The sequence below is a fragment of the Ischnura elegans genome, chromosome 5, assembly GCF_921293095.1.
Source record: "Ischnura elegans chromosome 5, ioIscEleg1.1, whole genome shotgun sequence".
Lineage (NCBI taxonomy): Eukaryota > Metazoa > Arthropoda > Insecta > Odonata > Coenagrionidae > Ischnura > Ischnura elegans.
Window position 1 is genome coordinate 120449086 of NC_060250.1, and position 62006 is coordinate 120511091.

The 62006-nt window shown below is 38.1% G+C and overlaps 4 protein-coding genes across 4 annotated transcripts in view; 3 read left to right on the forward strand and 1 right to left on the reverse strand.

The window, feature by feature from the left end:
- Nucleotides 1-7431: 7431 nt before the first annotated feature.
- LOC124159481 (COMM domain-containing protein 9-like) lies at nucleotides 7432-19310 on the forward strand. Its single transcript, XM_046535313.1, has 4 exons — nucleotides 7432-7648; nucleotides 17622-17753; nucleotides 18291-18581; nucleotides 18993-19310. The coding sequence occupies exons 1-4, from the start codon at nucleotides 7613-7615 to the stop codon at nucleotides 19134-19136; spliced, it is 603 nt and encodes a 200-aa protein (XP_046391269.1). The 5' UTR covers nucleotides 7432-7612; the 3' UTR covers nucleotides 19137-19310.
- On the reverse strand, nucleotides 17775-26967 carry LOC124159480 (nurim homolog). Its single transcript, XM_046535312.1, has 5 exons — nucleotides 26577-26967; nucleotides 26283-26473; nucleotides 22625-22801; nucleotides 22402-22535; nucleotides 17775-19904 (listed from the first exon to the last, which is right to left on the reverse strand). Exons 1-5 carry the CDS (start codon nucleotides 26713-26715, stop codon nucleotides 19742-19744), a joined length of 804 nt encoding a protein of 267 aa, XP_046391268.1. The 5' UTR covers nucleotides 26716-26967; the 3' UTR covers nucleotides 17775-19741.
- A 14684-nt stretch (nucleotides 26968-41651) lies between these two features.
- LOC124159483 (chitin deacetylase 7-like) lies at nucleotides 41652-52513 on the forward strand. Its single transcript, XM_046535314.1, has 6 exons — nucleotides 41652-41894; nucleotides 45690-45886; nucleotides 48068-48338; nucleotides 49312-49427; nucleotides 50407-50547; nucleotides 52102-52513. Exons 1-6 carry the CDS (start codon nucleotides 41655-41657, stop codon nucleotides 52376-52378), a joined length of 1242 nt encoding a protein of 413 aa, XP_046391270.1. The 5' UTR covers nucleotides 41652-41654; the 3' UTR covers nucleotides 52379-52513.
- A 5115-nt stretch (nucleotides 52514-57628) lies between these two features.
- Nucleotides 57629-62006, forward strand: part of LOC124159484 (chitin deacetylase 7-like) — a 9929-nt gene continuing 5551 nt past the window's right edge. The window contains exons 1-3 of the mRNA XM_046535315.1: nucleotides 57629-57871; nucleotides 58814-59010; nucleotides 60652-60919. Of these exons, the coding sequence (XP_046391271.1) occupies nucleotides 57686-57871; nucleotides 58814-59010; nucleotides 60652-60919 (651 nt within the window). The 5' untranslated portion in view covers nucleotides 57629-57685. The remainder of the gene's footprint in view (nucleotides 57872-58813; nucleotides 59011-60651; nucleotides 60920-62006) is intronic.

Here is a 62006-nt window from a genome sequence, read left to right on the forward strand (position 1 = left end):
GCCACTAAGGCACTTATTATATATATCATTTCCATATATTTAGAGTAACATTCGGAAGGAGTGCTTTGATGGAGTGGGAAGGGTAGATGGGCGGTCGAAGAGGATTGGCTTACAGCTTCAAGCCGGGAACCGACCCCCATTGGCTCCTTAACCGTCCCTTCAACCTTTCTACTCATCATAGCACTCTTTCCGAATGTTACTACGCATGTATGGAAATTATATCTATAATAAGTGCCTGATGATGATATTTTGTATCGATATCAATGGTTCGATCGAAACCGATCGCAACATTTAATAAATGCGGAAACTACGATTTCCTGCCCTTTCTACAGCATCATTTCCTAGAAGTCTCGCACCATAGTTTTGAAACAAAATTATTATTTAAAGTTATCAAACGGTAGATGCAGGTTTACATGGAATATTTTAGCATTGATCTCAACCTTACCAAATTGAAAATTCTCTCGCAATATCCCAATGAGGTATATTCCTTTGAATCTCTCTAAGCCCACACCCTGGTGGCGGCTTGCACGGAAGCTCGTAGATATAGATGCAACATGGCTTGCACGTAGGGGTCAGATCATAAAAACAAAAGGAATAGATATACTGTAGAACAGTTTAATTGATCCGCCTGCACAAATTTATGTAATACTACTGCATGGTTAGGGAAAACACAACGTCACAACTACAAATATTTTCAGCGCAAATCCATACGTTTCTGGATTTGCAAAAAAAGTGTAATTTCCCACAATTTTATTTATCATGCCATTAAATTTGAGATATCAGTATAAATAACGATGGATAAATAAGAGGAAAAGTACAAATTCATGCTGATTGCCTTGCAGACTTGTGCAAATTCATTTCACCTGCTATCTAGTTCAATATTATGTTGCAGTAAATGGCCAAACGTATCCTAGGTATTGTGGCCTCGATAAATAGAATACTGACACATTGCAGCACACAAGCATAACCCAGAGTTTATCCTGAAAGATATATGTAGCTAATTAAATGTATAGAGGAAATCATAACTTTCGATAAAAGTGTATCGTAGACTATGCTAAAATCGTGTAAAACTAACCAAAAATTAACAAAGAGCCAGCTTGTAGCAAGATATAAAGAGCTAACATTACTAAAATGGAACCCAAAATCTTCTTTCGGCCAGGTGAATTAATTGAAGTTGCAACCCTCATCTGTGGTCATTTGCTCCATTAGGGGTGGGCGGGTCGGTTGCCTTGGGGTGTAGGTATCACTTAAGGGTGGAGAGAGCATTAGACCACTGATTGCCGATGGCCCGAGGGGAACCACAGCTCCAACCTACCTGACGGACGGAGTTATGTGCCTACATTAGTCATTACCAAGCTGGGACATTATATAAAATGCGTATTTTTTCTTTTACTCAGGAAACCAATTTTATGAAGCTGCAAGCTCATTTAGGATTATTTATGTCGGAATTGAAGCAATTTGTTACTGCCTAAAAATGCCTATTTTACCTCGTTGTGCCTTTTTCTGCTGATATCGCCTTAGTATATTTATATTTAGGGTTTAAAAAAGCAAAATTTTCCCAATGTCACCAAAATTCTCTTTAAAGAGGAGCTAGTCCATTATTTCAGTTTCTTTTTCAATCCGTCAACGCTGAAATAATGTCCGTATTGACCAAACTTAACCGGAACCGGTCTGACCCAACCCAACACGAAAACTTGGAACTTATTTTAGGGAAATTTTTTGGGACAAAATATTTTGTACATTGCTTTATAATTAATATTTAAATTTTTGTCTAACGTTGAAAATACTGATATAACTAACTCAAATGAATGGGTATGGGTTGTAATAGTGACTTCTACAATTAAAGGGAAAAAAAGAATTTATGTCATCTAGACTTGAAACCATGGTGAAGGTCATATGATGTGCGCCCAGTCCTACTCGAGAACGGAACTAGCTGAAGATAGATGTGAACTCAAGGTAAATCACAATGCCACAAATCTTTACTTGCAAATATCTTTCGAACCCGGACCTGAGGGGAAGAAACTCTTTCGGCTGATACTAAATCTTAGGTCAAGTATTAATATTAGACCCGGTCTTTCATGGACCCCTTTAAATGTACACTTCTGCTAATATTTAGGCACGAACAAGTATTTATCGTGCTCGCAGATTGTCAATGCACTTGAGGTTTTCCTCATGCTCAGTTGCCCATGATAGAGGAACTGCGATTGTTTGCCAGTGCCCAATCTTGTCAACCGGTTCGTGACTCAGTGCACGCCGCGCCGGGTTCGTACCTTTGAAAGTACCCGTCCGAAAGAATTGCTGAAAGCGAACGCAATGCTTCTTGTAAAAAAGTACAAATATACAATATCCGCCTAATTATTATAAATGCTAATATGTTTACCACTGGAAAATAAGTAAGAATCAATTAAGTTACATTGAATTCAGGAAAATTTCAAAACAATGGCCACTCGTATTATCATAACTTAAAGTGAGCTAGTCTTGTACCAAACTGAAAGGCTCTTCGAAAAATCTATCTACAAAATTTAATTTTCCCTATGAATGGTAATGGGGTATTCGTCTTTGCGGTTTTATATATGATAATCATATTTATGAAATGAAAACGTACTTATTTCCAAATCCTTTAAGTTCTAAAACGGATGTAATTCATATTACCGTCATGGACTTCCAATGGATTCCTTTACACTCAAAATACGTGCAATATTTTCATTTCTTTTATGTTTTCCTATCATTATTCTTTTCCGCCTGAGAATCCTTGGTTATAAACATTAAACACCAATTCAAATGCATGCGTTTATCTCGATCTTATATTTAGATTGGGACTAAGATCTCTTGATTGTCTGAAGTAAGGGTTTTTAAGGGAAACCCTTGCAACAGAAATTCCACCATGGCGATTTTTCGTAGCCGTAGCACCACCACCAAAATAACTGCTTCTTCCAAGCGGCCTTGTTTCAAAGTCGCATGAACCTCCAGCACCTCGAAGTCTGGGAAGAACTCATTACCAGGCAGTGTATTTTCACGTGCCGCGGGCACAAATCCTTGAGATGTTCGCATATTAACAGCCGCATTCATCTCAACATTAATTTCGATGCTACGAATTCTACGACGCCGCGCCCCTTTTCCAGCGACGGCAAAGAGATGAACTAAACACGCGGAAAATTTTAATAGATGGTTTTTCTCCCATGGCCTCCTATTGCAACGTCTTGATGCTAACAAGTGAACGTTTACTAATCCTCTTGAATTTTCGCTCGAATTATCGAGAAGGCGCATGCAAATAATTCCTGTTTAAATTCGGCATGGTCGTGTGGAGGGCCGAAAACTGGACTTCCTTGAAAATTTCGAAAACCCTTTGTACCAGAATACTCATGGTCAATGTTTGTTAAATGACCCTATCCCTCATACCTCTTCACCACTGTTCTCGTGCTGGTTCAGCCACCTCTACCCCTGTACTTCCTTTCCTGGGCTGAGAAGGAAAACAGATCGGAGCTGAAATAGAATTTCGCGGAATAGAACATTTTTATTTTTTTTATTTTATTGCAATGATCAACTTCTACAAAGGGAAGCCAACGGCCAGTGAATTTATTAAAATTTCAAGTTAATATCAGTAAACTTCTATGGTAAACACAATAAAAAGCAAATAAAATAATAAACTGTTGGGATTTATAGATGCACTCTCATTTTTATTGCATATACTTGAGTGTTCTTTATTTACTTGTTTGTTTTGAGTTCAGTGGATACCTTTGTTTCGGTGACGTAAATAACTTAGAACTGACAATGGCAAAAACTATTGAAGTAAGTAGGAAATTGAGTCATTTCTTACTGATCACTATATTATTCATGAGACTACTTTTCCTTATACACCACAGCAGAATGGTGTTAGTGGAAGATATGACAGAACCCTTGTAGAAACGACGAGATCAATGCTTTTTGATTCAGGCTTAGATGAAATTATTGGGGTGCAGCAATAATGACCACAATTTATGTCAGAAATAGGTGTTTTACTGTAGCTCTACCTAGTAATGTACCTAAGGGAATATGGTCAGGCCCTCGCGTAGATGTGAGTCACTTACGAGCCTTTGGGTGTAAGGCATATGCTAGTACTCCAAATGAACTTAGAAAAAAGTTAGATGTGAAATCCAAAGAATATATTATTTTATTATAGATAGATTAAGATGATATTATTATATTAATTTTATGGTTGGATACTATCAAAGGTCTAAATGACATCGATATGCCAATCATGAAAAACCAGGAAGGGTAGAAAACAACCGTGATGTTTTCTTTGAAGACTGAAACAGCTGGTAAAAATTTTAAATTTTGTTTAAATTATAATACCTATTGAGTCTCTGGCTCGCAATGAAAAGGAGATTATTCCAGAAATTCGCACGTTTTCTCGAAGTTCACTGTGAGGAAATGGTTTGGTGGTGCAACTGGCTAACTCGCCTTATCGTCAATTAGGAGATCCGGGTTCGAATCCTGGCTATGTCAAACATATTTTAATGGCGAACTTCATCCTAGGTGTATTTCACCAACGATAGAATTCACTAGATCTAGCCCTACTTTGCGACAAAATGTCTCCCAATACGGAAGTACTGTCTCTCGCGGTGAACAGAGAGAGAGAGTAAATATTAGTATTTTTTCTGCCAACTCTTCCGCTGACATGACATTTGTTTTTGTCCGGCTGTGTGGAGAGGTGAACGGAGCCGGACAAGCGGAGGGTAACGGGCATAGTTCGAGCGATGATTGGAAGGTGAATAGATTCCAGGGAAAACTTTCGCTTAGAATCGACAGCGCATTGAGATGGCTGGCACTGAATATTTTCCGCTAACCGTCAGCACTTCCGCGGGGGACTCTTCCGATTTTTTTATTCCCCCACCGAAGAGAAGCGATACATCTTCCTCTCCAGCAGACCGCTCCATCTGCCTTTCACGCGGATAATCGGGGGAAAACCGAAGACCACGAACTTTCTCGACTTCCAACGAAAGTCACCCCAGTAAATGCTTTGCAATGTTCGCACCCGAACGGACACGGGATTTTTTATAGCCCGTAAAGGCTGTCTTCCCCTCGATGGATACAAATTTTAGATACATTCAGATCAGTTGCGGATACAAAAAAAACTAAAGGGGGGGACGCAAAAGATATCTAGGGCTACCTTTACTCTTATCTTAATCAAAAAAATAGTGAAGTCACGTGCACAGTTGAAGAAAGTTTTATTTAAAATGATTAAACACAAATAAAAGATGATCTTATGATATATAAAAAAATTTACAATTGTGGTTCTGCAATGTTCGGCAATGAGAGCGGGACGCGCCTCCTATACGTATCCGCCACTGATTCACACGATGGCGTGAATAGATACTCATTTCGGCTCACTCATATTACCAGCGGTGGGTCGTTCGCTACTCATTCGTTCGAAGCGATTCTATTCACCGAGTGAATCAAATGACACATGAGTCATTGAGCGAAATCAAGTCGATCATCAATCACTTCAGACTTCCGGTTTCATTAAATCGATCATTAAAACTACCGGTTATGCTCTAATAGTAACCTCCTGGGTTTGCTGATTAACAATATTTTATCTTTGTAGAAAAAGTTGAAACTGGGTGCCGAAAAAAATTGAGGATTCGCTCATTATGAAGCCACAATGAAATATAAAACTTGCTAATTATTTAATTTTTTTATGATTCTTCAATCAATTGAACTTGTTTCTGGAATGGTTCCGTGTGTGGTAATTACCAAAAAAACACCCTAAAACTCGGACAGTTCAACATAATAATATTTGCCTTTAGTGACAAGATTTAGCGAAGATTAGCTTCGATGATAATGACAAAATTAATCTGGGTGTATTATCAACGCTCTAGGGTACATATAAAAAAACTCCCTGATCGCATTCTTGTACCATGTCCAATTATCATGAAAATAGGCTGTACAGTGTACACCAAGGCCGGATTAAGGATGTGGGTGGCCCAAGACCCATTTTGGTGACAGGGCCTCTGTTTATAGGTGCTGATATTTGTAACGCAAAAACAGAAAAAGGCGTGCCACTGGTTGCGTTTATAGCTACAATAATAGCGCCAACGGATTAATTTTTTTTATCAGAGCGTTAAACATTTATTAACTCTTGAGAGACCTAAACTAACTTACCAACTTATTTTTATTATTTTTTTAAATTATCCTACTTATTGTACTAATAATTAAAAGATTTTACGAAAAATAACCCGAACAAAACTTTTTGAATGCGTTTTCAAGCATGTTCGTTCCAAATGGGAAAAAGCCACAAAATTTTTGCTATGGCTTGAAAAATATATATAAACTTGACCGAAAAAATAAGGCTAACAACGAAATACATATTGGTTTTTTTATATATATATAAGCATTTTTCATTGGAGAGAGTGTAGGGGAAAATATCGGATATACTTATTGCAAACTCACTACATTAAACACAAAAATATGAAATAAATATAAAAAATGCCAGTATACTAATCTAAAATGATTGTGTGGGGTCAAATTTGACGCCAGTTCATAGTTGATAGGTAAAAAAAAAGCACCGCGTTTGTAGTGAACGGCAAAGAAAGGCTTCGAATTAGCAAAAAAGTACCGGTTATCAATGTGTACCAGAACAGTAGTGGATACATATGGGGGCGCGCGCCTCCCCCTTTGCGGGCCCACTTGCAAACATTGCAGGACCACAATAGTAGCTTTTTATGACATAAGATGGCACTGTATTGTAAATGTGTCCAATCCTTTAATTGAAACTTTCCTAAACTTTGTATGTGACTCGATTATTTTTTATTACGACAAAAGTAAAGGCAACTCAAGATATTTTTGGCGCACCCCCTTGATTTTTTTCTGCATCCGCTACTGACCCAGGTGTAAAGAAAGCATTGAATCGCTTCCAACAGGCAATCTACGTATTTGCATTCTTATACTCTCTATTGCATGCAAATGCTGTTGGCATTGGCATCAGTAATTTCTGTTTTTTACTGTGCTTTTAAAAACCTTGGTTCCCTACTCCTTTACGAGTAATGCTAGTAAATGCAATATAACCTAGACTGAAGACGTATATTTTTGGAATTGATATGGTGATAAAAGCAAACATGAGGTAATTTCTTTTGAAAGTACCTACCTTTACTGTTAATTCTGCATGACTTCACCAAAATGTTAAGTCAGTATCGCAAGAACATGAAAGAATACATGCGTATAAAATTATTAGCTCATCAAAAAATGCTTTGATGGTGTTCGTATTCTCATAATGCACGCATACGATGCCGATTTGAGTTCTTTTAACAATTTTTTTTTCATACCATGGACTTAAACCCTGAAACTAGTTTTTCTACTACATAAGTTGCATGAACACCTTTTTGAGCGACTTCATATTCCCGCCTTTGTATCCTGAAACATCGCGTTTTTTGGGCCAACTTTACTGAATGGGGGAAGTTCATAACGTTTACTTTTGTGATGAATGACAAGTCTTGGAGTGAAGGATAGACCAAGGAATTACATAAATTCTTGTTACTGAGTGGTCAGACTAAAAGCCTCTCGAGTAGCTGAATGAAGCTTATAACAAGAATCATAGGCTCTTTCTATCATTAAAGTTGCTTGACAATAGCTAGAAATGGAAATCGCCGACGCCTTGAAAGTTATTTCGAAAGTAAGTACCAATTATCCTTTTATACTACGTTCAGTAAGCTTAATATGATCTCAACGATGTAGGGAAAATCCTAAGGGATGATATTGATTTAGTAGTTGCTTTAACATGTTCTCTTGCCCCGAAATATCTTTCCTAATAACTTCAAAAAACGCCCTTAGTACTGAACGTCCAGGTGCCATTGAATTTTAGCCTTCATTATTTTTTCCTATCTTTTCTTGACAGCTCACCTACATATTTTTACTCCTTTACATGGATACAAAAACTCCTTAAGTAATAAAAATTTAAATATTTTGGGAGGAGTCATATATTATGTAAAGAGTCATGTATACATACTATATTAAATTCAAATACTTAAAGTCGGCTTGATTTTGTCACCTTACCTTTGTATTTTGTTCACGAAGCCGGAGAAATTCATGTTTGCTCATCAAAGTGAATGAATCGAACAACTCTGGTCGGTATTTCTCTTAAGTATATTTTCAGTTCCATTCTCTAGTGCCTATAATTAAATTGCATGGAGCCTAGTTAATTCCATGGATAATTTCAAGAAACAATTTTCATACAATTTACAATACCTTAACAGATTTTACATACAATCAAAATATCCTATTATAGCGACTCTTTCTATTTGAAATGACAAAGTGTTTCTGCTAGCTATGGTGTTGATGAGCTCTGGCAATTTAGAGAAATAACTGCCATGAACGAAGTAATTCAAAATAACCTAATGCATAATGCTACCACTATACTAAACAGTGACTGGCTGAAACTAAAAAAAAAAATATTCCTTGCTCGTGTATCCGCACAAACTGTACACGGCAACTCTATCCAATCTTTAGCTGCTTTGGCATACAATTTTTAGATCAATATATGATTTTGATTGAATTTCTTTGTTGCATGCCGCTATGTTATGTATACTTTACACCATGTATTGTAATTTGCATAGTCACACCTCTTAATTCCCCTGCTTTTATGTGCATCTTGAAACTCATTATTATTCTGCTCCAGGATTACATTTTTCTAACATATTTAATCGCACGTCATTTGATTATCATGTATCGCCTACTAAGCTTTATTTAAGCCTGTTCCTGCTTAGGTTTAGTGTCTACGAGAGGAGAACGTTTTTCATGCTCGAAGTAACCTAACAATATTTTAAACCTCTTTATGGAGCTGTTTTTTGGGGAAGAGTTGACAATGTGCACATCTACATTACACATCGTCCATCCAATTTAGGACCCAACTCATGGGGCACGCGGCCATTGAACTAGACTCTCTAATCCTATCTTGTTAGTATAAGTACGCTGTAAACTTATTGTGTTACCATGTTTTTCAAATCAAGTATTTGTTTTGATTTCCAATGATTTGCACTTCTATATGAATAACTAAAATTTTTTAAGGATGTAGGAAGGATTGCCTTTTTTTTAAACAGATTTATAGTGTTGATAATAACAAAGTTGGTAAACATAGGTACTACTCCAAATCCAGAAGTCCATTATTAGGAGCATTAAAATTTCGTTCAAAAATTGCTTATGTACATAAAAAAAACAAGAATTCATTTCAAAACGTAAAAAATTGGAGTGTACAACAAAGCGTATCTTAGCAAAAATAATTGATATTATAAACACTTCACAACGGTTTCATACAAAGAGGAGGATCATGAGTGAGTAGGAGGTAGTGGGCCAATTGCTGAGGAATGGCCCTAAAGTCTCGCTAAGCTGGGTCTCAGATAGGACCGGAATGCATCCAACCATTGTTGCCACAGCGATCACTTCCCGTACCCCATGCCAGCAATAGCTGATGTCTGGTTGTTTTCGTTGAAAAATCCATGTCAGCCAGAGCCGATGTTATGTTTTTTGCTTGTGCAACTGTTTTTCAGCTACTACCAATGTAAGGTGCAAAAGGTTTAAGGTGTAAACTGTACTTTGGCTTCATATACCATAATACTCACACCTGAAAAAGTTCAGCTGATCATAATGATTAGAGAATTTGAAGTGCTGCTATATATTTTCATATTTTGACTGCCCTACGTACATCTTGATGGACTAAGTAATAAAGACATAGTCAGTAGAAAAACCAAAACAAAGAGGCAATGCCTCAAAAAGATGAGTCTTTTTTCACCTGAAAACAGAATCATTGGAGATAAGAAGCAATTTATTAGTAGTTACATTTTGAGCTGGAGAAATCAAGGTTGGAAGCTTATGATGTGTGGTTTTAGAAGAAAGTTGAAGATCAAATGGATGGATAGTTGGCGATTTGAAAGTTCTGTAGCAATAGCAACGCTAAATGAATTTCTCATGAAATTTCTGTAGAGGAGTGTTTATTAGCACTTCAATATACAGACTGGCCTGGGCACGCAAGATGGCTTGTTTTTAAATAACTTCCTTGAACATTCTGAAATTTATCTGGAACAGACCAAAAATATACTGGCCAGCGCCAAGATTTGATCCGGGCCATCCGGTTGGGAGTCAAAACGCGTATCCTCCGGTTCAACACCTTGGTGTGGCAAATGATGTGCCACAGTTACAAGAAGAGTACAAGATAAGAGGAGTCATTTGAAAACCTCAGGTAGAAGATGGGAGTTTGATTGGTCATATCATGAGACACGATGTAATCATTGATCAATGAAAATAATCATTGAGGGAAAGGTGGAAGGGGAGAATGGGAGAGAGGGGCCACGATACCTTGTGCTGGTGATGAGAGAAGTTCAACGGAAGAATAACATAATGTTAAAAGATTAGCCGAGTTGAGTAGACAGCTACATCAATGATTACTGTTGATGATGATGAGTCCAACACATCATCCAGTTGACCTTATCTCCAGCGGAAAATTTGCAAAGAAAGTTTTGATGCAATGAGAGCGTATTAATCTGATGTATTTGATACATAAATGCCCCTGTGGGATAAATACCCTAAGTAGACTGGTTTTTCAAGCCTTAATTTTGTCATTTCTGTGTTTCTGCAGTGAAATAATTTTAACTCCTAATGCTGCCAGAGATATTTTAGTCCACTGTTTTGGTGAAAATCGGATCGGAAAAAACACAAACTTTACTATGCATCCATGTTTCGTTAGCTGGTAGCATCATTGCAAGATGCCTGTTTATTTACCTTTAGGGAAAACCTTTCATTAAAATGAGAAATTGCCGGTAAAGTACAAAAATCAAAAAGGGACTGAAGAGCAGGTGAGAAGCAGTGATGGAGTGCAGAACATCACCTCAGGATGATGGATCAAAATACAAGTCCCTTTTATTACAGACTCAATCCAAATGAACTATGGGGTTGTTCAGCATTGATGCACATTATTAACTGGTTAGAGTACTGCTGTGCACTGGATTGGCAAAAATGAAGCCAAGACCACCATATTGGGTTCGATATATTTCTTTGGTCTAATTTGCTAATGAAGATGGTGGTTTAACTGTATTTTCACCTTGTTTGCGAATTCCTTGTGTTTGATGAGGAAAAGCTGAGATATTATTTGCAAGATGTCGTATGTTTCACTACCCCACCATGGGAATGTTTTGCAAAGCATACAGATGCATGAACAAGCAAATACCATGAGATAAAAGTTTGAGCTTCAAGTTTTGAGTAAGCTCATAAAACAAAACTTAAAAATTCGTACAAAATATCGCTGCATAAAAATTCTGAAATAGTTTTAGTAAATAGTATGCTCGCAATTAATTTCTGTGTTAATGGGGAAATCTGGTTTGCATGGGAATCTACAACAGTGCTGGCAAAATGGTTTTTAGTGCGAGGAGAGAGAAATGGAAACCGACTTATGTATGACATCCTATGCAGCAGCAATCTAGGAGAATCTATCTATGAATTGGCCAGGATCAGAAACAAAATGACAATGATTACCCATTATGATTATTTTGGGAGGAAATTCCCTTTTGATTAATCAAGGGTTTCTCTTTCTGTGCAGTCAGTGGATAAAATACCTACTCAAGTGTCTATCAAAGTGTAGCTTTATTTTTAGTGTGCTCTCAATTATTTTTGCATATTATGTTTTTACTCACTATTCCAGGCAAATAATTAACCAACAAAAAAATTTTGTGTGATATTTCTTACTGACTTTTCCGAGCGTAATACTTTTTCCAACATCACTGAACCACCCCCCAGATTAAAAAGAACTTAAAACTTTGTTTGAGGAGTGCATAAAACCTAATAGTCAATGTGCAAAATAGGGTGGTTTCCTATTTTTATTTTCCTAAAGATTATTACTCCTGGAGTACGTATTTCACGTGTTTTGATCTTTAAATGACGATATCAATTTTTTGCGATTAAATAAAAAGTGAAAATTTCCAAGCACGCAAAAACGCAACGGCTAAGTATGAATGCTGGGAAAAACCCATGTGATATCATTCTGGTTCCAGCTGCCGCCATGTGAGGCCACTTTGGTGTGAGGCTATGAGTGCCTATACAATGCAGGCTGCTAGCAGGTAGCAGAGAAACCTGATAGGAGGTAGTGCTTGGCTCAAATAAGGATTATTAATACCCAACAAACGAAGGAAAATTTCCGACCATATGCAATTTTGATACATAGGTAATTATTACAAATTGTAAGAGATGTTTCCCTGAGCTCTGTGCCTCATGCATGCATTTCTAATCTCAGACGATGTAAAACTGTAAATAATTTGTATATTATATGTCGTTGAACCTTTCCCTTGGGCTACAACCTTGTCGCGGTGGAAAAGCTTGCGCGCTCCTATGACCCCTAGAGCTGCACTGGCGGGATTAATTCTAAATTATTCCCGGTAGGGCCACCCATGCCAGATAGGTTGAAGGGTAGGAGCCAGACGAAAGGTAGTCCGCGTGATGGTGTCACGTAAAAAACACTGTTGGAATGGAAGTGGGAAGCCCTACCAACTATCTCTTCCCTGAACACATGGAGTACAACCAAATGAGCCTCGGAATCTCATCGCCCGGGACCCGTCCGCAAAGGGCGGGTGTCGGGCACGGCAACAAGGTCGGCAAGGTCCTCGGGGTCGCCAACATGCGAAATCCTTGCAGAGACTTATCATCATCAACATCAGTGGCAGCAGCAATGAAGAAAGAAGAAAAGAAGACCAAGAAGATGGAGAAGAAGAAGTCTGCTATAAATGTGGGGACGTGGAATGTGAGGACTATGATGAGGGCGGGAAAGTTAGAAAATATCAAAAGGGAAATGGATAAAGGGAGGATAGATATCTTAGGATTATGCGAGGTGAGGTGGAGGGATGGGGGGGACTATTGGAGTGATGGGTATAGGGTTATATATAGTGGAGGGGAAGAAAGCCAGCGAGGGGTAGCTTTAGTATTAAACGGGAAGATGGGTAAGCGTGTGGTAGGTATAGACCAGGTAAGCGATAGGATTCTGGTGGTAGAAATTGAGGCGCGGCCCACCAACCTTGTGGTGGTCCAGGTTTACATGCCCACTAGCAATCATAGGGAGGAAGAAGTAGACGAGGTGTATGAACAGCTCGAGGAAATAATTAGAGACACACCGGGTAAGAAAAATCTGGTAGTGATGGGGGACTGGAATGCCTCAGTCGGGGAAGGGAGGGATGGAAACGAAATAGGAGATTTTGGTCTAGGAACACGGAACGACAGGGGAGAGAAAGCAGCAGAATTTTGTAGGAGAAACAAATTATTCATCACAAACACGTGGTTCAATCATCATAAAGGGCGAAGGTACACGTGGAAAAGTCCAGGGGATGCGGGGAGATATCAAATAGACTACATTATGGTAAGACAGAGGTTTAGGAGCAGTGTGAAAAACTCGCGCAGCTTCCCTGCAGCGGATGCGGATTCGGACCACAATCTAGTGCTCATGAAATGCAACGTAAGATTCAAAAGACTTATGAAAGTTAGGAAGGCGAAGAAATGGAACGTAAAAGCCCTGAAGGGGAGTATGAGGAGAAAATATCAGGAGCTAGTGGACATTAGTATACGGGAGATTGAAAGTACCAAGACGGTAGAGGAAAGATGGGATAATATAAAAACGGGAATAGTCAAAGCGGTGGAGAAGTCAATTGGTTACGTTGACATTAGAAGGATAAAGAAGCCGTGGATAATGGAGGCAATGGTAAATGAAATGGAGGAGAGGAGGAAGTGGAAGAACGTGGACACAGAACAGGGCAAAAGAATGTATAGGGAATTGAATAATCGGTTACGACGTGAAACTAAGAGGGCAAGGGAGGCTTGGTGGAAAAGACAGTGCGAGGAAATGGAAAAGTTCCGGAAGGATGGAGAAGTAGGCGCGTTGTACGCCAAAGTTAAGTCGCTATCGGGCGGCAAAAGAGGACAAGCCATGTCTAAAATTAAGGCTAAAGATGGGAGGATGCTAACCGAGCAAGAAGAGGTACAGGGTAGGTGGAAGGAATACGTGGAGGACCTGTATGATGGAACAAACAGACCAGAGAGATTGACTCTAGAGGAGGAAAGTGCAGTGGAGGAGGATAATCTTGGGCCGGAGATATTAGATTCAGAAATAGAGAGATCACTCCGTGATATGAAGGCTAGGAAAGCAGTAGGCGTGGACAACATCCCGTGTGAGCTTCTGAAGAATCTAGGGAAGGAAGGTAAGAAAAGGTTTTTCGAACTAGTGCGCAAGATCTATGAGGAGGGATGTTGGCCGGAGGATTTCGTGAAGACGGTTTTAATTCCGCTTCCGAAAAAGAAGAAAGCTGTGGAATGCGGAGATTATAGGACTATCAGCCTAATATCCCATGCGGCTAAAGTAGTGCTGAGGATATTGAACAGACGAATGGAGGCGAGGGCAAAGGAGTATTTGGGCGAAGATCAGTTTGGTTTCAGAAAAGGGAAGTCAACTCGTGATGCAATAGCAATAATGAGGGCCCTCGTGGAGAGGAACCTAGAATATGAGCAGGACGTATATGTGTGTTTCGTGGATTTTGAAAAAGCGTTTGATAGGGTGAACTGGGTAAAGTTAATGGATATTCTCAAGAGAATAGGTGTAGACTGGAGGGATAGACGACTGATTTGTAATCTGTATATGGCCCAGACTGCGCAAGTGAGGATAGCGGACGGAGAATCTGGGTGGGCAAGCATTGGCCGAGGTGTGAGGCAAGGCTGTCCTCTATTGCCACTGCTCTTTAACGTGTATGCTGAAGAGATGGTAAGGGAAGCGTGGGATGAGTTAGAAGCTGGGATAAAAGTGGGAGGAATGATGTTCAAATCAGTGAGATTCGCGGATGGCCAGGCGTTGATCAGTCAGTCAGCAAGGGGGCTTCAGGCCCTAGTGGATGCGTTATACGAACGTTGCGAGGAGTTTGGGATGAGGATTAATCACAAGAAAACTAAGGTTATGCGGTTTAGTAAAGCATCACGAGCGAGGAATGTGAGACTCAAGATAAAGGTGGGTGGTGAAAAACTTGAGCAGGTTGAGCAATTCAACTATTTAGGCTGTACGTTAGAGGAAAACGGATACAGTAGTAAGGACATCAGGAAGAGAATAGCATTAGCGAAGGAGGCGTTCATGAGCAGGAAGGAGCTTCTGAGAGGATCGTTGTGTAAGAGTTTAAAGAAAAGGTTAGTGAAGAGTTTGGTTTGGAGTGTAGCTCTCTACGGTGCGGAAACGTGGACTCTGAGGAAAGAAGACGATAGAAGATTGGAGGCGTTCGAGATGTGGGTATGGAGAAGAATGGAGAGGGTGAAATGGACGGAGAGGAAAAGGAACGACGAAGTGCTGGATATGGTTGGCGAGGAGAGAAAGCTTTTAGATGAGATACGCAGGAGACAGAAGGTTTGGATGGAGTTATTGCTTAGCGGTGAGGGGATGTTGAAAATGGTGTTGGAGGGTAGAATGTTGGGGAAACGAGGGAGGGGAAGGAAAAGAATAGGATTTTTAGATAGATTGAAAGAGAGTAGGCCTTACAGTGAATTAAAGAAGGCAGTGCTGGAAGGAAAGGGAGGCTCCCAGATCACCTCTTTAGTACTCCATGGAAACCTACCTTAATCGGTAGAATACTATAATAATAATGTCGTTGAAGTGTTTGGTGTAAATGTTAGTTAGACTGACTTGAACTATGTACAGTAGCCTATCAAAGTTATGTCTTTATTTCCGTAATAATCTTATGTTGGAGAAAAGTGTTGGTGCTGAAGTTCAACAACAATACCTCCAAAGAAGTTCAGTCATTAGTGGAAGGTGGAAAACTAGCCAGCCAAAGATTGTGGGAGGAATTGAAAGATTAAAAAAATAGAAGTTTTAATGTCATATAGAAAAGAGGGAAAATCTTTAAGATCATCTACTCAAATTTGTTATGGTTTATTAAAGTGTATTTTCTTAGGAAGTGATTATTAGCAATGTAATTTTACAAAACGAAGACAACCTCCAGGAAAACGTATATGTATTACGTTGTTGATCAAATTTATGCTTATCTTTATATGTACTTGCATTCGCCAAAAGCATACGTACACGTCAGATGTTCTTACTACTCACCTCTTCAGACCTATATGATAGATCGATTTCAGCTGTACAGTGAGATCCTTTACTGTCAAAAGTACCGTGAAATCTCTTCTTACTTCGACCTATCACAAACATTAAACACTGAAATCTGCTTCTGCAGCCCCACTCTCGTGAGGACCTTGTTGATAGTTCATCTATTAAACAGATCAACCTTTTTAACCCTCTTTTGTCTTTGTCGCTTTTGCAAGAGTCAAACGTAGAAGAGTAACTCAAGAACTTCTTTTTTGAAGTTACAATGTTTTCCCTTTATGTTCCAATATTGAAAGTCTCAATATTTTCCTGATTGATTTTTAAGGTTTAATGTTTAACTTAGAAGAATAGCTATCAGTTGCCTTTAATTCCTTTTGAAGTTGGTTTACTTGTGCAATAAAACCAAATTTAAAGAATTTCTTTTTGGGTAACGGCTTACTTGAGGACGTTTCTTAGTTAAGCACCCATTTTCCTTTACCCTTACTGTTCCCAAGTGAGAGGTCTTGCTGCATTGTTTTTTGTTTAATTGAGCTACCTGTAATGCCAAGTATGAAAATTAATGCTTCGGTCTTTGATTCTAAGAAAATTCTGGTGATAGCACAAAAATCGTGGAACAATTAAATAAGCCGTAGCACTGGCTATGTTGAATTGAGGGAAATACTTTGATGGACAAGGTTCACAATCAATTCCAGGGTAGAATACGTAAAATGGGCTCCACAATCTTTAGGAAAAGGAGCAAATGAAATTTAAAAAGTCATCACGTCATGAAGGAATAAATTATGAAAGATGCAAAGGTATTAAACACATTCCATGAGGTCATGCATCCCATGACTTGCTGTATGTTATGTACATACTGCTTTATATGGGAATGGCCACTATGGGTCATAGAAATGACACACTTATGGAAGTCCTGAGCAATAAGAAGTTGGGAGTTCAGGTGCAACAAAATTTCTACTTCTAAACAGTTTCATTATAAAACTTAATTATCTCAAGTGTTGCAAAATAACCAAGTAACTACTACATATTTGGATTTTATCTCATTACATATTTATGAAATAAAATGCAGTAAATGGTTCCATGAGAAACCACCAATGAAAGTACCTATATTATTACTTCACTCCTTGGAATTATGCACTTAAACAATGGACTGATGTGCATTAGATACATGAACTTGGCATAAGGTTGTGGAAGCCTGGGGCCTGTCCATCGTGAGCCAAGCTAAATTTTGGGGTAAAATTTTGCCTTGCAGGTCCTTTTAAGTCTTAGCTTTAGGGCACAGGTATTTCTCCCTTGAGGATAGGGAGTACCACCCACATGTCCTAGAACTCTTTGTTGATTGATATAGTCAATAGGCTTAAACTTTCCTGTATCATTTTAATAGGAGTTACTCAAGAATGGATTTTTAATTTTGGATAAGATAAGATGCACTTTGGCTAGTCCCAGCACAAAGCCTTATCATCTGACCCAAGTCTGACAAGTATTATAAGAAATGTTATGTAGCAAGTACATTTTCTTTATATTGAAGAATTCTCATTCACATTTTCAGATAAACTCAAAGGATAATGTAATGCAACTCCTTCGAGATTCCTACAACTACAAAGATTCCAAGAAATTACCAGAAGACATGGTGAAGAATCATTCACAGGTTTTGGGAATAGATATGAGAGAAACTGCTAAGGTAGTCAATTGATAAACTGCATAATTTTAAATCTTTTATTGATTTTAGAAAAAAAAATAAATAATAAACATTAAATATTTGGTTAGCTACAGAGATCAGTCTCGTTTTTGAACGTGATTATTAAAAGCAGGCCACTCTTAGCCTCATCTGTTATAGTTAAGAGATAAGATTGTCCTTCTCTTATCTCACTCATCAAATAAGTACATATTTTGTAACAGTAACAGCAATTGGCGGTAACATTGAAACAATTTTCCTTTTAAATTAACTGACTTAGACTTGTACTCCAAATAATAAAGGAAAGGAAGCATTTTGATTTGCAGGTGATTTGGTCAAAGATGCACTTTGATGAGTGACAGTAAATGTTAGTGGTAATCTAAAGCTCAGTTAATAAAATGACTAAAGTTGTTATAAAATATTAGCAACACAAGGAGAAAAATAAATTGTTTAAAGTAGAAAATTTAAAAATGTTAGTACATAGTGTTAAGCATTCGAAACTGCACGCAAGATGATGCCAAAGTTGCTGTTTGCTCCTTTTAGGTGATCAGATCTCTAGGGGAATTCTCAGATCAGGCTGTGTACGAATGCTGGAAAACTTCAGAGGAAGCTGGTGTTTCAAGTGAAAGCAGAGAGGGACAGATAATCTTCTTGGCACTTGCCGAGTGGAAAAGCCTGGCCAGCAATTCCCTCATTGGTGGACCCAAACTCATCTCATTCTCAACTGAAGTGTGTCCCAGGCCGTCTCCCCGTTTTTCATCGGAACAGTCTCAGTCGGAAGGCAATTCAGTCAGCAGGAGCCAAAAAGGAGGACAATGTCTTCTTAATCTCAAGGTACTCCGTCAGAAGGCATTTTAAATTTTAAATTCCTGAAACCCATTCAAGTCCCTACTCGGGAGGAAACACTATTCCTATAACCCCACTTAAGTCAGAACACACACACACACATATTTGCATCTCGTAATTTCCATGTCAGCACCGTAAAATTTTCATTAAATATTTACATCTGTTGGCCTACGGGAAAAATTTCATTTCTTAAAATTTGTACAAGATTTTTTTGTCTTTAGAAAAATCACAGTCGTCTTACTACTCAATCACTCTCTAAGCTGATTTAGTGGTCCTCTCTGCCAACATTTGTATTTTCTTGATTATTAGGCACTGAACTGATTCCTTTGTGTATTTACTTTTTGTGCGAGTCCAAGGCAAGTTAATGTATACTTGGCTGTTTCTCTTTCATGGTTCAAGATTCAAGAGAACCCGTCTAACATTTCTACAGGAGCAGAAGTTACTGATGTAACCCTGGAGCTACCAAAGGATGTCTTGGACAAATTAGTGCATGGATTAAGCCACGTTCGGAGTCAGCTTTCATCTGTGGCTAAGAACACTTAAATGGAAGGCACTTTGTCTTGAGCTGTGCAATTACCTCCATTCCACAAGGTTATAAAATCTTTACTATTGCGATGGCATTGTATCTCTATTTATAGGCATGCTATGAGGAGTTTTTTATATCACTGTGTGATGATGTTTACTGTTATCTTTAAATAAATTTTTTGCGTTCAAATATTTGCAGAATACCATAAATAATCATTAGATGGACTAATAAATCCAGTGGAGATCTAAGATAATAATACAATTTGGTCCTGGTGCAACAAAAAATTTCCAATGTAGATTAAAAAGCTATACAATTCCTCTGCCCAGACTTCTGACTGAACCAACCCTTTGTGTTAGCCCTATCCCACAAATGTCTACATATCCATTCCACAAAATACTGCAGTAATTTTTCAGTGTAAGAGATGACTAAGGCACTGATTAGATTTTTAGAAAATGTTGGCCAAAAATAGTTTAGCACGGTATGATAATCCAATCCCATAACAACAGGCAAGCCTACTGCATAGCACAAAAATACAAGCTTGTACTTCTAGAAGATCAGGTGTTCCCTTCATCAGGACGGCAGTGACATTGTGTGACACATTACTAGTTCATTTCAGTCAACGTTAATGAAGTTTTTTACTGTATGGTGAATAGTGCCAATCCCCATTGGCATAAGTCTCTTTGTCTTCCAGCTGGTAACGTAGATATGAAATATCCTCCTCATCAGTACTCCAGGCAATGAACATGTACATTGTCAACTGAAATGCAAGGGCAGCTCGATCCAAACTGTGGATAAAAACAAAGAGTTGAAAACATTCCAACCAATTGAAATACATAGTATTGCTAGCATTTCATCAGGTAAAAATAATTTCATCATTTAGCCTTGTTCACAACAAAATAACATGGCTACTATAACTCAGACATGCAAGGGAAATTGATATTGGATAGAATGAATATTTACAGGACGTGCAATAAAAAAACCAATATTCCCAACATAATTAGTTCATAAGATTTAATAGTTACATTATTTCATAATAAGTTCATTTGGAGGAATAAAACTTAGTGCAGATAAGACTGATATCCAGCAGATATGATGGTACCTAGATCCTGAACTTCCATTACTTATACATATTCGAAATCATGGGCCTTCATTCTGTAGCTCTCTTACCTACCCACTGACCACCAAGCCCCACCTACATGGAAAATGTCTCTTTTGCTAATTATCCATGAGCTGGATATTAACCAATTCTCAGTGTCCAAGACAGCAACAGAGAGGGAAAAAGCAACAATAACAGTGCTTCAGGATGATAGAGAAACTGAACAATTACATATTTTAAGAGAGGTAAAGAAAAGCTGAAAAATAATATTCCATTCTCCTGATTGAATTCTGATGAAAAAATTCATCAAAGTTCATTCAGTGAGTAATCGATACCTCCACTGCATAAACGCTCTACAATCGCCCACCTAATCAAATCCACACATCTAGATAGACCTTATTGTACTACATGAGCAGATTTGATTCGGTGGGCAATTGTTAAGCGTTTATGCAGTGGAGGTATCGTAATCTTTCATCAAGACAGTGTAATTGTACACAAAAATGCCTAGGTAATGAGAGAACTGATATTCGAATATACTATGGACCCCAGGAGCATCCATCCTATTCCTAATGCATACATATTTCATTTCCTTAGTATTTTATCTCTTCCAGAGACTCAGACACTCCCTCAATACAGAACATTTTTTTCTCCAGAAATACAATGAAAGCAAATCGAAGTTACAGAATGTTATTTTTCAGCACTTCTGGATGATTACTAAAGAGGTAGGGTTATAACATTGAAACACCACTGCAGTATATCCAGCACATGTGCTTGACAACTTCAGAATTTCCTATCACAATTTGACAGAAAATATGGCAGCTCTACGGTAAATATATTTGGGGCTGGCAGGCAGGTAATAAAATGTGTGGGGTTAAAGGAAGAAAAGCTCAGCCACCACGTGACTTTGGTGAGCAGACAAGGATTCAGTAAGTTTGGTCAATCCTCTTGAAAATTCAGTTTCTCTGAGACTCACACAGCCTGAAATTAATTAACCTACCTTCACTCATATTCACTACCTAGTTTACTTGCTGCAGCTCCAAGTACACCAGCTCCCTTCAAAATGCATTTGCAATCATAGATCCAACATGAGGGAAAGGAAATTCTACAGAGTATGAAAGTTTACTACATGGCAGCAATTATAGATATCAAAATCTTTAGATGAAAATATTTGAAACTAAGAAGGTTGCCACTAAGGACTTGAAGTACGCCGCATATGCTAAAATAGCAACGGACAGGTTTATGTAGTTTTCAATTTATCACTGGGGTGGTTATCCACCATATTGACTTCTGAGGAGCATAGGACTGGCTTCAACTGATGGTAGCAGAGGCATCATCAAGGATGAGGCTGTCCATGGCCAAGCAGAGAACTAGGCAATTGGTACTAAAGCAAAGACTAAGATAGTCCTCTCCTTGTGGCTTGCCATACGACATAGCATTTACAAATTTCTACCTACTTTATCTAAATCCATATATGTATCTAAATAATACACTCCACCAATTTTGACCGTTGCCAGAGAATATTTACATATTTCCTTTATGATGGCATTATATTTTCGGGCCTAATTCATGGCAAGAGAAATTCAAACACTTTGTATTGTCTTCCTCTTTTCACCATACTAGTCTAAGACAACATATGAAGTGGCAACTTGGCAGAGAGGTATTTTGCATTTCAATCCCTAAGTTAGCTGGAGGGTATTGTCTTCAGAGCATTCTCAACCATGAAAGAGCGTGGAAGAAGAAAATATCAAGAGGGTTGTTGAATGTTGCCCATGTGCAAAAACAAGGGGTTTGAGTTGAAGGGAAAATAGGGGGAGGATGAAAAATGTGGGGAGAATGTTCGAAAGGCATCGAATAACAAATACATATCTAATTCACCATGTTCATCACTCAAATGACCAGGCCAATTACACTGGGGCAGACAAGCAGCGGGTTTTGTGTCTCCAACTTAGAAAATTAAAGCATCCATGTATTGTTTTATTCCCCTTGCTTGAACATGATCCTAGAATATAATTCCAATAGCAAGGAAACTAATTTTTTAGACCCATAATGGCAGCACAAACTTTATACACTGCCCTTCATAGTATGAACATACCTTTATACTTGTACATAACCTGGGTCGCAAGGTTCAAGAGATCCACGGACCATAACAATCTAATGAATGAAGAATATTTAAGAAAATATATTACCTCATTTGGGGTACTCCCCAAAACAACAGGCTAAAACCTATAAAACTTGGATGGCGCATGTGCTTGTAGTAACGAATAAGGCGTTCTGACTTAGACTTCATGGGGTCTGGCAGCCCTCTAGCATAATACAGCACCTGAAAACCATGAGACACAGAAAATGAAATTCACATGTATCAACATAATTTTTCTAGACAAGCAAGGAAAATTCAGGAAGAGTAATCACCTGTTTCAATCCGATTAGTTCTCCAACATCAACAAGAAGGCACCCACCATAGACAATAAACCATGACATTACATGAATAGCTACCAATGAACTCCAAAATATTGTGCCGATCCAACTATCCCTTGGAGCATCCCATAAGCACACACTTGTCACTGGCTGCCAATAATTCATCATCCCCTAAGAAATGATAAATTAAAATCAATAAGCAACTTCATTTAATATACATACAACAATACATTTTAAACTGCATAAAAAAATAATGCTAGACTACATATTGAAGCTTTGAGCTACAAGACAAGAGCTTATTCTGAGCTCCAGATAAAAATATATTTAACCTCTACACTTGATAAATATATGATCAAGAGCTGTAAATGATTTATCCTGAAATTAAATGACATTGAATGATGATATAAAAAAATTGAGCAATGATGGAGAATCATGGGTACCTTTGGTATAAAACAGGAAGCTGGGTAAGAAAGACATAGGTATTGAACAAGTAAATGGAGAAAAATGAGGCATGACTCACTCACCTCGTTTACACGTGTTTCATGAGTTCACGGTGACAAGGAAGAAGCATATAGGGTGTACGAATAGCACAAGCATGTAATTACAGAAATCCCATGTAAGAAATATCTAGTAATGATAGAGGACTGCAATGCTTCAGTAAGGGTTGGAAACAAAACACAAAAATTTGAATTTGTAATGTATTGTCTGCTAGAATACGCATGTTATTATTATGTATTTCATTTGTTTTTATCTTGGTGCCAATACACGCGTCGGGGCACTACGGCACTCATGCTTGAAGTCGGCCTGCATGCCGTGTAGTCAGTAACATCATTATGGGTGAAGGTACAAATGGAAGAGTCAAGAAGATGCAGGGAGATATCGGTTAGATTACATACATCAGAATAAGACATATGTGCAGGAAAATGTGAAAAGCTCACATGGCTTACATGCAGCAGATACGGATTTAGACCACAACGTAACAAATTAGGGATGGAAATGTGATGGTGGTGATGCAAGTGAAAGAATGTGGACCCAGAGCAAGACAAAAGGAAAGGAAATTTCCCACTGTGATTTCTTTTTCCCACGGGTCCTACCATCAGCGAAAAAAACCAGGCATCAGCCATTGCTATTCTAAAAACTTTTGAGGATTATTCTATGAGGAAGAATAATCCAAAGATCAGGCTTAGGTACACACACTATATTCCAACAGGAACGTTATACAAGGTGCAACAAGTGAAATAGTAAATAAGTCAAATACTAATGAAAACCATTCATTCACAACCAAAAGTAAAATGAAGAGTAAAATTCAAAATGAATCCTTAAGCATATAATTCCCTAAAAATTAGAAAAAAAGATGGCCAATCTGCAAAGGGATGAAATCTTCATAAAGATACCTCTTCAATGAACTCACGGAATGAGGCCTTCCAATGAAAATGTATGCACTAAATTTAATATCATAAGTAATGAAAAATGCCTATGCCAGATAGGGGAACATAAGTTTACTCCTGGTAATAACAGAACTTCAGAAATAGAGCTCAGCCATCGTTTCTTGCTTTGTTGTTTTGGCCATTGATTTCGAAATGAAATAAAAATTCATTGAAGTGATTACATAATAAAAAAAAGCCAGACTTCATTCAGAAATGTATTGCAATTTTCTCAATCTGAAAATTCAAGAAAAATTACTGTTTTTCATGTTTTCATTCTTTCATGGCACTCTCCCTGACACTTAAAATAGGGATTGAGGGATGTATATTAAATAAAATATGAAGGGATAGGAATAGAACATGATTCATGGATGAAATAATAATTAATAAGCTCTACCCATTCATGAATGAGGAAATATAATTTCCAGAAGATGAACAGAGGTGCTGAAGAGAATGATATTGGTTTTCCATACTTTCTGAATGCTAAATTTTGCTAGCAATTACCTCATATACCTTAATATTATATTATCTACAAAAAAAACACTAGCTCATCGGCCTCCAACACAGTTCTAGTTCTTGACAAGAATCAATGACGACCTGAATGAGTCTTTTACCTATGTTGGCTTCCTTGGTCAATATAGTATCTTAAGGCCTGGTTACACGATACATTAACACATACGAGTTAATGTACGTTTGCGTGAATGATTTTTGTGGACAGGAACGGAACATGTACGAATGAATGAACCAAATTAGAACAGGTTCTATTTTCTGTGCATGCATTCGCACAAGTTGGGTGGTTACACGGTGCATTTTGGCGTTCATTCTCAGGTTCATACATTTAGACATTAACCCGTACGTGTTAATGTACCGTGTAAACAGGCCTTTAGGTGTAAATACACTTAATGGTTAGGCTAGATACGATTACCCAAGAATTTTTGGCATCCTGCACCTAATTAATGATTAAAATTCACAGTAAACAAATATCCTTCTCGGGCGCTTGATATTAACCCACATGTTTCTTACTTCTGTAACCAAATCACAAATTTGGCTCGCCAGTATACTATTATCAGTGCCCAAATCCATATAGCTTATTAGACTTCTTTTTTGTGATTAACGAGCAGTTTCTAGTGTCAACCTATTTCACCGGATTCAAAAAGAGAAAATAAATACTGATGACCTCCCAGTTTCAAAAGAAGTAAGACAAGATCTTAAGGATTTACCAATCTCTCAGCCATTCAAATACTGCACACAGTACATATAATAATTTATCACTTTCTAGAGCTATGAAATATGAATTGGTGCTTTCTTGGCAAATGATGGTCTGGTATTGTTCTCGGGTTTCCATTTCCATCTCATTAGTTAGTGCGTAAGTCGGGAGCCAAAACGTTGGAGGCCATGGAGATATTGACCCATTAGTTATAATCTGGACACCCAATGGAAACTTTTTTTTTGTTTTACCAGCTACATGTCCATTGCTACAGCTCACCCTTCCATTAATCGTCCAATACTATTTATTATATTACATTCTGTCAATAAGTAGAAGAAAAAAGCATTCCCAAAATACCCAAATATAATAGAAAAGCAATATTTTATGACTTCCTAAGCAAAGTGGAGGATTAAAAACCCAAATTTCAAACAGAGGAAAATGAACCACCAAAACAGAAAAAATATAGCCCCCTATTTGCGACGTTAGGAATAATACTATGCTTCCTATACATCACACCAGCAATACCTTTATTCCGTGATTTTTCTTAAGATGGAAAGCATCATGAACTCAAATTTCTTTATACACCTACCATAATTTATTATCCATCAAGAATAAGGTAAATATTTCAATTGTAGTCACCATGAGGTTGCTTCTAAGAATGATTTTATTTGATTTGAAAGCTGATTTTATCTGATTTCATCCATCGCCTTTATCAGCAAAATCTATAAAATCAGAGTTAATTCCAGAATTTTCATGGTTTTGCAGAAAATACTGTAACCATAAAATCTACCTCGGGGAATTTGGTAAGACAGAGGTATTGTTACTTGCCGGTATGACATATTTATACGAAAAGAACGAAACCATGAAATTATACCACAATAAGCACCAGAAATAAGATATAATAACTTTATTCAACAGCACTCTGAGCCAAATAGTATGGTGATATGATAATCATACACAAAGTGAGGTGTGAACCCAACAAATACAAACATTTGAGTAACTCAATGAGGTTTTACAGTACCTGCAAAGCAGCACAGGAAGCTAAGACGTATACGCATCTTGTCAGCACCCCCAATCCAATTTTGTCCAAAATCCACTGAATATTGATGCGTGCCATTAGGGAGTGTTGAAGAATAAATAACAGTAACAGTAGACAATCTAATAAAAGAGGCTCCAACACAGAATCCGTGGCGATGGATTCACTGAACCTATCTGAAATTCAAACAAGAACAAGAAATCGCAAAAAAATTAGAAGATAACTAAATAATCGCCACAGTAAAAACGATGTATCACGTACATAATGTACACAACATACCTTGGCAGGCAGAATCATTTCTCGTCGACAGAGGACGATATGAAATAAACGAAGCCAGTAACCATACTGTATCAAACGTAACAAGGAGGCTAAATCCAGAGATAACAGCCAAAAAGCTGGTTTTCACGTTTACTCCCATTGTTTACTTTCCCGTAAAATGACCGTTGAGAGATAGGTTTGATTGAGTATGAAGAAGCTGACAGAATAACTTAGACCTCCCACGAAGACATAACTCTACACGATAAATAAAATAGCAACAAATAGCACCAGGCATAAAATTATGCTACAAAGTCAAAACTTATTCGGGAAATGTTAACTTGAAAAGGCTACATTGGCGCGGCGAAATTCTCAAATTCACATTTTCATGCGTTCGCACGACTCAGAAAATTCATATAAGAAGGGAACTCAAACTGGGGCAGTTAGTTCAGCATCTCGGCGCTTGCTTCGCTAGCTTCGAAAATTTCACCTATTGCAGTACAAACTAAGTGCCGCGTAGTATGGTTTGAAAAAAATCCATTTCACTCGGTTGTTGAGAGGGCTTTATACAGGAGTATAATGATGAGCTCGGCATGAAATATAATTTTTAAGAAAAGCAAAATATTCCTGCTCTGAGGAGAAGCTACTGAAATAAATTAAGGGCAGTGAAAGAAGATACGATTAATTTTCATCATTTTTTTAATTCTCCATTTAGTATGCAGGATTAATCTCCAGCTAGTTTATATTTTCGATTTTACAGCTCACATATGGTCACCATACTGTTGTATAATTGATTAGCATAGAAAATTAAGGAATACTTATAATAATAATATTTATAACACCGTTAACTCCTTGTCAATATTGTTTTTTTCAGGATCCAAACACCATTCATGGTAATGCAAGATTCAAGCATCTAAAGAGTGAATAGATAATTATTTATTAAAACTCCCTCATGTTGCGGCCTCAACTTTATTCCCCAAAATCTTCGAACAACGATGAGTCCGAGAATGGGTGGACCTGCAGAAATAGGAAGGAGGGGAAGATGGCACATGTTGACCTCTATCCATATTTGGCGAGTAAACGAAACCGGTAGACGTGCGCTGGTAATTTCTGAAGAAATTCCCGTCTGTGCTCATTCAGACGTTGATCTACATTTCCCTGCGACATGAGTCCAAGCTTCCTTCTGGAACTTCTCCATTGTATCCTGATATTACTTCGCAGTAATGTCCAGTGGCGTAGCCAGGAATTTCGTTCGGGGGGGGGTCCAAAAGCAGAGGGGGAAATTTTTGAAAAACAAGGTACTAAGTAGAGGGTTTTAAATAAACTAATTTTAACACTGTTCATAATCGAAAAAACTACATTGTTCAAAGAAATATTATGTAAATTTATAATTTTTCAATATTTTCTTTTCTTTTATGAAGAAAAATAATAGCATTTATATATTTCGGGGGGGGGGGCGGACCCCCCCGACCCTCCCCCTGGCTACGCCAGTGGTAATGTCCCTTGCGTAATGGCATAACCCCTATCAAATATGACTTACGAGTAAAAAATGTTGAAAAAAAATAATTTTATACTGGAAATTATTTATATTTATGTATTCTGACAGTAATAATTTCCCTAATTTTAACGACTCTCAAATGAAAATATAAAATTCACCACTCGGAAAAAAACTTGCACTTTTGAAATAAGGCATTTCCCAATCGGAAATAAATTTTCTGTGGAAGAAACAGATCGACTTTGTGCATCATTCCTTGTGTTTCAAAGGTATAATTTCCCGCAAGAGCAAATTTTGGAACAATTATATTTGTAGTTTTGATGCTGAGAATATCCCAACCAGACCCAATTTATGGTAGCGAGCATTTGAAAATGCATTTTCCAAAATTACTTCTTACAGTTATTAAATATCCAGCATTTAAAACTATTACGAGGGGAATGAAAACTTTTGTGACTCCAGAATTTCACTGACAATCATTCTACTAGTAGGTAATCATATCAGGGCGGATGGCATCCTATGACGTCATTATAAGGTCGTAGCGAGCGGGGTGGTTTTCAAGGGTTCACCCCTGTTCTCCCTTCGCTTGCGATGTCTCATTTTCTAAGACCGTGGTCTCCCCTCTTCAGAATCTTCTCCGCCAGAAATGTGCTTGAAATAGTCATTTTTTTACCCCTTAGAGTTGAACATTATTCAAACCCCCCTCCGAAAAGGTTTTCTGCCTTTTTTATACCTCGGCCAAGGCGGGGGAACTATTATATGAGGGTATTACTTCCAGAAACCCATCTTAGGTCCTCGGGTAGTCCTTTACTAGAAGGTTTAAGGGGAAGACGGCCGCCTCCTCCCTCGCAATCCTAGGGAAAATTGAAAAAAAAAACAATCTTTAAGGTATTTAACATGATGAAATTACTTATCCATTTCCACCCTTATTTATTTCAACCGACAAACGTTTCGGCACATTATGACTTTTTCAAGGCATTTTGCAGGGTAAACTTTTGAAAAAAACATTTTCAACATTGACAATGGCACCATGTGCCGAAACCTGTGTTGGTTGAAATGAATAAGTTTGGAAATAGGCAATTACTTTCAAAATGTTAATTATCAAAGATTTCAAAGAAAGAAAGAGCAGTCTAAAAGTATATAAATTATAGTTTTGGAGACATGCTATTTTCTCCATTGTATCTTTGACTAGGTTGCTTGGTCAGCTGTCCATGACCTTGGACTAAGAAAATACATTTTTTCAATAAAGCAAATAATATCTCAAGAACGAAGACAATAATTTTGAGAAAACTCTACCTCCAACTAAGAAATGATGACTTTTTACGAATGGCTAGATACCCAAATGCATGGTTTACCAATTCAGCATACTATATCTTTATGTAACTCAAAGGAACAAAAATGTACCTGAGTTCCTTAACTTACTTCAAAAAGCTCCTACAATTACAAGTGGCAAGATGACTCATGGTGAGTACACTACCAGATTTTTTTCAAGTGGTGATTGCCTGAGGAAAACTGGTTCGCGTCGATATGTCCTAACTAACTCTAGTAAATGTCACAGCCGCCAATCAAGACGGAAGATAAAGTTTTGATGACACACTCCACTCTCTCTTTCCCTTATCTAGTTGCCACGGTCTTATCTGGGAGTAAAAGAGTGGACTAGATAAGGTCATAATGCTGTCATAATTGCAATTTGAACAGGAAGTCAATTCTATAAATACATATTACCATCACGTTCAGGCAGGGGCGCAGCTAGGAATTAAGGCTAGGGGGTGTTTCAGGCGCAACCAATTCTTGAGGGTATGGGGGTGTGGTATACCCGCCAGGGTAAGCCGAAGGTACGGGTGCCCTCCGCTAGAAAAAAATTAAGATAAATGGTTGAAAATGTTGAGTTTTACGGCCTTCTGAGGGATATATTTTTAATCCTCACACTATTCTATAAGCAATATAAATCCAACTAAGTAAAATAGATTTAACTTTAAAAATTCTCTGAGCTCTGGGGGGGGGGTGCTATCCCCCAAAACCTCCCCCTCGCTGCGCCACTGCGTTCAGGTGATTTCATTTTTTCCACGTCTCATAGGTTTTTTTTACGTGTTTCTCCTTCTTATTGATTTTTTCTTGGAATGAAGTTTGCGTCTCTTGGCTTATTCCGAGTATCCATAGCCGATTAAAACTATTTAACCCAGCCACGAAGCCTTGGGAGAGTGTTTTAGGGGTTTGAACACCCGCCCAAAATTTTTCAGCTTTCCTAAAATATTGTTTGCGGGCTACAAAACATATCGTTAGCAAGCCCAAGGTCAGTTATGTAAAATCTTGATTTTTTTACTAGCGAATGTGCATTCTAACAACAAAATCTCTCTAAAGGCCGTTTTACACGGTACACGGAATTGCGCACTCTGACGTACGTGCGAAGGCGCAATCAAAATTGCGTCGTGTAAGGCGGTGAATCGCTAGAACACATGCGAGAATGCGTGTATGCGAGACGGCAAAATAGCCCCTGTTCTAATTTCGTTCATGCATTTTCGCAATTCCACGCCATTTTATAAATTAATGCAGCTCTAACCTGCGCAATTCCGTGCCCCGTGCAAAAAGGCCTTAAGAATTGATCGGTAGGCCAGTGGACATTTTTTGGCGTTTAAAGGGTGCGGTTGATCCGTATTAAACTCAGCCATCCTGAAATAAATTATTGAATATGTACCTGCTTCTACACAAGGGTGATATTTGCAGGAAGCAGAGCAGTGGGCCCTTTTTCCCGAAATTTTCATCAGGTACCGTTCGTGATAGTCTGGAAAACGATAGAACTGTTTTCTTCAAGCCATGAGCAGCAGCATCGAGTAAGTATTTCACGGAATGATGCACGGCCTAGATCCCATTCATCTACATTTACATACTACCTGAAAGCTGCCTCAATAGACGTGTGGCGAGGGGTGCTGGGACATCAGCTGTAAAAGGTATTGCTCTCATGAAATGGCGCCTGGCATTTATTGAAGTCCTAAGGGGAAAAAACAATTCCCATACCTATCCGTTCGACATAGTAAATCTCTTATTACCGCTTGACCTGGACATCTAGTGGGTTTCTAATTCAATGTTCTCCGTGTAACACTGAAAGATATCTATTCTCAATCGCTCAAGCAATCTAAGTCTAGCGCGCAGTAGATTCCGGTTAATTGGGACATATCGGGACTTTGCCCCAATTAAACGGCTGCCCCAATTAGGCGAACTATCCTGTATATGGGCATAAACAAACGTTGAAATGATAGAATGAAGACTAAAGAATGTTTATAATGCAACATAAGTTTATCAATCTATTAATTTGATTAATAAATCAGTGAGTTTAGTCAATTTAGTATTATTTTTAAGAATTATAACAATTTAGTTTAAAAAATGTTTCACAGCCTCGGGCGACGCTGAATGAATGTCTTTTACTAAGTCCTATTAAAGAAAAGTCCTATCCTCTTGCGAATAGTATAACAACAAGTGCTTTTAAAATAGGGAAAGAATAGGAGCATTTGTGAAAAATAAGAGTAAATCAAAGGAGGGAAATATAAAAAAATAGTATTCTGAAAACAAAAAATTTTAATTCCGTCGCGAGTATAGAGTCTATGTCGCCGACTCATGGCCCAATAAAGCGGCATGCTGTCCCAATTACGCGGAGAATACTCTGGGATATTCCTCTATTGGGTTCTGTTCTCCAAGATCTGCCCCAATCAAGCGGCTGCCCCAAGTAACCGGTGTACCCATTAAACGGAATCTACTGTACCTGTGAAACGCTCTCTGCGTGCCGTATTGGTTCGCCGGGAGAGCATCAAATCCTTCTTCAAGCGGCTCCCTTTGTTTTTAATTTATAAAACGAAAATGTGCCTAGATATTATAGTTTTTCGGGTATCGAAATCTATAAGAGCTTCCTACTTTTCAAATCGGGAATTAACTGTGATTTCTGGTCTGAGGAAAGTTAGTGCTTCATATGGGGCCATTGGTTTGTGAATTTACTTCGCTGAATAGTGACATGATAGAATCGAAAATAAACTTTTTTATATTCCGCACAGCATTTATTAGAAGAAACTCCAACGGTTCAGGTCATTATCGAGCGGTAAAATATTTTTTTAACTCTTGATAATCACCTGAAAAGGTCAAAACCGCTAGAATTTTAAAAGCATCATTTAATTTACTTTATTATTTTCTTATTATTATAAAAATCCGGTTTCGACCTTTTCAGGTCATTATCGTGAGGTAAAGGTTTTTTTATCTCTTGATAATGACCCGAAAAGGCCGGAACCGTGGAGTTTTTCAAATATCATTAAAATTATATATTTATTTTTTAAATAAAAAAACTCTACCAGTTTCGACCTTTTCAGGCCATTCATCTGCATCTATATAATACCCTGCGAGCCACCTAGAGGGTGTTTGGCAGAGGCCATTATCAGGAGATAAAAGGTTTTTCATCCCTCGATTATGATTTGAAAAGGCCGAAACCGTAGATTTTTAAAAATATAATTTAATTTATATCAATAGATACTTTGAAATGTTCCTCGACGGGGTAAATAACATAAAAAAACCCCAGGTTGGGCAGAATCACAGAACACAAAAAAAAGATAAAAAACACTCACAGTACTGAATTTTCGGTGGCACACATCCACCTTTCTCAGAGTTAGGTAGGAGACTCAGAGTTAGGTAGGTATCTCCTTACTAACTCTGCGGAAGGTGGTAATGTGCCACCGAAAATTCAGTACTGTGAGTGTTTTTTATCTTTTTTTTGTGTTCTGTGATTCTGCCCAACCTGGGGTTTTTTATGTTTTTTAATTTATATCATCATTTTTCAAAAGTAAAAAAAAACTTTTCCGGTTTCGGCATTTTCAGGCGATTATCAAGAAGTAAAAAAGCCTTATACCCCTTGATAATGGCCTGAAAAGACTGAAACCGGTATAAGTCTTGTAATAAATACTGTGTGGAGTATAACAAAGTTTATTTCTGAGTCTGTCATGCTGAAAACTGGCTGGAAGGTTTATCGCGTCGATGCGGTGAGGAGGCAGTTGGGTCAGACGCGGGAGACCGGGAAGGAATTGGGACAAGCGCCGATGGGAGAGAGTGAGCAGTAAAAGCTCATCACGAGTAATTTAAAAGCGAGGGGAGAGGGGGAACGTTTTGCCGGACATTGGTAACTCGTTCAGGGCAGACCAATTGCCTCGGTGGGCAGGGAGTCTGGAATGCTCTGTCCTTGAACTTAACCAGCGTTCAGAGGCACAGTCAACTTCATTCACATTGCCCTCGCGAGTGCTGAGGCCTCGGTTTTACCGTATTTTCGGTCAGAACTGGTATTTCGACATTCCCAGCCTTCATTCCGATGGGTTTATCTAATAAACTGCGTCAGAGTGACCGGTTTAAGATAGTTTTGATACATGTTACACCGGGCCGTTCTTGGAATCCCCGACACAGCCAGAGGCGGATTTAGGGGGGTCACAAGGATCATGAACCATTATAAAACCAAACAATCATTATAAAAAAAAATTTTTAAATAGTTTTTGTATCCCTAAGCATCTCAAATTGCACACTTTTATCTGTTGTTAAGCATAAAAATGCAATGTTTGATTGAATTAAAACTTTTGGGCTATGTCGCCGCGTCAGATTTTGGGTGGCCCCAACGTTTCCCGACCGATGCTGGTCCCTTGAGAAAGCGACCAGCATCGGTCGGGAAACGTTGGGGCCACCCAAAATCTGACGCGGCGACATAGCCCAAAAGTTTTAATTCAACATGACGAGCACCCGCGAAAGTTTTAACGAAGAATTGCAATGTTTGAGTTCAAAATGCGAAAAAATTGGTATTTTGTTTATTTACACGCGAGAACGTCCCTCAATCTCGGGGGGCAGGGGTGGATAATTTTATTTTCATGGTGAATTCACATCCTTATTGTACATAAAAAATGTTTATTTATGCAAAATAAATCCGGCTGTAGAACTACGGCCCTCAAAATTCGGTCAAATTTCTAGTAAAACGTGAATATTCCCCATTTTTATTCATCATGCATTGATTTTGATTGTATCGCTTCCGTTTCTTGTCGCCATCAAGGTATCAATCACTGAATGATTGTAACTTGGCATAGAGTTAATTCACAGTCATTTAGACTCACAGCTTTATCAAATCACGTTCCCACAGAGGAAAGTAAAACAGGGAATTTCCAGTTTCAGATTTCCTTAATCGATTTTTACCGTACGTGACAAAGGTTAGAAATAAAGTGCTGTGCGAAGGCGTATGAAATGGTATGCTTTCCCCAATGCCTCCAACATTTACCCTTTATCTCGGATTTACCGGAACGGATGGTTTTCAGCTCGTCGATAATTTTTTATCCTCTGTTTTATTTCTACTGTATAGATACCTTTTTCTCAACTTATACGCAACCAAACTCTACAAATGAGGTACCAAAATGCACAGAATTTATCAGAGAACATGCGACGGCATATTTTACTTCCTAAATATTGCTATTGTTTCCTAAAATTGGTTAAAAAAAATTAAAAAAAAAAAAATCGATTCCGGCAAGATTGTCCTCATCCCAAGAATGCAGTTAACGCCGTCGGATCCCACCATGCCTTTTAATTTGACTCGCAGACAATTTCCCATTAAGGTTTCCTATGCGATGACTATTAACAAGGCTCAGGGTCAGACTTTGCAAAAAGCTGGCTTATTCCTGCCTGACCCTGTATTCTCTCATGACCAACTTTATGTAGCATTCTCTAGGGTAAGATCTTTTCAAAATATTTTTGTAAATATCAAGGAAAACGCTAAACAAGTATTTACAGAGGATAGTGTAATTGCTTCCAATGTTCTGTTTAAAGAGGTCCTCTGACCTCAATTTGTACATGAACATTCCAATTAAATTTGTACATACGACCCTGCCTTTTTTTCTACACTTAAAAATTAGAACGCGCCTATTCCTCTGTGGACCTGCATTGAAAAGAGCGGGGGAAGCCTTCTGGGAGTGGGCGCATCACGCTCGTATTTGATTAATAGGGTATGACCTTGTGGTGCGCATGTGGGGGGTACTCTTGCATGATGGTGATTGAACCTTCCCTGCTAAACATCCTAGAGGTATCTAACAGGGCATTATGTAGATTTACTTGTAGTTTTAACTTAAGATGATGGATCAAACTTAGGATGGATGGATGGATGATGGATAGTGAGTTAGGCCAAGATCAATGTAAGGTTGAGTGAACTCATTTTAAATAAGGACACCCCATTGCCTTTTATCAGTGGCGTAACTACGGGGATAGATCCCTCCCCCCCCCCCAAAAGACTCAGAGAAATATAAAAAAATATTTAAAACTATTTTCTAGTTTTGACGTACAATCACTGTATCTGCTTAAAGTCAAAGATCATTTGTTAATATCATGGCAGTAAATCTTTTGAATCATTTATATGAGTCATTTTTCAGAAATTTTCCCGGATCACCCGTTGCCTTAGGGGGGTTGGGGTCGCCCCCCTGGTCCCCTACATCTCCCGCAAAGCATATTCCTAGTTCCCCCAATTTTTATTTTTAAAAAATTTTAAATAATTTTTGCATCCTTAAGCATCTCAAATTTCACACTTTTATATGTTGTTAGGAAAAAAAATGAAATTTCAGACTTCAAAATGCGAAAAATATGTGTTTTTTTATTTACACGCGAGAAATCCCCCCCCCCCCCCCAATAGCCTCAGAGAAATAAAGAAAATTTTTAGAAATATTTTCCATTTTTGACGTATAATAACGGCATTTGCTTAACGTTAAAGATCATTTGTTAAAATCATAGCAGTAAGCCATTTGATTCATTGGGATGAGTAATTTTTTTTAAAAATTTCCCGGACCCCCGTTGCCAGGAGGAGTCGCCCCCAAGTCCTCTACATCCCCCGCAGAGCGTATTACTAGTTACGCCACTGCATTTTATAACTGTGCACATACATGATGGATTATCTCTGCATGCCTTGGCCATTCCCTCGCGCAATGATAATTCAGACAGCAGGTGCTTTTTTTTCTTCACTTTCCACATTTGTAGGGGTGGGACACAGGCGGATTTAGGGGAGGAGTACGGGGGTTCGCTCCCCCCCCAGACGCTCAAAAAAATGGACAAGATTTTTAATATGGTTACGTATCATTACGTTCATTTTTTCTTTATAACGAATCCACAATCATTTAATTTGATATTAATAACTTTAATATTGAAATAAAGGGAATATTTCGTTCACAATCAGTATTGTTATATACTGTCTTTAATTTCAAGTATGAGAAGACCGTTTGTCTGTCAGGCACTAATAGACGTGCTTCCCCCCCCCCCCCCCCCCACTTCCCCCTCCCCCCGTAAAAATCCTGGATCCGCTCTTGAGGTGGGGGACCGTTGGTCCTCTTCTCATTCCCCTCCCTTAAATGCGCCCGTGATATTGATAACGTGTGACGCTCTATAAAAACTTGCTACACACTCAATTATCACTATTGGAGCAATATCGGCGACAAGCGATGTCACTTAATCCCTGTTGATGCCGTTGCGAAAACCCGTCCAAGATTGGAAGATAGCATATCAAGTACATTTCCATGACTCGTGTCACAATGCCGAATGACGTCTTTTCCCTATCGATGTCGATATTTTACACGAACATCTACTCCCCAAGACACTCGATAGGCAGCTGTGTCAAGACCCTGAACCCAGTAGCTCAGTAGCTACCTGAGCATCTGATCGGTATTGGCGAAAAAGTTCAGGGGAGTGAGGAAGATTTAATGGAGAGATGTATGGCCATTAGGGTTATGACTTTTTGTTAAAAAATTGATTTCCTGTGCCACAAAAGGATTAATTTTCGCCCAAATAATTATGTCAGAAGTCTTAGTTTTGTTCTAATTAAAAAAAAGTCACCTCCAACAAGAAATTACTAATTAGAATTCATATATAAGGTTTATATCCCTGTTCTTTCTAGAGCCTTGTCAAACGTTCTTCAAAGACCTCCATCTGTATGATGGAACTCTATAGAGTAGTCTGGATGTTTGTAAGACTCCTTGAAGTCCTCTATGACAGTATTGAATTTTATATTACTTAATAGAAGTGTCCAGTAAGTTCCAGAACATTCTCCAATTTTTAAGTTCTCGTATGTAACTGTATAAGTTTGTGCTCTTCTTATTAATTCTTAATTCTTAATTTCTTATTAATTTGTTCCAAGTCTCCACTGCAATTTGAAATTATAATGTCTCACAAGATAAGTGAAAGTACTATTGAAAGGAACGAGAAGATCTGGGAGAAGAATCTTACTCAATTTCAAGATTCACATAGGAAAAGAAAAGCTGTTCCACCAGAAGAACAGTCACTGAAAAAAAACAGCAGGGTACCACTGAAAATCCCAAGTTTTTGGCCGCTATCTAACCCTTGGAACATCTATCAAAGGAAGGAAAGAACGAGTGAAAGAGATTATGAAAGAAGTTACAAGTTTTTGGCAAAAGAAGTGAAGAAACTAGCAGATTTCGTATAGTAAAGTTTCAGAAAATACCTTATTTAAGTAATGCCAGGTGCAATTCCCTAGCTCTTTTGTCGTTTATTCTTTTACCAGAAAAAAGACCTCGCTACTCAAAAACTTGTAGATTAATCTCCGACAGTTGGGCAGTACCAGTGGGGTAGCCATGAATAACGTATAGGGGGGGGGGGTTGAAAAACGGGGTAATAAGCAGAGGGTTTTAAACTACTTTTTATAATCGAAATAACTTCATTTGTCAAAGAAATCTTTTGTAAATTCATGATTTTTCAATATTTTGTTTTCTTTTATGCAGATAAGTAATTGTTTTTTATATTTCGAAGGGTGGGGTTGGTCCTGACCCCCTGGACCCCCTACGCCACTTCACAGCAGTGTGTTATACATAAGCGTTATAAAATTGCATCATTATAATTTAATTTTTAATCTAAATAAAAAAATTGCTAAAAAATGACTTTTTCAACTTATACGTTACAATGGTAAAAATTGTTTTATTGGGTTGGGGGTGACCTTTTTCAAAAACAAAATAGAAATAATGTCTTTTTCTTTACTTTTAAACAAAAGCTCATCAATTTATAGCACAGGAACATGGGGTAGCAAAAAAGTCATAATGGCCATATAATCTGTATGGCCAAGAGCTGTATGGTCCGAATCATGAAAATTTGACAGCAAAATTCTCTGGTAGTGGATACGTACGAGCAATAGGAGCAGGGCCAAATGTATGATCTGTAGGCTAGAGATGGTTCGGTCGTGATGTCATAAATGCGCGATTGAGATCTCATGAGTGATCGATTAACGAACGGGATCACTTCGACGAACGACACAACCTTTTTTTCCGTTCGCGGCCGATATCTTTCGTCGATCATTCGCGACTGTTGTCGTTACCGATGATTTTTAACCGATAGTACGTATCTAATAAGAGCGTTCGAGTGGCAGCTGTGCTCCTTCTTGAGGTCGTTTTACACGGGGCACGGAATTGGGCAGGTTAGAACTGCATTAATTTCTCCCTTTGGCGTGGATTAGCGGGAATGCACGAGCTGAATTAGAAGAGGGGCTATTTCGCCATCTCACGTCCGTGCATTCTCGAAATTCACACCTTTACACGACGCAAGTTTGACTGCGCCTTCGTACACTCAACAGATCGCGCAAGTACGTGTCCCGTGCAAAACAGCAGTGATTGAATCAACAGTGTCCTTTAAGCAGTGATTGAATCAGCAAGTCAACAACAGTCATCAATCCCAAAGCTTGAATCACTCGATCGTTTTCACCGTCCCTCAGAGCGATAGATCCAGCGATAGGTTTTCAGGGATCAAAAGAGTGATCGCTTGACCCATCATTTTCTGAATCACATAGTCATTTCCCACTCCCTTTTTTCCATGGCTTACTCCGTCACTTTCCGCATTTAAAACTGTCAAACAATTATAAGCCAACCGTGACGTTACAATCGCTGTTAGCGGCCGTGCGTTCTGATTGGCTGAAAGATGCTACCAGCGATGGTTTCAGTGACGGAAAAAGGGACGTGCCGAGAGTTGGGAAAAGAGAAGAGACTTGCATCACTGAAGCCATCGTGGAAAATCATTGCGTGAAACGGTCATTTTTTTCCGCCATCATTGGAGCTATCGCTCTGCAGGGACAGGAAAATTGATCTTGTAATTCGGGCTTAACATTGGTTTCACGCAAAACTCCACTCAATTCCCTTATCGGTTAAACTTTTATCACCGACATCTTTCTTCTGCTTCACATCCTTCATTACCTCCTATACATACATCTCATTCGTGGTCCACTGCTGCCATTCCACTCCTCCACCGGACCTTCAACGACAATTTTCGTTCATCTGCATCTACATAATACCCTGCGAGACACCTCTAGGGTGTTTGGCAGGGAGTGATCAATCACCAGCATGCAGCATGCAATTGGACTCCAATATGCACACCACACAGTACAAAAAACGTCACGCATACTAATAAATTATACTACTATATGCTGTTAGAAATAATTATAAATTAAGAAACAAATTCATCATTCAAAACAAACAAAAAACATCGTTATTCCAAAGCATCTCATGATGTGGCCCATTCACTCGCAATAAAACTAATTTTCGACGTTGGATCGCAGTCTCGGTAACTGCGCAGTCAAGCGGAGCGTTCTTCCCGTTCAAGCCCGACTTCAATAGAACTCGATCTGCTATTTCCGGAGTTCGTGCACACCGAATTAAGAATACGTAAGCAAATTTTTATGACTGCAGATATCTTGGAGGAGAGCCCACGAGTATTATAAATTTCTCCATTCCGCGTCTCCCTCTCAAAATAATTTTCGTGGGGAACAACTTCGTGTTCAATTTTCGGCCTCGTCCAAGATATGCCAATTACGCGGCTGCCTCGTGGCAAAGAAATAGCCGCAGTCTGAAACATCTTACCATATAAAGCCTTTAATTGCCTATAATCGTTCATATTTTAATTGACTAAAGTAATTAGCTTCTTCACAGGGAATCCTGTTTCGATTTGGCATGGCATTAGCAATAAATTTCATCATAAATTAATGCTAGAGAAGTAATAGGAGCGATTTGTCCTCTATTTTTGGATTGACACTCTTTGCAACACTGTATTCATATATGCAACAGTACTTAATGGAACATACCTACGCATATTATTAGTTTTTTCGATAACTATAGATATACATCCGTTAAAAATCTCTAGATACCCATAAGAATTTTAAAAATTTAGTTTTTTATGCGTTAATCAATTGATCTGATAAAATTAGGGCACGAAGAGTCAAAATTTGCTCACAGTCACGCGATAACTTAATTTTTAGGAGCATAACTGCGCGAGTATATGCTGTGAATACAAGGGACACGTTAATTTTCAGAATAATTTCCCTAAAATTCAACGCTGAAAATGAAAAGTGTCTCCTAATGACTGCATTCATTCGTCCTTAGATTATACTGAAAACTTAAGGTGCACCTAGGCCATGGTTAATTAACGAAATGGGAAATCGCGATTGTCTGCAGCGACGCTTATCGCCCAAGTACAGAGTCCCCTTAATGGATTAATTTTCCGGACATGGCTATGTTATTTGAAATAAAGGTAGTGTAGTTCGGGTTTCGTGGTGGCTAGAGTGTTGGCTTCCCACCTCGTGGGCTAGGGTTCAAATTCCGGCGATAACAGAGAATTTTCAGAAACTGCCTGGTTTCTACTTGAATGATGTGTGGAGGACATTTCACGCGCAATATTCCGTCCATCGGATGGGACGTTAAGCCGTGGTCCCCTTGGCGCCTTTCGTGAAGAGCAGGCTAATGCCGACGCCGGGTTTCTCTCCATCCTTCCTCTCCTACCCTTTCCTCATTGCGCAAATGACCTCAACTGTCGGTTGCCTCATCCTATGACTAAACTATAGGTAGTGGTCATGTTTCATTTAAAAAAAAGATTGGATTCTACAAGCAGGAGGTTTCTGCTACTCACCTCGCTCGCTTCACATTGTCCTTTTATTTTAGCACGCATTTTTATTGAAAAAAACAACTACATTCACACCAACATACTACTTCGCATGCCGCCTCAATAAGCGAGCGGCGTAGGTGTTAGGACACCAGCCGTTATAAATAAAAGGAAATGCGAGGACGGAAATCCGCCTACTATTTATTAAGATCATTTATTATTCGGGGGAAAAGTAATTCCTATAGTTCGGCAAAAGATCTCTCAGAATGTGTCGTTTCTGTCGGACTTACAAATACTGTGAGGTACTATTTCTCCATGTCGCTCTGGAAAACGCCCATTCTTAATTGTCGAGCCATCTAAGCCTAGCTCGTAGCCGCCGAGTCTCTTGCAGCTTCCAGCCTAATTCGTTCAGTGAGATCTAACAATTTTGCAGATCACTCCTAACACTAATGCCGCTTTTAAAATACAATTTTCAATGTTTCGGATAAATTTTGATTGACTGGTAATTCATGAGGCTTATTTTCGCAACAGGAAATTTTGATCGCCGAAATCTTGAAAAAAAAGTAACCAATGATGAACAGATGATGAGATAAAGACAAGATTAAGGCTCCTCAATATCTGAAGGCAGAGATTATTTCACTTTATCGGGCTATTTACTCAATGATTTCATAAAAAAAATCAAAGAAGAAACTTATAAATGTAACGATATGTTTTCTATTTCGACTGTCACGTCCCGCATTAGAAGCCCGTTTGTGGTGACGGAGTGGAGAGCCATGTTGTTGACCTACGCGATTTTGTGGCTGCTGGCGGTCGGAGTTTACGGAGCCCCTGACCCTAGGGATAAGTGCGACGACTCGGATTCAGCCTCCGCCAACTGCAAACTCCCCGACTGCCGATGCTTCGGACCCAGCATCCCCGGCGGCCTTGACGTTAAGGATGTACCACAGGTGAGGTGGTGACGAACGCGAAAAAAAACTTTTTTTTACTTTAACCAATTTCCGCCCAGAAAGCTTAATGGCTGTAAATGGATTTAACTGCCCTATTCCTAACTTTTTATGTCGCTCATAACAGCAAATAAGCATATAAAGCTGTAGCAGCAAATTTAAAATGATTTGAAATCCATATAGAAATACAAATCGAGTGAACAAGGTGAAAAAAAATTGAGCAGTTTTCCGCGTGGGGCACTCGACCTTAAAAACCAATACCATTACAGTCGAAAGTTTACTCCACTTGCAACTACTACACTCCACTGCAACTGATAGTAGTGGGCGTTTTATGGTACGTAAAATATAAACCAACAGTGAAAACCGGGGAAAGTGCGCAGACAATGCGAACGAAATAATTAATGAATCCAACATAAATCGATACAGAATGATAAATTTTCATGTAACGTCTCCCTCTGAATCCATATATCTTCACGTACAAACGAAATTTTTGCGGTGCGTAGCGAAAGACTACAAAAGTAATAAGGGAAACTAAATTTCCTCGAGGAGCAGAAGTGGCGCCAAAAACTTTGTCGTAATACTTTTGAAAGTGACTGTACAGTGTACATTGCTGTTATGGTCATCTTTACTAATCTAGTGAAATATTTTGGTGATACATGAACTTGTTTCTTCCGATTCACCATTATCCATATAGCCATACTGGGCGGTAACGAGGTCTAAATATAGTGTTCTTTAATTTCTATGAGTGACCATGATAGAAAGGGTGAATCTTCAAGGCAAGCATGTTTCTCGATGAAAGAAAGCTAAAATAATCTATACAATGCCATTTCCTCTTTACATTTACGGTGCTTGGATGTTATTTATAGACATTAGGCGTCCATATTGAACTTAGGTTTCGCATCCGTTTGTTCCCGTCAGTGGGCTTATTTCAACCGGCTTCAAAAATAGACTAATAATTGAATATAGTTATCGTAAGTCTATAATCACAGTTGTAACAATTCAAGAGCAAAAGGGAGCGCTGATTTTCTTCAAGAGCATCATAAACTCAGAATAAAAGGATGTAGCCATATGCTGGGTGGAAATATGTTAAGAGGACGCATCGCTCCCATATGACCCATCTTTTTTTCTCATAACTATTATCACAGCATTCTATCTATTAAGGCATGAAGTAGTCTCCCCTCCCCTCATGGAATTACCTCTTCAATTCACAGTAAGGCCTACTTCCTTTAATTCTATCTAAAAGTCTTATTCTCTTCCTTCCCCTCCCTCGTTTACCTAACATTTTACCCTTTAACACCGTTTTCAACATACCCTCCCCGCTCAGTAATCGCTCCATCCATACCTTCTGTCCCCTCTTTCTTATTCAGAAGCTGCCTCTACTCACCCAAAATGTTCTGCACCTCATCTCCGTCCACTGAACCTTCTCCATAGCCATATCTCGAACGCCTCCAGTCTTTTTTCTCACCTTTCTTCCTAAGCGTCCATCGTGACGTAAAAATTGTTCTAAAATATGCCTCCATATTGGCTGCGTGAAGTAGGCGCTTGTATAAATATATTATAGCGTTGAAGATTCTAATTTTTTGCAATATTCTACTAATAATAATCTTAAAGATCCATCTCTGTTCTCTGGAGCTGGTGAGTTAGCGCAGATAGGGCATTGACTTAAGGTTTAACGGATAAAATCCTGATGAACTATTTAAACACCGTCGACGCAAATCTCTGAGGTGAGATATTATCATAAAAATTTGTGAAGGCTTAAGGAGCCCGAAAAAAATCACTAATGACCAAGAAATGGGAAATTATCTCCCTAAAGTCATGGAACAACATGAAAAAGAAATGGAAATTTGGTGTTGGGGACTACCTCGATTCAAAGCGTTAAGATATAAAAAATAGCAACGATCGCTTCTTTATCTTACTAGATAAAAAATAAAACACTGTTTTTTTAAATACCAAGGTATGAAATGGAAAAAAAATGAAGTTTTCGAGTTTATCTCTTCGAATGAAAAAAATGGAACCATGTCTTCCTACCTATGCCTAATTGTACAAGTACATTTATATTAATAGATTCAATGGCACACTATCCTGCTTTTAAGCGGAAATAATTATTAATTTTTGCAGCTATCATGTTATAAATTTGTAATTCGGAATCAGAAACTTGGACACTGTCAATAAAGAGAGAAAAATATTTAATGGATATCGTGACCATGAGCTAATAGCAGAAGATCTCGATACGTTTCTGCCAGATACTTGACTTACTTAATAGCAGCAATCAATATCGCGTTTCCGGTGCACTTATGCTATACTTGTTGAGGACATGTCTTACTTATTCCGTGATGATGGTACAAAGGAAATTGATGATATTTTTAAATTTTAGTGTCTTTCTGTTCATAATTTCTGCCCTAGTCTGCAGTTGGACTGAAGAGAAACATTGTTTACGTTGCATTAAAAGCAGTAAAAATGAAATGTTTCGTTCGCATAAAATTATTTCGTAAGCAATGAACTTTTAATTCCGAATAAAATCTAGACAAGAAGGAACCTTATGATACACATCATGTATCTTCTGGTTGTATTTATATGGACATTTAAAAAGTGGAATCTATTTTTATGAGCTTTTATGAAAGCTTGAGGCTTCGGCATTTTAATTTCATCGCCATGAGCCGTGCTTCGCTAAAACTGGTCGACTGCAGTCGCGAGTATTCCTCTCCTACTAATTACCTCCATTACCAGATCACATGAGGAACTGAGGCAAACCAACTTCTAATTGATGCTTGCTAATGGTTACATAACGCGTCTTCTGCTCCAAGCTCAGTTCCACATAACCTCTGCGGTCTCAGGTACTAGCTTGTGGTCTCGCAGAAAAAATTCACTTCAAATGGGTATGCATCATCTATAGCGAGGATGTCTGATAACTGATACTAAGTCAAATAAAATACCATCTCCTTCATTGCGAGAACTCATTTGACAATATAATCATGACCATAAGTCAACAATTATCCCGGTGAAATTAGCCCAAAAAATAGAGGGGCCCTTGCATAAATTCCCAAAAAGCTGAAAATTTACTCGAACGATAGAAATGCCACTCTAATGAAATCCTGAAAAGTCCCCATCGTGTGCACTAAAAATTTTATTTAAGGTCAAAGGTCACATTTTTTCCATATGTTGGTCAAACGGTTATTTTTACGATAAAAATTGATCAGACCAAAATTTTACATCAGAAGATTACCTACAAAACTGCTATTTTACTTTTTCTCTACAATTCACCATTTCTGAGAAAAAACCTTTTGAAAGTTAACTGGACCTGTCCAATAATAATTAACATTGTCTGGCGACACCTTGTGGATATGTTTGATCCCCATGAGATTAAACCATGAATGGTAAACTTCCACAGGATTTTATTTAAATGCCGACCCGGTTTCGACACGTAGTGTCATCCTGTAGTGTCGAAACCGGGTCTTACAGGATGACACTACGTGTCGAAACCGGGTCGGTATTTAAATAAAATCCTGTGGAAGTTTACCATTCATAGTTTATTCTCATGACTGTTCAATAATGTACGGAGAGCGCAACAATATAGTCATGCACATTAATGAGAGTAGAGCAGTTTGTTTACAGATTAGGGGTATTTGAAGTATTAACCCGGGATTTGAACTCGGACCCCTGGAGGAGCATCCAACTGTTCTTCCCACTAGACTACCACTCTACCACCTTGATTACAACAATCTAAATTTGCACCACTAAATCCTGGGGGATGAACGGAAATGAATGCATATACTTACTTTCCTCGTGTTTCCCTTGCAGATGGTAATGCTTACGTTCGACGATGCGGTGACGGTGACCAACTTCGACAATTTCTACAAGAAGACGCTCTTCACTCGCCAAAATCCAAACGGGTGCAACATTTCCGCGACTTTCTTCGTTTGCCATGAGTACAACGACTACTGGAGGACAAACGAACTTTACCGTCAGGGCCATGAAATCGCTCTTCACAGCATTTCGTAAGTACGGCATTACTTGGATCACGATTGATTTGACTAAAAATATACGATTACGTGAAGGTAGTGAAAGCCATGAGCCAGGTTTATGTTAAATAAAGATGCCACCTTTTCCTGCAGTAGCCAATGTATTTTGATCCAAATATTTTCCTTGTGGACAGCGACCCATGGGTCACATACGACCACCTACTTTCATTCATACGAGTCGAACTTCATGCCACTCGTATAGATGATAGGAATTGTTTTTTTTTTAAGTTTCGAAGAGTAAGTTCACTAAGGGGGACACTACCTCGGCGGAAGGTGTAACTCTCTTAATGCAATATCATTGGTCCCTCAAGGCTGTGACGCTTGTCAGAGGATTTCTCATGTATATATATGTACATACATAACGCCACAATATATAACACTATACACACATTTGATTTAACAAAGATCGAACAATATTTGTGATTTAAAAAACGATTTCTAGGACAAGTGACAATATTTTCTGTTCCCTAAATCAAGCTATAAACTTACGCAAGTATTCATATAAAAATACTTAAAAATCCCAGAATCTTTTATACCCGTATACAATTTAAACCCTTTATTGTTACGGGAAAATGTTTTCAATACTGCATGAATATACCTGCATCAATTTGCAATACAAAATATACTAACGAATATTTGAAGTTTTGTCGATAACTGCAGGTAAACACCAGTGAAAAATGTCGAAACATAATTATTATTTACTATCCATATTTTTTGCAGCATTTAAAATAATTCAGCATTTCATTCTTGAATTAATTAATTCATGCTGTTTACATTTGACGATGAAGGACCAATATTTGAAGGTATTCTGAGATATTCATCTTAAGGGGTGGACACCGAATGAATTTATGCTGCTAAATTGGAAAAAAAGGTTTTTATGGCATGTTTTTTTCCTCGCCTTCAGCACTAAAATGAAAGTTGTCTCGCTCTGACTGCACAGCTATATTTTTATCTTGAAAGTACCTACCTACAGAAATATGTGAGAGCCGAGATTAAGCAACGAAATGGGAAATAGTGGCGGTCTGCAGCGGCGCTTTTAGCCGATGGAGCGAGTCCCCTTAATTACAATTATTCGAGGGCTAAGTTCTAACAACACGTATCTCAAAAATAGCAACTTTTCAGGACAGAGAAAATACGATTAAATTTTTTAATTGTACTCTGAAATTAAAAACCAAAAGTTCATAAAACTAAAAATCAAGCATTCATTAGCAAACAAAGAGTTTTTTAATGTTATTACACTTTGTTTAAGATACCTGTTTCAAACCTGCCGAGTTTGAGGTACGTGTTGTTAGAACTTAGCCATCGATTTATTGATTCCTATAAAAATCTAGTAATTCTCGAATGCGTGTTCCACATAGCCATGACAATTTGAATATGCGGCACGCAATCTTAGGTATAAGGTTTCATGGCTCCTACATTACTACTACTACAGACTACGGTAATTGTCTACCCCTACTTTTCCGTAAATTAAGACTAATTTTGCTTTTTAAATTAAGGTTAGCTTGCACACATTTACTGTATTCTATATAAGGTGATTGAAAACGATTTATATAGATACAGGGAAGTATTTCACCCGGCCTTTTTGAAACATCGCCGTCTTAATACTTCAACGTTTCCTTGAAAGAATTCTAATAAGTCGCTAACTGCTAGTGAGTTTAATATCTAAATATGGTGTGCGAAAGTTGTGGTCTACTCATGCGTATATCGATAGTCTAACAGGGATACTTAATTTAATTCAGAACTCAGAACACCTCTAAAGTCTAACAGAAATTTGAGAGCATTCTGGAAGAGGGTTTTATTCTTTTTAACTGGATATATTCAATACATTTGGGCATGAATGCCATTCTTTTCTAAAATGTGGAATGCCTAAATGTTTAGTGTTCTAAATATGTTTAATGTTCCCAGGTCGTAATATCATAGATTGTTGAAACTTTTTAAAGCGTTCTATGTAAATATCATTTCGTATATATGTGTGTGGAGCCCTTTGACTATCCATGTGGCTTAGAGGGACCATTTTTTGCTTGCATGTGATGAATGGATATAGAATAAAATAATGATCTTCCATAGTAATAATAAGCTCGGTTTCTGCGTAGAGATGGAAACGAATGCCGCCCTTCATCTTTTTCTCGCATTAGCCTTTAGTCATTTGTTTCTCAGGCACCAGACTGGATTGGACTACTGGGCTGGAGCATCCGTGGAGACGCTGGAGAAAGAGTTCCTTGGACTGAGGGAAATCCTCAAAACATTCGGGGAAATACCTGAAGACGCCATGAAGGGAATGAGGGCCCCGTTCCTGCAGATGGCAGGGGATGCAACCTTTGAGATGATGACCAAGAATAACCTAATGTGGGACTGCTCGTGGCCCACGAATGACGACGATAAGGGAAAAACTCCATGGCCGTACACTTTGGATTTCAAGTCACCACAGGTGATAAAAAGCTATGAATAAATTAGAATCAATAGCATTGGTTCGAAACCTGTATTTCCTCTCGTACCCCTATCTATGTTTATAAAGGCCGTTTTACACGGGGCACGGAATTGCGCAGGTTAGAGCTGCATTAATTTCTAAAATGGCGTGGAATTGCGTGAATGCATGAACGAAATTAGAACAGGGGCTATTTTGCCGTCTCGCATCCACGCATTCTCGCATGTGTTCTAGCAATTCACCGCTTTACATGACGCAATTTTTATTTCGCCTTCGCACGTGCGTCAGATTGCGCCATTCCGTGTACCGTGTAAAACGGCCTTAACTAATATTGTCTCTCCATATTAGTCTCCAAAAATTTAACAAGCACATTTTATTGCATAATTTAACTACGGTTAGGTGGCACATTTAGCTGTAAATAATTGTATAAATAGAAACTTTGTTTTAAACACCTCATTAAATATGCAAATAATTTTTTTTAAAGAGATACATGGTTCCTGGCGTCCGCCATTACTGATTATTTTTGGCGCACCCACGACTAGTTCATCCCTTGGGGGGTACGCGTACCACCGGTTGGGATTCGTTGGTCTATAGAATTTTTGCACGGCATGTGAATACTTCAATGCAAACACTAATTGTGAAATATTTTCTCATGAATATTACCAAACTTTGCGCTACAATCTAAATTACGAATCAGTAAAATAGTCATTGATCTCATGACATTCACTCAAGTATACAGTGACGACACACTTGTTTTCACAATATCGAAAACCCTGTCAAAAGTCTGAGAAATTATTTTCATCAAATTAAGGCGTATAACTGACACATTCCTCGAAAAATTTCACTCACAATTCCATTTGAATTTCCATCTTGGTCATGGCTTGGTCAATTAATGTTATAATTCTTGCACGAATTCAAGAAAATATGATATAAAATCATAATTGTCAAAGATAATAAATAATATTTCCCTTTCCAGGAATGCCCAGTCCCTCCATGTCCCACAGGCTCATTTCCTGGACGATGGGTGGTTCCCATGGTGGATTGGATGAGTGAAGACTACGTATACTGCTCAATGGTAGACACATGCCCTTAGTAAGTATGCAATCTCATTGAGATAAGACATTGGATTTTGGCTGAGGGGATAAATACTTCACGTGACGTTAAAGTTTTACTTAAAAAAATATACTTTATTACGCATCCAAAGGCATGGCAAAAATTCAAAAATATAAGTATTATTTCGACAAACATTTGAGAATTAAATTGGCATGGTGACGATAAATCATCTACTGAAAATAACCGATTATTCTATGCATGTATGTAGAAATAAAAAACAACGATCAATGTTATCAATCGCCTTATCTAAGGTCTGGAAATTTAGACACCCAGGAAAATAGTGAATATGGCATCATTTCTTTTGATTTTCACAGATAATCCCTAGTATTCAAAACCCTTATGACACTGGCACGTAAGTAGAGTGTACAGCAGCTTTTACGTGTAAATATCCATTTTTATCGGTTATGCTCCTCAGATGGTACAGCAATTTTCACAACGTAATTGGAGTAATATTTTCGATAATTCAGATGCTCACTTATCGATAATTTTTTTTGCCTCCAACAGCTATTGTATTTAACTTTAGATTAGTGAGGTAAAAATGATGAAAATTCATTTCTTTATATTTTGCCGCCGCAAACACAATTTATTTTTTAATAATTTGAGTCCTTACAGGTTATATATGCAAAAATCTGCAGTTTTTAGGCATTCAGCTAATTAATATTTGAGGTTAAATACAATAAGATTTTTATTTGGCACCCCTTAAAAATTCAATATCTTATAAAATTGGATATTATATTCATGATCGTTATTTCTGGTTGAATTCTCGATATCATGACCGGATTTGTTTACATTTCCATTTTTTTAAACCTCAAGCTGATTATATAAGAGTTTAAATACTATAAGATTTTGACTTGGCACCCCTTAAAAATTCCATTTCTCATACAATTTGGTATTATATTCAAGATAATTATTTTTAGTTGCATTTTAAATATCATGAACTTTTTCTCTTGCATTACAGCATTTCCGACGAGGACGAAATTCTGACCTTCATAAAGGATAATTTCCACCGCCACTACGATGGGAACAGGGCCCCTTTCCCCTTTTTTATCCACGCAGCCTGGTTCTCGGCCCTACCAGCCAGATTTAACGCTTACAACAGGTATGATAATCCTCACAGTTGCTGGAATCTTTCCCGGATGATAAATGAAATATATTTTACCTGTTCAAATGATCTAAAATACGCGGCTTTCTATTTCTCAAGACGATATCTTACTAAAAACATTAAAAACCACACTGCGGTTACATTCCTTTCGCAGCGACGCAGAATGAACTACTGAAAACTCTTTGGGATTATACCCCATCAGCAAACGCTAAACACTAATTCCCCAAAACTGTTCTAATCCCTTCCCATATTCCCTCCCCCACTTAATCAAGCCGTAGAATCTATGCCATGATCACACCGAGAAAGTTTAACGCCTGAAACTACAAATAGTCAAGAAACTCTCAGCAGACAGCCAAAACAGCTGGGAACTTGAGATCCAATAAAAGCCGCGAAATTTCAGCGTAGCCCTTGTGCACGAGGATGAGAGGCGTACTATTGACAAACTCGCTGAACAATCTGGTCTTTCTTTGAGTTCATTGCAGTGAATTTAAGCGGAAGATAAGAAAATGAGACGAATCGCGGCGAAATTCACTCCTCGTTTGCCGACTCCTGATCAAAATGCGGCACTTGTTGCTGCTAGCCGCGACTTGAGTTTTTGGTAAAAATTGCACGGCACTGCCTCCTCAGGGGTGCATCCGGGATTTCTATCTGGAGGTGGGGGCACAAGCAAGGCCGTATCCAGGATTTTGTTCTGAGGGGGCACAAGGATACAAAATGTAATACAAAGCGAACGCAATGATAATGGGACCGTATTAAAACTCTTGTATATTTTCAAGGGTCTGGGGGGGGGGGGCACGTGCCCCCGTGCCCCACCCCCCTAGAGCCGCCTATGTGCCTCCTCACCCACCCTACTCCCCAGATCTCGCACCTATTGAGTTCCTTTCGATCCCCCGGATGAAAATGGCGATAAAAGGGAAATTTTTTAATCACATTACGGAGGTGAAAATGGAATCAAAGGCGGTGCTGCAAGGCATCGGAAACAACGAGTACCAAAGAAAAAGGTATGAAGTGAAACACTTTGCACTTTCCACATAAAAATTTATTAAACTAGAGTCGCTCAATAAGTCTTGATAATGCAGCAGTGCAGCGAAACATGTCGACTCTAGTTTAATAAATTTTTATGTGGAAAGTGCAAAGTGTTTCACTTCATATCTCATAATGGATCTCCACAAAGTATCTGCCTCATCCATCTAATTCACCAAAGAAAAAGCCTACCCTAGTGAAAGTTACCCTAGTGTAAAAAACGTTTCAACCACGGTATCAGTGTAAATGGAGAGTATTTCGAACGTGACTTTTTTTTTTTGAACGTGAACGTGAATTTTGTAAGACAAAAAATTAAATTTTGAATTTTTTTTTATTGTGTCCGGTTATATTTGGGTCCCCCCCTCGTATTGCGGGTTGAACACGAGGGATTCCATTCATGTAAGAATATAATGTAATATAAATTATTTGACGATTCGGGTAGCACGACTTTGACTTGTCACTATTTAAAGGCAAAATTTGACTATTTGACTACTGTTATCAAGACTATTTGACTCTTTCGTATTTAAGGTTCTTGGATTACCTGGCGACCCTTCCGGACGTGTACGTCGTTTCCATCTCGCAAGTTCTCCAGTGGATCCAGAACCCCACGCCCCTCTCCCAGATGAAGGACTTCTGGAAATGCTGGACGATCCCGGAGAACACGTGCAAACACCCCAACAGCTGCGAATTGATCAGGGAGGACAACGGGGAGGAGCGGTACATGGAGACGTGCGTGGACTGCCCCAAAGTGTACCCGTGGCTGGACAATCCTCACGGGGACAAACCCACCGTTTCGTACTCATAAGACTGCAGTGAACGAATCTTCGCTTTAAAAAAAATCGTGAAATCTCCCAAAACTTCCAAACCATCAATGCAATAACAACGTGACCGATACTCAATGAATGGGGAGATGTATTCAATAAAGATTTTTTTTACAGCAGATCGATTTATTTTTTCAATTTTATTCCAGGCTTCACGTCAGCGGCACACCTTTAATACTTAATTAAATTGACAAAAATGGTCCTTCGAAGCTGCGAAGCTTGCCAGAGAGTTTCTCATGCAAAAATATGGGCAACATAGAGGCACAAAATCAAGTATAACTATATAAATATTCGAATGAACAAATAGTGAATAATATTCGCGATTTAATGACAATTTTCAAGACAAGTTACATTGGTATGACGGTACTATACATATGATAAATTTTGCATCAGATAATATCACAAATTTTGTGTTCCTTCAATCTTGCACAAGTATTTCCAGCGAACGGCGGGAGACCATATAGAAAGGAGGAAGAGAGGGAAAATACTGATGAATGATATTGAATACCAAACCCATTCCCCAATAGGATTCCTCTTGCCTTAAATCCCCACATTTCCCTCAGTTTATGCTAACACCAATTATAAAATCTCCCACAACCCGGAAGCATGAAGACAATATATAAATATCGCGGAGCGAAAGTACTTGATATCAATCCATAAAATAAAATGGCGGCATGACGACAATATTCTATAAAAAGGCTGGAATCATAAAGATCGAAAACAGTCGACAAAATATTTCGAAAACTTGAAAATGAATGACGGAATAATCATCAAGGATTTATAAATCCCGAAAACTAACAGTTGAGATAGTTATTAAAGGACGGAGTTGGGTCTAATAACTCAGGCAAGGGTAGCCTATTACCGGGATAAAGAAGTTAGACAGCGAAAATTCGAAAATAACAGCGATAAGCGCAAACAAAGCTACTGGCAGTACCGTCACATCTCGTACGACAATTTTAAGCGGCATTGGCGAAGTAGTACACAGTAAATTACGATTATTTGCAGAAGACGCTGTAGTTTACAAAGAAATCCGTTCCAGCAAAGATATAGATCAACTAAAGAATGACCTTGCTGCTATCCAAGCGTGGTGCAATGCATGGCAGTTAAAATTAAATTTGAAAAAATGCGACGTAATGAATTTCTGGAAGAAGAATAACTCCCTACAACGTAGCTATATAATTCGGGGTACCCAATTAGAGGCTGTTGTATCCGTGAAATATCTAGGAGTTAGACTCAATAATGATCTATCGTGGAATAAACATATTCGAGAAATAATCGGTAAAGCTAATTGTAAAATGGGTTTTGTTAAAAGAATATTAGGAAAGTGCGACGACAAAGCGAGAGAAATTAGCTACTTTTCCCTCGTTAGACCACATTTAGAATACGCTGCCAGTGTTTGGGACCCTCATGAAAAAGACTTCATAACAGAGTTAGAACGCGTGCAAATAAGAGCTGCCAGGTATGTGAAAGATCGTTACGATAGTCTTGCCAGTGTAACTGACCTCTTAGATGAACTCGGATGGGAATCTCTGTCGGACCGTAGATTGAAAAGTAGACTTAACCTTTTAGACAAATTCAAGAGCAGTGTCTTTTCTAACGAAGTTAACCATATCTTACGGACGCCAACATACTACGGAAGATCAGATCATATAAATAAAATAAGAGAGAAAGATTGTAGAACAGACAGATTCAGAATGTCTTTTTTTCCACGATCAATAAGAGATTATAACGGCAGCGATAGAACTCATAGATAGATTGCATGACTTGTAGTGTAGCCTACTAACCTATGTAAAACTTAATGCATGTTTCTTAATTTAATTTTTATTTCTAAAAGCATATGGTAGTATAATTTTTTAGTATACTTGACGTTATTTGGACCATGTGGAGTGCATGTGGGAGTCCATTTGCATGCTGCATGCTGGTGATTGATGACCCCCTGCCAAACACCCTAGAGGGGGCTCGCAGGGTATTATGTAGATGTAGATGAGCCCCTAAAGATGACGTATGAATGCGCCAAAACTTAGTTGTACTAGCTAACACTAAAGGGAACGTATTGTATACCCTTTGCATATTACATTTTAAATTATTATTTTCCACAACATCTCGCCTCAAACTGCTGATTTTAGCTCTGAAGATGACTATTAAGCCCTTCACCGAAACTTCAGCAGAGAATGAGAACCTTAACCGGTCAGTAACCCGAAAAGAATTCACTATGGTATCAGCTCATATGTCTGTCGATAAGCTTATTTCCAGCCAACTGATCCAAGCGAGGAGACTGTTCCAGGTGCGCTTGAGAAATTGCCAGCTAACTCTACACTGGGATTCCCAGTGATAAGATACGAGGATATATCAGGTTTAAAAAAAATTGATCATAATCTATATTATAATATGCATTCAACCGCCAAGTCAAGATTTATGAAGGGGGTAGGATTCACGGTGTACATGTTCCTGGAAAATGTTACTAAGGAACTGAATAATGTAATAAATGTGGCATGATTTGTTGATCGGTATACTAAATGGGTCACAATATTTCCGACGATATAATCTTATCGTTACCACTGAACAGCTGTAGCGATGAAATCGCTCGAGGTATATCTTTTAATTAGTGAATCTTATCGATGAATAGAAAATAATTGAGCGTGATGTTAAGCACGTGAATACGGACAATATATTCTTCTATTCCGTCAATCATTTTAAAGCATGCCCAGCGCATTCGGGAGCCTGCTGTTGAATTTTCGCGGATGACGCAGTGATCTAAACGACGAGTCCGACAGAATTACGCTTTAGAGATATCTCAATGCTTTAAAATGTTGTTGCGGTACTTGGAAATTAGAATTAAACCTTAACAACAGCGTAGTAACTATTTTGTATTTTGCATGTAACATAACATTAGCTTTCACTCAGTAGGTTTTCGCAGGTTTATTACGTCCCCCTTATTATGTGGGCGTTTTCCTGCAGTGGGTTTTTTCGCTGAAGGATATTACACCCTGTATCTTCATGTTTTTTCCCACTCAAAGAAATCTTCTTTACACAAAATTTTCACATATAGTTGTTTATATTTTTGACATTTCACAAACAGTGTATATTGTATATTCTTTGTATTGTAAACGTTTGTCGACCATTTTTTAATATGCTTGCATTGACGTTATCGAGGGGTTAGGTGGAAGAGGGGACTTTTTAGTCTTAACCTCGCCCGAATAAAGACATTTTATTATTATTATTTATTTATAATAATAATCTTTTTATACTAAAGGTTACTGACCTGTACATTTATGTGTTAGTAATTAATAATTATTTCAACAATACATTAAAGATTCACAAAGATTACAACCACTCCATGGAAAAGAGAAATCTTACTCATTACTATGTACCGAAATATAATAACAACTATGGTAAAGGTGTACTGAATATTAAAATCCCAATGGCAATAAACGAATTACCAGATAACTTGAAGAGAATAAAAACTATTAGGGAATTAAAAAGTAAACTAAAAAAGCACCTATTGGAGAGATCGTAAAACTGATATCTTATAATTTCTTAGATATGTTTTCGAGTGTCATAATGTAATACTCCTGTGTGGCTAGGGAATTTAAGAATACGTTAATGCTCATATGTATGTTGGGGTATGTGTATATTGTCTTTGTGTAAAAACTTAATAAATGTTTTGTAAGAGTAAAGATAATAATGGAACCTGCTGATAAGCTTAATGCTTAGCAGGACCATTAAAATGCAAAAATAATGTAGTCTTTATTCAAATGTAAATATTTAGCGAACTTAAATGTTTCATTGGAAGATATACTTAACTGAATGAATTATATAATGACAATATGATATTTTTCAGATATTATTTTATATATTGTAACATTTTAAAAATTTTGTAATATTTTATGCAATGTGAATACTTATTTGAATGGATGTTAATGAATGGTTAATATTTTATAGGTATGGAACTATTGTTTGAAAAAAAGTTAAACTATCAAATGTATTATTTAAACAATTTATCCTTGTAATAAATATATATTATTGTTATTATTAAAAAAAACAAAAGAAAAAATATATTATTATTATCATTAGTAACGAATTTTTGTAAAAAGAAAGGCATTCCCAACGAAGCGTATTCAATTAATCAAGCAAAATTATTAATTGTGGATTCGGGTAAGTATTTAGGAGTTACTCTTGGCCAGGACTCATCCTGGGAAAAGCACATTCAGGAAAGTTTGCGGGAAAGGACATCGTAAATGTATATTAATTAAAACCATTCTTGGAAATTCAATGAAAAATTATAAGAACGACGTCATTATTCTCTCGTGAGACCCCTATTTGAGTACGATGCTAGTGGCGGGGGCTGTTAGGACAGCAGTCATTAACTAATGGAAAAGAAATTATCAAACAAAGTTACGACTAGTATTATTACAGTCTTTATGGTTCGGAGGAAAACGAATGCCATGCCTATCCGTTCGGCAAAAGATCTCTCTTAATTTATCGTCGCACATGAAAATATATCGGGGATCTAATTTGATGTTTTCCGTGTTGCTTTGAAAGTAGTGCGACTTGAAAAGGCATTTAAATATAATCCTGACGCAACAAATGTGAGAGAAAAATGTCTACTGTTTAGAGCTTGAAACTTCTTTCAGATAAAAGCGTGTGGCAGAATGATGGAAAGAGAAAAAATGGGGAAACATAAAAAACTAACTACGTTTCCGTGTAATCTTGATGATACATACGATAATGGTTCGGCATTGAATCAAAATTAGTGAGAAGCGCGTCACAACACCAAATCAGGGCTGATATTTATCATCATTATATGGAATCACATTTCATTTCATTCTGAGAAAATGATGAGTTTCAATAGCTCACGTTACGGTAAAGTTTAACAGGTGATATCATCTTCAAAGCTATAAAAAATATTTCAGAATCTTCCATGATTATGCTTAAAAAATATGATCCCATTTTTTGACGTCATCTATTCCATGTGGGAGAATGATTTCCCCTGAAAATGGCAGAATGTAAACTCTGAAATTGCAGCAGTTTTGCTACGATGTGCAGACCTTAGATGAATAACGATCACGGTATGAGATATTTCTTCGACGTACTCGTAACTGATTAGGCGTGCGTCATGGAAATACTTGCTCTAAATGGGAAGTGATGTATGAAACACATTTAGGTGAACTCTTAATAACCTATGCAATTGCTAAGATAGCTTATCTGGAAGCAATATAAGGAATAGAATGCCATGAGCACGAGTTATCTCCGGTTGTTTCCTTGCTAGAAAGTAACTTGCTCGTCTAGCCATGGGTCGCCTAGCCTTTGTCCCGCAACTACTGGCGTTGATTCTAGTTTTACAAGCACTTCCTTCTCACTCCCTGCCCAAAGGATCGGCGAAGGAGCTTTGCAATGAATCTAAGTGCAAACCGCCGGCATGCCGCTGTTCCGGCACAGATATTCCCGGGAATCTCGCTGCCAAGGATGTGCCACAGGTAGGTATTTGTAAAAAAAAAGCTGCCGTACAATGTGCGTATCGGAAAATGCAGCACCCATGATCATCAACGATTTTTTCACAAATCAGAGACAAGACTACTCTCTTAGCTTTTTTATAGACGAATATTTTTAATTGTCAAATAGATACACACATTTTGCGAAAATTCCACAGAAGAAAAAGTGATTCGCCTTGATCGGGATACGAATCCGAATACTCCGATTTCCAGTTAAACTACCGTGTCTACAGAATTTTTTGGCCTATGCCTATACCGATATTCGGTGTCTTAATTGGCTTAAGGACTCGACCGGAAATCAGGAGATCTGGATTCGAATCCCAGTCAAGGCGAATGATTTTTTCATGCGTGAAATTTTCACATAATTTGTGCATTGCGGGTGACTCCGTTAAGTTATCACCGTGGCTAGTCCCGGTATACTTAAATTAGGTACACATTGGTTAATGAAAAAATGAGAATATTTGATAAGTATATCTGACCTAAAATATTTTTTCGCTCACTCAAAATAATGATACCTATAATAATCACACACACACGCTTTTACTAATTAAAATATACAGTATACCAGCTGATTAAGGATTTCATAGGACGAAGGTGGAGGTTTATTATACCATCTTCCGTGAATCCCCATCATTCCATCAAATCGAAGGATACTCTGCTTAACGAAAGGCTCTTTTTCCACCCTAAAATCATTAATTTAAATATCTGATTAAACAACTGAAATTTATAGATTCTAGCTGCGCAAAACCACATAAAGTACATTCAGTTGTGCACATAAATGTCAAATTTTATCACGTAACCAACATCAGAATTATCGCACCACAATACGAGCTTCTCTACGAGTTACTCGTACTGTAGCTTACAGAAATGATTACATTTTGTTCTTTGATATAAAATAAAAATACAATGCATCGCAATTTATTGTAGATGGTTCTCCTGACTTTTGATGACGCCATTACAAGACTGCTGTACAATACTTACTACAAAAATATATTGTTCAATCGCACAAATCCGAACAATTGCAACATATCAACAACCTTCTTCACTACTCACGAGTACAACGACTACGGGGCGACCAACTGGCTCTACCAACAAGGCCACGAGATTGCATTGCACAGCATAACGTAAGTAAAGCACTTATAATTTATTTTTATTATGCGTTCGTGCAATTTCAACCACTGATAGTAAACCATTTTAAGATTTTTATGGTCCAATAAAAAGAAATACAGGCTCTTGAGAGGAATCTAGCGTAGTTAATACTTAACTTCTGGAGTGACCCTGTGTATTTACCGGATGTGAAAAAGATGTATGAGGAAATCGATCGAATATAGGCAAAATTGGCAACTTTTTAAAGACAAGGAGAATATAAGGAATTAATACCAAGGCATTTTTGAATCTCTCTTACCAAATTATAGCTCGATTCTTATTTCTGTTCCGCCCTAAATTTTTATTCAGCCCTAAAAATAACCAAGCCATCGGCATCGTTGCCAAGGAACTTCTATACTTTCCCACAGCAACTGTTTAAGAATGAAGAAAAGACATCTTTTGATGCATTTCTAGTAACTAAAATAGTTTTCCAATAGTAATTTCCAATGATGGTGATTTAATACAAAGCTTCTGTTTTAAGGTTCCGGTATTAGTTGCTCTATTTCTGCGACCTCAATCAGAATTCTAATAAAATATGTGGTCTAATAAAGTACGTGAAAAGCTTCAGTATTACAGACATTAAAATAAAGGAATGTGCTTACATTATTTTTGCAATTTTTTCTTAGTGCAGGCCGCAGTATCGTATAATTATCTCGAGTCATTTTTACACGGAGCATGTACTTGAAAAATCTGACGCACGTGCGAGAGTGCATTTTTAATTGCGTTGTGTAAAACGGTGAATTGCGAGTACCTACGCAAGAACGCGTGACGGAAAAACAGCTCCTGTTCTAATTCCGTTCATTCATTCGCGCCATTTCCAGACAGATTGAGAATAAAACGAAGTTCTGAATTAGGTATGCAATTACATTGTGAATTTAAGAGGTAAGTCCATGAGGGGAGGGGAGACTGCCATAATACATCTTAAGTACTCCATGGAAACCTTACCTTAGTACGTAAAATACTTTAGCAATGCCCCGCGTAAAACAGTCTCCATACATATGGCAGGCATAATATAGTTTTGTTCTGGTTTGAGGAAGGAATTATAAATTAAGGAAATCATTTGACTCCGCAATTGTCAAGTATAAAAACCCTATAGTTATTAAGCGCACATAAAAATTTATCAAATAATATATAAACTACAAATGGTAATTTCCACGCATTACTATTAAACTCCACTACCAACCAAGGTTTCGACATTCTATCCCAACCTCAAAAATTGCATAGAATGTAAAGCTATGGTAAGGAGTGGAGTTTTATAACAAAGAGTGGAAAATGAAGGATTTAGTGCTTTTCCGGCGAATCTTGCGGATGAACTCTTCTCGGGTATTCAGTCGTGTCAGGATGGCCATTGCTACCAACGCTTCGATAGCCTTCTATGCCAGTGTCATCAGGGCGAAGGCTATCGAAACGCTGGCAGTAATGTCCATCTTGACCCGGCTGATTACCCGAGAAGAGTTCATCAGGAAGTTTGAAAATTTATATCAAACAGTGGAGTTTTATATTAGTGTGTGGAAATTGCCATTTTTAGTTCATATTTTATCGTGGATATATCGCATTTCCACCAATTCAAGCCTGAAAGGATTACATACATATAACTTTATTCGACGTTTTTCCTTTAGGCATCAACCAGGAACCGATTACTGGAAAGATGCGTCGGTGGACACACTGACAAAGGAATTCATCGGCCAGAGGGAAATACTCAAGCAATTCGCTTTGATCCCAGAAAAAGATATGAAAGGGATGCGAACCCCATTTCTGCAAATGGCGGGAGACAACACGTACCAGATGATCACGGAGAATAACCTGGAATGGGACTGCTCCTGGCCGACTAGCCAATTCTCAGACCCTCCGATGTGGCCATACACTCTGGATTACACCTCCCAGCAGGTATGAAACAATTCACAAGATTATGGAAGGAAATATTTGTGCCGAAAACTAAAACTTCCTGCAATCCTCAATCAATGAGTCAACGATTGAGCTCTTTCCAACTCTACGTACAGTCACTTTCAAAAGTTTTAGGAAAAGGTCTATGGTGTCACTTCTGCTTCTCGAGGAAATTTTGTTTCCCTGAGTCCTTTCGTTTTCATTGGCTACCCGCCGCGAATATTTCGTTTACGCTTGAAGATATATGCTCTCAGAGGGAGACGTTATTGAAAATTATTCATTGTTTCGATTTAAGTCGGATTGAATGACTATTTCGTGTGAATTTAGCAGCGCAAAAAACAGCGTACTTGCCCCGGTTTCAACTATTGATTTACATTTTACGTAGTATAAAACTTCACTCAGCAATCCGAAGACTGGTTAGATGCAGCTCTCCACTACGCTATCCCATCAGATAACCTTTTCATGTTAATACATTATCACATAAATTATTGATACATTATTCTCTTTAAATCCTTAACAACTTTAGTCTTAGTCCTTGATTCTCTTTTATGTAACTCAGTCGGGGCCATCCCTTGCTCTTCTTTCCACGTGTCCTACCATTGTTTTCATCAAGCCATCATGTCTCATAATTTGAACATTTAAGTTCCCGTCTTCTGCTTAAATTTTTAGAAGACTTCTCATTTCTCCCACTCTTTTTATCACTTCCTCATTACTTACTCGGTTGACCCATTCTATCTTCATCATACTTCCGTAGTATCAATTTTCGAATAATTCCGCTCTCGACTTATCTGATGCTGTCAACAACCGTGCCTCGCTCCCATAAAGAAAAATGAATCATTGGTGGCATCTAATGAATTATTTCCTTACCGTTATGCTATTGTTCTCAGATGAGAGTAGATTCATCTTTTTGTAGGATACCCTCTTCGCCCATTGCTATTATACTGACTAATTCCTTCTTTCTTCGTCCAATCACTGGTTAATCGGCTTCCTAGGCAGCATAAGTCTCTAACCTTTTCAGGCTTTCAGGCTTTGATTTTCTGACTTTTACGTTCGCGGGTAGCAATAGCAATGAAAAGTAGAAAAAAATCCT

What these genes read in the sequence shown, in the direction of transcription:
- LOC124159483 (XM_046535314.1), top strand. Translation starts at nt 41,655, where the DNA reads ATGTTTTCTATTTCGACTGTCACGTCCCGCATTAGAAGCCCGTTTGTG. An exon ending in ATCGCTCTTCACAGCATTTC is followed by an intron (nt 45,887 to 48,067) that starts GTAAGTACGGCA and finishes TTTGTTTCTCAG; the next exon opens with GCACCAGACTGGATTGGACT. An exon ending in AGATTTAACGCTTACAACAG is followed by an intron (nt 50,548 to 52,101) that starts GTATGATAATCC and finishes TTCGTATTTAAG; the next exon opens with GTTCTTGGATTACCTGGCGA.
- LOC124159481 (XM_046535313.1), top strand. Translation starts at nt 7,613, where the DNA reads ATGGAAATCGCCGACGCCTTGAAAGTTATTTCGAAA. An exon ending in CCTTGAAAGTTATTTCGAAA is followed by an intron (nt 7,649 to 17,621) that starts GTAAGTACCAAT and finishes TCACATTTTCAG; the next exon opens with ATAAACTCAAAGGATAATGT. An exon ending in ATATGAGAGAAACTGCTAAG is followed by an intron (nt 17,754 to 18,290) that starts GTAGTCAATTGA and finishes TGCTCCTTTTAG; the next exon opens with GTGATCAGATCTCTAGGGGA.
- LOC124159480 (XM_046535312.1), bottom strand. Translation starts at nt 26,715, where the DNA reads ATGGGAGTAAACGTGAAAACCAGCTTTTTGGCTGTTATCTCTGGATTT. An exon ending in AAATGATTCTGCCTGCCAAG is followed by an intron (nt 26,474 to 26,576) that starts GTATGTTGTGTA and finishes TTTGAATTTCAG; the next exon opens with ATAGGTTCAGTGAATCCATC. An exon ending in CTTCCTGTGCTGCTTTGCAG is followed by an intron (nt 22,802 to 26,282) that starts GTACTGTAAAAC and finishes ATCATTTCTTAG; the next exon opens with GGGATGATGAATTATTGGCA.